This window comes from Melospiza melodia, chromosome 4 (genome assembly GCF_035770615.1).
Source record: "Melospiza melodia melodia isolate bMelMel2 chromosome 4, bMelMel2.pri, whole genome shotgun sequence".
Taxonomy (NCBI): domain Eukaryota; kingdom Metazoa; phylum Chordata; class Aves; order Passeriformes; family Passerellidae; genus Melospiza; species Melospiza melodia.
Window position 1 is genome coordinate 21,874,922 of NC_086197.1, and position 70,445 is coordinate 21,945,366.

Here is a 70,445-nt window from a genome sequence, read left to right on the forward strand (position 1 = left end):
ATTGAGACCAGAAAGCGTAAAATGCTCCCTGGGTTAAAAACAGGGAGAAAGGAAGGGCCTGGGGACTATCCCCTCTGTCTCTTCTGGCAAATACTGCCACATAGCAACAGTTTAGGTAGCTGGAGACTCAATTCAGAAATGCACTCTTGATCTGAAGTAAAATATTGATACAGATGCATTTGAACCATTAGTCAAACACTTGCTCCTGGGGGAAAAAAAAAAACTGGAATAAATAATCAAGAAATTTTGGTGAGCACATAAAATAAATTAATAGCCAATAAAAATTTACAGAGAATGAGTCAAACTAGTATAACTTCAACCTACAAACCCAGACCTGTGGCTAGGAGGAGATGGAGTAGATGTCCTCTGTCATAAGCTCAGTGACTTTCCATAGCTTTCACATAAATAAAGGACTTTCACATAAACTACAGGACTATGATTTTCACAAAATTATTTAAATGTGGGGACAGGGCTGGCTGCTGTAGGAATGACTGCAGGAAACTTCCTTGGGGCACACACAGCCAGAGGCAAAAGGCAGAAGGTTGGAAATCTCTGGCTGTGCCCCAGCTCTTGCAGAAACAAACCATAGGTCAAAGCAAGCCAGTGGCTGAATTGTGTCAATGTTGCACAAGAAAAGGTAAATTATAGAGGTGTATAAATGAGGAATGTGAAGCAGTAATCCTTCTGCTTCACTCCCTTACAATATCCTGTTTAATTCTGAGCACTACATTATAAGCAGCCCAGAGAATAACAGTGGTGATGGGAAGTCTGGAAGATCTGAACCAGAAGAGTGAAACCACAGGTCTGATCCTGAAAAGTCCAAGTTGAGATGGGGCCTGTTTTCAAGTAGGCACATGCCTGCAGAATCTAATCTCCAGATGTGTTTTGGATAAGACAGGAATGAATGGACTCATATTACAGAAAAGAAGATTTAGTAAAGATTAGGAAAATCTTTGCTATCATACAAATCTCTATATTGCCCGGACAAGTTACCCAGTTACCATCAGTGATAGTCTTTAGGACTGGGTTACAGACATGTCTATGAAAAAGGACAGAAGGATTTAAGATGCTTGTTTGAGGACTGTTTCAGCTGTGAGTGAAAGATTTGGTTTTGATATGAAGAGAAAAAAAAAATTTAATCAGTTTTAATTATTCACAAACCTGTAAAAATATTCTTACTAGCTGAACCCCATCTAGTATGGCATCTGTGGTATGTGCCAGATGCCCTAATGTCATTTCTCTGTAAATGAAAGTTGAACCCAGACTCAGCTCCCTCCTTGGGATATTGCAGTGGGAAGAGAAATGAATTGAATTGTGTAGCTGAAGTATTATTATTGAAAAATCATAAAATTTTCACAATGTGGTGAACCAAATTACAGGTGGTTTTAATTTCCTCACTGTGGTCAAGAATGGGCTGTCCATACAGGTGGTGGGGTCATGAAACCACTGGCTATGGTACTTAGTGCCATGGTCTCATTGACATGGTGGCATTCAGTCAAAGTTTGGACTCAATAATCTTGGTGTTTTTTTCCAGATTGGTCTGTTGTGGGCACAGAAAACTCTGACAGAAGCATAGAGCTAAATGTGTGGGAGTTTGAACATGGCAAAGGTTTAAAATCCTAGAGTTAAAAAGAAAAAAAAATAATTAAAAATAAGTATATGGAAAGTGACCTGCAGGAATCACACCCCTCAGAACCTTACAGCTACTAATTTCATCTTATTAAAAAACAAAGAGGCCTGAAAGGTGCTTCCTTGATCTGCAAAGTAGAAGAACAAGCTCTCTATCTCTGCTGGGTCTCTTGGAACACTTCAGAAAGAACAAAAACCCCCCAGTATGAATATTCTTCTTAAATGCCTGCCTACTGATTATTGTAATGGGAATGTTTAGTTTGGCAGTGATAGATAAGGTCCTTTTGCTCTACAAGACACCTTGAATAACCAGAGGACATCAGCCACTCACTCGTGGCACGTTTTCACCATGGACAGACACGGGACTGAGATCCTGAGTCTCCAGGAGTGACTTTGTGACTTCTTCAACTGCCTCTACTTTCCACTTGAACCCCAAATTCCCCTGCAGCCTTAGGTCAGCAGGGGATTACCTTATTTTGCCCATTCGGTTTCTATAAGACAGTTGGAATAGCATCACCGTGTGTTTTTATGCTTTAATACATTTTTAGGAAGTGGAAAAGAGAAGCCAGGAGCACTTCCCAGCTCCCCTTCCCACCACGAGCTCCGTGTGGCTGCTCTGCCCTCTGCCGGAGCTGCTCAACAGGGAAGGGAATGAGGCTGGAGAAACCCTTGGAATTTGGGATCGGAAAAAGCCCGGAATTGTTTGGCACGGTGCCCGGGCTCAGCTCCCGAGGCCGGGGCTCCGCGGCCCTCCCTTAGAGCCACGTCCTGTGTGCCCGCAGGACGGCAGCCACGGCCCGCGAACGCCCGCAAAGAGCTGCAGAACCACAGGATTATCCTGTAATTGTGATTATAGGGACCTCTGGAGATCACCCTGTCCAACGCCCTGCCCAGGCAGGGTCACCTGCAGCAGGAGCGTGTCCCGCTGGGTTGGAATGTCCCCGGAGAGGGAGACTCCAGGCCCTCCCTGGGCAGCTGTTCAGGGCTCTGCCACCCTCAGTGTGCAGAAGTTCTTCCTCAGGCTGAGCTTCTTGTGTTCAGTTTATGGCCAGTGCTCCTTGTCCTGTAACTGGAAAGTCTGGCACCATTCTCTTGGCACCCTTTGAGATATTTACATGCATTAATGAGATTCCCTCGCAGTCTTCTCTAGACTAAAGAGATACACACCGAAGAAGTCCGTCCATCATCCATCCATCCATCCATCCATCCATCCATCCATCCATCCATCCATCCATCCATCCATCCATCCATCCATCCATCCATCCTGCCGTGAAAGCAGGCTTTGCGGGGCACCTTGTGCCAAAAGAGCACCCTCTCCTCCCTGCAGGCTGGATCATTCTCCATCCCCCCTCGAGCCCCCCACACGGCGCGTCCCTCGCTGTCCCCCCCGGCGTCTCCCCGCCGCTCTTCCCACACGCATGCACGGCAGCGCAGGACTACGTTTCCCGGCATGCCCCAGGGGGCGGTCCGCGAACGTGGCAGGGCGCGGCGGGAGAGGAGGGGAGCGGGACAGGGACAGAGACACGGCCATGGATGGGGGCGAGGGGCGGCCGCAGCCCCACCTGGCCGCGTTGGTGCTGGCGCGGGGCGGCAGCAAAGGGATCCCGCTGAAGAACATCAAGCTGCTGGCGGGGGTGCCGCTCATCGGCTGGGTGCTGCGCGCCGCCATGGATGCCGGCGTCTTCCACAGGTGCGCATGCGCCGCCCCCCTGCGCCTCCCCTGCCCTCGGCGCGTTCGGGTTTGGGATGGACGGGCCGGGGTCTCTGGTTTGGGATGGACGGGGGACCGTGGCCCAGGGGGGGGCTGGGGAAAGCTGCTGCTTCGTCAAGAGGCTCTTAGGGATGACTGTCAGTGTCTGCAGGGAGGGCTCAGAGCAGGGACCTGGCTCTGCTCCGTGGGGCCCAGCAATGGGACAGGAGAAGCGTCAGGAGCTAATGCCCAGCAAGTTCCACCTGGACTGGAGGAAGAGCTTCTTTACTGGAACAGGCTGCCCTGGGAGAATGTGGAGTCTCCCTCGGTGGACATACTCAAAAGCTGCCGGGATGAAATCCTGTGGAACCTGCTGGAGCAGGGAGGTGGGAGCAGCTGACCCGCTGTGGTCCCTTGCAGCCCGACCCATGCTGTGACTCTGCCACTGAGGCAGGATTGATCCTCACTTGGGACAAGGGGGTGCAGTTACTGTGGCGCCGGGTTAAGGGTCAGGCAGGGCAAGCACCCTGTCAAGAACTCAGCTGTCCCTTCCTGCTGAGCGTGAGCAGCAGAGGAATGGAGAAATTAAAGTCTTACACAGTAAATTGAAATTAAAGTTTTTCTGATGCGTGGTTTGGTGGCCACGAGCTGGTGATGTTGTAAATATTGATGGGTTTACTTCATTAAGACATCTGCATTAAATGGGACTGCCGGGCTGGAGGTGATCTCCTGTGAACTGCTGAAGCACAGGATGACTTTAGTTCATTGTCATCTGGGTACTCAGGACAGCGTGCACTGAGCTTGGCATCTCCAAGGATGGAGATCCCACAGCCCTTCTGTTCCTTTCACTGTGCTCACCCAGAAAAATTTTCCTTATTTCCTCTCTCCATGCCCAGCAGTGAAATCACCTCCTTGCTGAGATGTCTCTTTCAGCATCTCCTGGCATATGTGTGCTCCCATTCCCAGTCATCGTGCTGGCTCCTGCTGAGCTTGCTCCCATTTTTCCTTTTTGGTATCAGGCAGCCCACAGCTGGACCCAGCACATCAGAAGCAGTCTCACTCAAATGTCAAGTTAAAGGAGATAATCTTTTGTGCCCATGTGACACAGAAGAGAAGCCCAGATTGTGGCCAAGTGCCTGAAACTTCGGAAGCAATAATTAGAGCTAGACAGAAACATGTGTGTTGTTGGTGTTGAGAATAGAGGCATTACAGATTTCTCTGCAGGAGCAAGTCTGAGGATTTTCTATACATTTGCTGGTAATTAAAGCAATGGTTAGGATGTGCTCGGTGTGTAGCACTCTTAGGGGCAAGTTCCCAGTGCAAACCTGCTGCATAATGCTCAGAACAAGTCGAGGAGAAATGTAGCCCAGCTAGATCCAGAGCACTGTATCTCATAGCTGCTCTGTCATTATATGGCCTGGAAAACCTTTCTTGCTGTATCTGAAAAGTAGAGGATGCAGCACTCTGTTTTATTTTTAATAAAGAAACAGACAAGAACATTTCTGGTTACTGAGGTTACTGATAATTTTTTAATGACTGTGAATCTGTACTGCTGAATGACCTGCTGTGGCTTCTCTTTGGCATCTGAATTTTCCCAACAGGAAGCCAGTCAGGGTTGTGCAGCCTGGCTTTGAGGCATGGCAGGTGCAGTAGGTGGACATGCACCAGGTTTGCCTTGTCACCTATGGAACAGCTGTGCAAGGTACCTGTTACACAGCAGAACTCTCGTGGTTGAATGGGAAATGTGTATTTAAGTTCACCATCCCAAAGCAGTTTCTGGAAAACACCTCTTGTGTGTTTGTTCTCAGGGTGTGACTTGACATTGCTGTTGCTGTCACACATATTTTTCTGCTGATGATCCCACAATGTCTTTGGGGGAAGAAATGTAACTGCAGCACCATTTGCTTTGGACAGTGCATTGAGAATGCCACATTGCTGGGAGAGGAAGGGTGACTTTTCATAGCTTTGGTTTTTATACCTCTCATGCTTTTTTGTCATCACGATGACAGCAGTGGCTTCACCCTTGCTCAGTGTTTGTCATCACATGATACTCAGAATTAGCCCTTCCTTTTGTAAATGTTTATTTTCCCTGAACGATTGCAATCTTGCTTTACCAGTACTGGAAGTTTTCTGTGCCAAAACATATGGAACTTGGACGGCTCCTTCTCTGGGAGTGTATAGAGGCCAATTAACACATTTTAACACACTTGTAGCGTAAGCTAATCTTTTAACTTTGTGGCAGTTTTACTTGTAAACTAAACTCTTACATGATTCTGAATGCCACATCCAAGGCATTCACAATTCACAGATTTGTTAACATGCCTAACAAATTCTTTGTGCTGACACTGGATTTTTGTGGTAACACTTCTAAATTTTATACTGCTTAAGCTTCCTGCATGAAATGCAACTCAAGATTCAGATTTTACACTCTGCTGTTTTTTATCCCCATTGTTAAAAGCTGCTGGTTGGACTGACTGGGATAGTTTTATTAATACAAACACAAGAATTAGTTCCTTCTATTGCAAGTTTTAGTACAGACAAAAACAAGTTGGGACTTTTTTCAGGTTAAATTGCAACGGGCAAGTCAATAATGATTTTTTCCTTATATTAATTTCTGTCACTGTCTGCCAACAGCATATGGGTTTCCACAGACCACGACGAGATCGAGAAGGTTGCGAAGCAGTTTGGTGCTCAGGTCCATCGCAGGAGCCCTGAAGTCTCTCAAGACTCCTCCACTTCCCTAGAAGCCATCACAGAGTTTCTCAATCATCATCGTGGTAAATCAGGAATTAAATATGCTGAGCTTTTATATCGTAGCCCCAGAGGGATGATGCACTTAGTATTTAGAAAAATAAATAAAGTAAAACACTGAGTAAATAAAAGCCAGAAAGATTCAGATTCTCCTTTTTTTTTTTTTTTTTTGGTGTGTGGTACTTACTCATACCATACTTTGCAGTTGTGTGTTAGTAAGGGTGTGAATTATTTCATAAATGTCTCTTTGTTTTTCTTTAGAGGTTGATATTGTAGGAAATATTCAAGCAACATCTCCCTGTTTACATCCCAGTGACCTTATAAAAGTGGCAGACATGATCCAGAAGGAGGGCTTTGATTCTGTCTTCTCTGTTGTGAGGAGGCATCAATTCAGATGGAGTGAGGTAAAGAAAGGAGGTAATATTTAGATGTTTCTGGTTACAGTTATACTTCACTTTTTTTTTCCAAATTCTTGCTTTTCATACCTGTCCTATTTCAGGAAGTGATGTCTGAAGCATAGACTGAATTCTCTCCAAGAGATTTGAGATGGCTTAAAAATTCCTTCCAAGCACTGGTGTCTTGATATTACTGAGCATTGCTCAGCCTTTCTGTAACTGTTTTGTAGAAATTAAAGTTATATTAAAATTATATTAGCTTGTCTAAGCTGAAGATACAGTTCCAGAAAAAACCTTACATGTTAACTTCTTCCTAGTGGATATTCATGGGTATTCAGACGCTACTTTGAGGTCCTAACTACAAAACTGTTTGTTCTTGCTATGCAGTAGCTGACAAATGACAAAAATGTGAGATAAAATCTTGGTGAGAATGGGATGACAATCTCTTGGCCTGCAGACTTAGGTTTTGTTTCATCCTGATAATTTGGCTGCTGACTTATGTCACGTTGCAAAATGCCTTTGAGTCATGAGTACTTACTGAACTCATGTTGGTTAGCTCATCCAGAAAAATGTGACTGGTTTTTCCCAGAGAAAATATGGCCCTTAGCTACAGTGGCCAAGATAACCAAAGACTGACATTTTACAATTTAAATAAAATTGCACCTTGCTTTAGCTATAAAGCACTTTTTGTCCTGGTACAAAGAGCTATTCCACACATTTTGTATGTTGGCTTTGTTTCTGTGGTTAAAGCAGAAATGTTTTCATTTTTTAAAAATGGCTATTTCAGGTACTCTCACACTGGAGTTTTGGTGTTTTTTCTAGTTTGTTTTTTTTTTTAATTAAAGTTACTCAGGCATTACAGTTATTTTGTTGAGATATAAATTGCTTCATATGAAATTTTTTGAGAGTTTAGAAAGCATCATGCTGTAAAAGAGCATGTGTAATAAATGAGGCTTGATCTTAGAGATAAGATGAAATAAAAGTTAAGCCTTTGTTTAGGGTAAACACTTGAACATTGTCATTGTTCCCCATAAGAGGAGAAATAAGTGATGCTTTTTGTTTGTGCAGTATAAGAGGAATATCAAAAGCATGGGTGGCAATTTCAGGATTCTGTGGATTGCAGTTTAGCAAGCCACATACACATCTTGAGATGCTGGAAGGGACAAATGTGAGAGTGAATCTCATGTGGATCTGCCATGTGGGTTCCTGAAGTGCTTGTGTCCCAGAAGCAGATTGTTAAAAAAGAAAGCCTCGAGGCCTACTAAAAAAAGAAGTAATTCTTCTGCAGAAAATGACATCCAAACGTTTTTAATGTGGTGAGAGATAAGGAATTATTCAGCGGCAAGGACTGAGGAGAGCTGGAAACAGATTGTGCCAACATGAGCAGCTTAAGGATAAATGCAAATGGCCTTTAGGGTGTGTGGTGTTTCAGGTGACAGTGATTCACAGCAGCATTATACAATGGTTTTACTTCTTTTTATTTTTCCATGCAGCTTTAGAGTACTGATTATGCAAAAAGAATTTCATGGGGGGTTTTTTTGTGTGTAGCTCTGTTGTTCCTTCTGCATTAAGGTTTAATATTGATAGACCCTCAAAGAGAAAGGTGTCTCTCTGTGACTGGAAATGTTTACTTCAGTGAGCACAAAGCTTTAGCTGGTTATGAAACACAAGGGGTGTGTGTATCTACTAAAGCCTCAGAATGTTTTGGGTGTTTGAGAATGCCCTCTAACTTTCTTGTGGTTACTGGATCATGAAACCTGGTGAATTTTAGCTTCTTTGTACATCTGGATTGAAGGGACTTAAGGACAAAAGTCACTGGTCCTTGATTTGGTTTCTGGTGCATATACAATTGTCATTGGTAATAATGTGGGATCTTTTGGGATGGTGTTTGTGCAGACAGCTGTTTGTTTATTTGTGGACATTTATGAAGAGTTAATGCATATCCTTAAATATGATGTATTTTGGGGAAGTCTCAAGATGTTTTCACAGGCAAAAATTATTCACATATGCTCTTTTTTCACCTTCCAGATTTCAGGCTGGTCCTTTCAGGTATCAGAGTGCATTCAGGCATTCCCATGTGCAGTAAGAGTTGGAGTACAGGAATAGTATTTCTTTCATATTGGCAAGGACAGTCTGGTAGAATGTCCCTCCTACTCCTTGTGGGAATGAGTTTTGAAGCAAATAACCTCTTGGGGTTTTGTTGTTGTTTCTGTTTGGTTGGTTTGGGTTTTTTTTCTAAAGTGGTAATGAAAAGTTTCCTTTTTCACTGCTAGACATACAGAGTAGTCCTCCAATTTATCCACAGTTCCAAAAAGAGAAGCAATTCAGTGATTCCTCTGAGAAGTTGTGGATTCTGTATCCCTAGAAGTGTTCCAGGCTGGGGTGGATGGGGCTCTGAGCAACCTGGGATAGTGAAAGGTGGCCCCTGCCCATGGCAAGGGGTAGGAACTGGATCATCTTTAACATCCCTTCCAACTCAAACCAGTCTGTGATTCTTTATAAAGTTAAGCAGAAGGAGGCAATAAATGAGAGAAGTTGGTGGCTGAATTATACCCTTAATTTTTCAACAGAAAGTTATTTAGGTTGTTAAGTGACTCTGAACAGGAATTATTTAAGGCTTTTGCTTAATTGTTTTCCTCTGTTAACAGAAAACAAGATGACAGAACCCCAAAACCTGAATCCAGCAAAGCGGTACCGGAGGCAAGACTGGCCTGGGGAGCTCTATGAAAATGGCTCATTTTATTTTGCCAAGAGGCATCTGATTGAGAAAGGCTACTTGCAGGTTAGTGCTTCTGGTTTTTCATGCTCTTCAGAATAATACATCTACTCTTGCTGTAGAGGGTTCTGAATTCAATAATCTGTTTTGATTTCTGATTTAGTCAGTATGAAATAGCACTCTGACCTCAAAACAGTTTGCTAATTATTTGTATCTTAGCAGAGCTAGTTATAGCTAGGGCAGTTCCAGTAAACAGCATCCTCCACAGCAAATAAATTTATGCAAATAAATGTCTTATATAGCTTTAACCTTAAACCAATACAATACTGAGTTGAGCTTTGCAGGAGTTCACCAGTGTATCTTAGAATTCATTTTAGTGCCACTAAAGGTGTGAAACTGAGCTTCATGTCAGAGCCTTGTCATAATCGGCAAATTTCTATATTCAGCCAGTTTCATCTTATGCCAATTTTTGTACTGTAACTTTAACAGTCTTTTTCCCTTTCCTGATGTTTACATCCCAATGTAGTGGTGCAGAACAACACTGTGGTGTGGTGGATATATTTCCCTTGGAAATTAAGTAACAGTAAGCAAATAATAAAATAGTCTTCCTAAGCAAATGCTGCAGGTATTACTATTTTGCTGATTAAAAGAGCTAGTAAAATTAGTGTGATGTAATTGCTATAATGCACAACATCTTGCACACTTTCTCTAGTTGTAAAATGGAAATAGTTATTAACTATTTCTTCAATAGTTACTAACTGTTCCTTCAAATGGTTCTGTGTCACTGGCAAAAACATAATTGATGGTTCACTTTTATATAAGCTATGGTGGCCACTCTATAACCAAAGGCACTTGGCTTTCATTGCATGGTGCTAAATTGTAGAGTTTTGTGTTTGTGTTGACCCAAGCATAAAATTTGAGTGGATTTTATTTCCTTCAGGGTGGTAAAATGGCCTACTATGAAATGCGTGCAGAGCACAGTGTGGATATTGACATAGACATTGACTGGCCTATTGCAGAGCAGAGAGTGTTGAGGTAAAAGCACTTTTTATTGCCTTATTTCTTTGGTGCTACTGTGGTCATGAGAATTCATAATGCATGGAATGTAAGCAATGGAGATCAAAGATAATTGGGCAGCTTTATTTCTGCCCAGGATTTTTTCCTTTCTCCGTTGAAATCAACTGAATTACCTTTGTTACATGGTGGGATTTTGGTAGTTTGATTTTTTCCTTAAAGTTCAGCTTGGGGAAGAGTGTAAGCCCTACTATACCTCAGCAATGTGTTACCATCATCTCTGGCTTGCCCAGGTGAGGTGCCCCAGATTTCCATGCTCCAGACCACTATAACTAATGCCTGGGAATGGGAATGTTTGTGTAGAGGGCATGAGCTGATTCCACCTCATTAGCTGCCTTGTCTTTGCAGCTGCTCTAAGGAAATAATGGGTGGGAATGGAGTATGTTTTCTGTGCATTTTTAATCCTAATTTTTAAATGGATGACATAAATAAGCTTTCTTTTGGATAGTTCTGTTTGTTTCTTTGAAGAGGGACAATATAGTTGGAGATCGTGAGAAAAAACATTAGAAAAGAACAATTTCAAAGCTGATTCTTCTGTCTGAAGGTTACAGTTGTATGGGAAATACTTGGGGTTTTGAAGTGTGCAAAAACTTCTATCCTAAAATGATAATTTCTTTGTTTAGCTTTGGATATTTTGGCAAAGAGCCACTAAAAGAGGTGAAGCTCTTGGTTTGCAGCATTGATGGATGTCTGACCAATGGTCGCATTTATGTGACAGAAGATCACAAGGAAATGGTCTCCTACGATTACAGAGATATTGTTGGCATTGATCTGTTGAAGAAAAGAGGAATCCAGGTGAGTGCTGTTCTGAAGAGTGAGCCTTCACGTCTCATGTAATCTGCACATTAAAAGATTCTAAAAAAATATATTCTTGCAGCATAGAAGTTGAAGTTTCTTCACAATGCTTGTGGTCAAGCAGCATAATATATTGGTTGGGACAAATGTTATCCTCAGAAGCCTCAGAGGAAAACAAGAGTTTTGAAAAAGTTCTCAAGCACAGTAATTAGAGCATCTCTCTCCATTTCACAGAATCAGAGAATGGCCTGGGCTGAACCATCTTGTTCCAGCCCCCTGCCACAGGCAGGGACACCTTCCACTATCCCAGGTTGCTCAGAGCCCCATCCAGCCTGGCCTTGGACACTGCCAGGGATCCAGGGGCAGCCACAGCTGCTCTGGGCACCCTGTGCCAGGGCCTCAAAACCCTCACAGGGCACAATTTCTTCCTCATATCCAGTCTAATCCTCCCCTCTTACACTTTGGAGCCATTCCCCCTTGTCCTGTCACTCCAGGCTCTTGTCAAGAGTTTCTCTCCATCTTTCCTGTGGGCACCCTGCAGGCACTGGGAGGCCACAGTGAGGTCACCCCAGAGCCCACTCCTGTGAAATGGAGTAGATGTTTTTTCAACAGTCCCTCAGCTTCATTTTCTAGAAAGCCAGAGGGGTAGGAAGCTTGTAATCACTGTTTTGTTGCCTGTTGGAGCCTATTTCCATACCTTCTTTGACTTGGAATGTTTCATGAAAAATCTCTAGGCCTTTGTGCTGCACTTTATTTATTTGTAGTATATGTTACTGATACAGTCCTGCCTTTTGTTCCTCTTCTCTTCATCCTGTACTTAAAATGAGTGTCAAGCATTCATTTGTATTTAAAAGCAATTAGGGAAGATAAGCTTGTCTACATCTTTGACAGAAAACCTGAAGGATTTGCGTCTGAGATTTCTAAAAATCCTGCTGCAATTATCTTCTGGTTTTAGCTTACCTTGTGCACCATTCCTGAAATTTCGAATTTGGAATGAACTTCCAGAGATAATGTGCTGTGCTGCTTCAGTCTGTGTGGTGTTGGTTTGATGCTCTGAAATGGTGCTATAAATAAAGTTAAGTTATTAAGTAGAGGGGCCAAGGAAAAAACTTCATGTTCTACTTTGGCAAACATTTCAGAAATCTTTCTTGGAAATTCTGTCATTCCACATTGTGACTTAATTAGATCATACTACACTAGATAGTCACCATGCAACCATACTGTGATATTTAGAATTTTATTTAGTACATGTTGCATTTAAAAAGACAAATGTAAATTATTTTTGAACATCAGGGAGGGCTGCAGAAAGGTCTTTCACCTTCCTAAAGGAACCTCAAGACTCTGGTTTTGGATGCTAATCACTTCTGCTCTGAGTTTTGAAAATCAATCATTCACTGCTTTTCCAGAGAGAGCTTCTACAAGCAAAACTTGCTTTTTTTTGTAATAGTAAATCAACTTATATGTCTTATTTCTTTGGTGTAGAACTTACTCTGATTTTATTTCTATAGGTCCGACTCATCTCTGACAGGGATTGTTCAAAAACACTGTCAGCCATGCAGCTGGGATGTGTAGCAAAAGTCAGTGTAACAAATAAACTACAGGTTCTGAAGGACTGGCAGGAGGACATGGGTTTGAGCTGGAAAGAGGTGGCTTACTTAGGTCAGTTCCTTTTCTTTGGTTTATTTAATTTAAATAGCATAGACAAATGGAATCATTGTACTGCTGCTGAGCTTCAAACCACTTTTCTCTTTGTAAATATACTGAATTTAATGGGATTGCTGTGCACATTGCAGCACACGATCACCAAAAGTAGGTATTTCAAGGCCTGTTAGGGTACAATCTAAATGTTATAGACAGTAATGAATCTGTGTAATTTGGTAAGGGAAGTCTTCACTGTTTTTCCAGTGGGCTATAGGAAAGCTTTTGTTTTTAGGAAACATTTTGATATCAAAATGTTGATAAGTATACACTTTGAGCTGACAGTTTTGAACTCATTGTAGTTGATTTCAGGGGGATTTGGTATAGATTATGTTCTGAAATGGTAGTCAGAAATGGACAGAATTAGAACTGAAAGCCATGTGCTTCTGTGCTAAACTGTATTTCAGAGACAGGCTAAGTGAGGAGTCCTGCCAATGCTTATTCAGCTGCTCACATAATTTTACTGCTCTTAAAAGTAGCATTCTCTTGCCTGAATATTGTGAAGTGTGATTATCATTTATATGGATCACCGTGATTTTCCAGCACCTGACTTGCATATGCAAAGTGCTGTTGAGCTGCTGAGATGAACATTGTGACCAAAAGAAAAAAAATTCAAAAATCAGATCACCGCATACCCAGAGAAACACTGAGAAAAATACTGATTCTTTCCCTTGTGTGATATTTGGCCTTGCCTTCATCCTCCTCCCCAGGAAATGAGGAGTCTGACGTGGAGTGCCTGAAGCAGGCAGGCATGAGTGCTGTGCCTGCTGATGCCTGTGCTGCTGCCCAGAAGGCTGCTGGTTACATCTGTAAGAGCAGAGGTGGCTGCGGAGCTGTGCGCGAGTTTGCAGAACACATTTTCCTGCTCTTAGAGAAAGTGAACTCTGCAAGGAAGCAGCTGGAAGAAATCAGCTCAGCAGGGAAGGAAATGGGGAGAAATGAGAACAGCAGGAAAGGAAATAAGGAACTGATGGAAAAAGAGTAACGCCGTTGGTCAGTCCTGCCTTTCTTCCTCAGTACATCCATATCCCAAAGGAATGCTTACCTTTCAAATTTTACAGCACAGTAGAGTTAAAAAGGTGTCTCCCCCTAATTGCAGGTCCCACATTCATGATTATATGCTGAAAATATGATCACATCCATGATGATTTTAAAAGCCATTTAAGTGCAATGGGAGGAATGCTACAAAAGAGAGTGCCCTGTAAATCTGCTCTTAATCATCACACCTGTCCTACAGGAATGCCACCTCTTTATTTCATAATCTGAATGTTTTCAGGGATCAATGATTTTGCATGACTTGAAGATTTGTAATTCAGGCTTAAAAACCCCAAAACTTCTGTCAGTTTTGCTCATGTGGTTTGCATTTCTTTTATCAAATGCATGGTGTTGTGGTTGTGTGATTGCATTTTACAAGCTTTGTCCTTAGCAAGGAAGAGTTTTAACTTGTGCTGGAGAGGTCAGATGTAAAATACTTATCAATAAAACTTCCTCCTCTATTTTTAGAATACAGCTCAGTTACTGTAAAACAAGTTAATATTAGTTTAAAAAAGCACTTTAACGTGTTCAGTTTGAAGCTCATAAATAATTAAATCACATTTGGAATTGTGCGTCTTGGAATTAATTTTGGGTTTTATTGAAGTGCCTAAATGAATATTTTGCCAAATTTGGAGTTAAATTTCCCATTGTCTTTGAGATCTTTGCAGAAACTCAGTTTCTTTCTATGAAGACTATATTGGAACCTCAAAAGAATTAAAGCCAAATAAAAGTCTTTAGGTTTATTGTATGGAAAGTAGCTGCTGTTAAAGAAAAAACAAAACCAAACTATAGTTGACGTGGGTTTACATAAAATATATATACAGACTACTTTTAGCATGTTAAAACTGGTTTACATGCTTGTATTTATTGAAAATAGGAATTGTATTGTACATTACAAATACAATAGTATATATCAGAGTTAAGTTCTGGTTTGGGTTATGCTAAAAAATTAAAATACCCATGGTACACTGGCAATTACAAGGGAGGTGAATGATAATGGCTTGTCATTTTATTTTGTTTCTCTGCTAAATTTTGCATTGTATAAATAGTTATACTCCCAGTATATCACCTGATATGCTGGCCTCTGATAAACTTTGTGTTTACTTCCTTTCAGAAAGCAAAATGTTGAACTAAAATGGTTTACTGCCTATCTACAGTTAACAGATAAAATTTTTATTGTACTAATCAGCTCTAAGTTACCTAAATTTAAGTGTCTCAGTCACGTTTTAAGGTTCTGCGCTGGATAAATCCCATGGACTTTGACAAGAGGGGAGCCACATTTTGGACATCAATGTTTTCATTTTGATGAATTCATGGTATAATCTTACATTGGAAAGAATATGAAGGATAAAAGAGCTCTAGAGACTGTTTACCAAAAAAAGATATGGGATATGCAGGATGTGCTTCCTAAAAGGTTCAGATTTGTATTGCCCACACTGTAGTGGAAAATCTAATTATAGGGTAGGAGCAGGGATGCCTTAATTACTCCTCTTGATTTTATAGAAGAAGCCTCAATCATATGAAGGATTTAGGGGTCAGAGAGGCAGAGACAGTGAGGGTAACTCTGTCACCTTAGAGGTGAAATACCAAGTTCCAGGAAAGGTCCAAATGTGTAGAATATTTTCCCAAGTCCTGTTCCAGTACATGTGACACCACAACTGCCTTTGATTAGAGGGATATTACTCATTCAGAGTAGATTTCAATGGTCAGTTTTGTTATTCTGGGATAATTCTGAGATCATCTTTTGGCCCTGTGAGCTCTTGGTTTTTTGCTTCAATTCACCTAGGTTATTTCAAAGAAGATCTTAGGTAATGTAGGCTGTTCTGTCATGATTATGTGAAATGGAAAAACAGGAAACTATGTAAATATTTGTAGTAAGCTATTATGAAAAAGTGGCTGATTACATCAGATTTTAAATAAACAGCTTTCTTTAGTCTTCTAAGTAGAGAATGGTTATGGGCTGGCTTGTGGTGAGTTTCTGTACTGCAAATCATACACTCCCAAGTTCATGTGCCACACAAATGATTTATGATGGCAAAGGTGGACAGATTTAGTGCCCAAATTAACCCTTCACACCTTCACCCACTTCTGACTGTCATTATTTATTTTTATCTGGTTTTTTTCCTATTCAGTTTATCTTCCTCTCCAGTTCCTGTTCGGTGATGCAACAAGTTCTGACCTTAAGTCAATTCAAATCAATATGAATCACATATATCTTTTGAAGTCAGAGATATGTTTTAATACTTGCTGATTTCAAGTTTTTAAGACTTTTACACCTTGATCACACATTTTAGTTTTTCCAGTTTTTCCAGACCCTGTGTGGGGGAGGGTTTTTGCTTTTAATTTTTGGTCTTATAACACTATTTACCTTTTGCAGAAATAAGTTTAAATTAGTCTAATTCCACCCAGCGAGACCAATCATTCTAATTACAAGAGCAGTAATGCTGTACAGAAGAAAAATACCATTATGTGTGAACCTGATGCATAAATGGGTTAGAAAAACTTACCAGTAATACACTTGTCTGAAAAATCTTTGGATGGTGGGTTTGTTTTTCTCTCTCCCGTTCTGGGACAGGTTGGTCTGTCCCCTTTTGTGATTCTAGGTACGTTTATGGATGTGGCTCTGGTTTAATAGAGCATTCCCCATTCTGTGGGAGAGGCATGAAAGAGAATGAGCAGTGAGCAATGTGAAGGTAATGATACCAAATTATTCAGGTTAGCAAAGAGAGGACCTGGTGAAACTGAGGTGTATATAAAATAAGCTGAGCTTAACTGAAAAACAATCCTAACATAAGTGTTAAAATATCCATTTTCACAGAGCAGTTATAATTCAGAAAAGTATCTAGTGGTTTGAAGTGTGTGCTAGCAGTTGAAAAAACAGAAATTATTAGAAAAAGATTATATAACAAATAGGATAAAAATAATCCACTGTATAATTCAGTGGTTTGTGTGTATCTTGAATACTGCATGTTGTGTTTATTTTGTATTGAAAAGGCTGTAGCACTCCAAAGGGAGTAAATGTGGGAGGATAAAATGGATGATGTAAGACAGGAATCAGGTTCAGTCACAGCAGTAGCCAAACCAGATTTCTTCACTTTGGACTGAAGGAAGTTGTGTTAAAATATCTGTAAAATTAAAGATGGGGAGCCATGGAAAGGCCTGAGGAATATAAATTTACCATGTTGTATTTAGTGGTGCTTTCCAGTTTTTCTGTGGCCTCAGCACATTTGCAGCTCATGGATTTCCAGAGCTGGACATGGATTACATACATTTAATGAACCTCAGAATACTTAAAACAGGTTTAGGCCATGTATTTCATGAATCTGACAATAGATAGAGTTCTGGTTCTGAACTTTGGAGTCTTCTTTCTATTTCTTGTGCAGGAAATACCCAACTGCATTTTATTTCTTTTTCACAATGTATGTTAGTGGTTCATTCTATGTCAGCATGTAGCTCTGATACAGTGAGCAGAAGAACATGGCATTACTATCATCAATAGGACTAATCTAATCTTTAAAAACTAAGGAAAATAGGGCAAAAGTACATGCAGAATTATGTAAGAGTACAGGTACCTTGGATGAATCAGTGATCATTATTATCTGTAGTTAGAGATACAGTAAATTGCTGTGGAAGTTCCCTGCCAAAACGTACTCAGGGGTTTGGAGAACATTCTGGAAAATACCATGTTTTCCTGATTGTTCACATGCTTTGCAGACAAGTTTCTGGCCTAAATTGAAATATATCTGGACTAGTTATGACTACTGTTGTATTAAACATGGAAATAGTCTCTCCAGGGCTGTAACTTTTATCTGAAGGTGTAGCTGCACACCTCTTTATGGCTAGTACAGTGGGTACAGTAGCCTGTTTATGGCTACTACAGTAGTAGTAATCCATGTAGGATTTTGTTTTTACTGTTCCACCTTTTTTTTTCCTGGTTACACACTGTGCACAGCAGTTCAGACTCAGGTTGGGAGGGATCAGTCACCACTCACTGATCCTCCTGAGCAGTGAGGCCCAGCAGAAGTGTTTCTATTCATCAGATAACGCTTGCTCTAAAAAGCTTCAAAATGGGGTGAAGTACTTCAGAATCACAGAACAAGCTGAGTTAGAAGGGACTCCTCAGGATTAGGAGTGCAGCTCCTGGCCCTGCACAGACCCCCCAGCAATCCCACCCAGTGCATCCCTGAGAGCGCTGTGCAAACCCTCCTGGAGCTCTGGCAGTCTGGGGCTGTGACCATCCCTGGGGAGCCTGTTCAGTGCCCCAGCACCCTCTGAGTGAAAAACCTTTTCCTGATATCCACCCTGACCCTCCCTGACCCAGCTCCAGCCATTCCCTGTGTCCTGTCCCTGGTCACACAGAGCAGAGAGCAGGGCCTGCACCTCCCCTTCCCTCACGAGGCTGCAGCGAGGCCTCCCCTCAGTCTGAACAGAACCAAGTGGCCTCAGCTTCTCCTCCTTCCCCTCACGGCCCTTTACCCGATTTAGATAAATATAAAACACTCCCATTCATGTCACTTAATGAACTTTTAAGTTTTCCTGAATATATTTATTATGATCTACCTTTGGATCAATTCCATTCTCTGAATGCTGCCTCTTAAAGGACCTTAAGGAGCTACACTTATCTCCACCTGGAGTCTGAACTGATTTATGGGCAGTAGTTCTGATAACTCACAAACAGGCCCTGGTCTTGGCTTGCCACATCAGTGTATCAACACTTGAAGCACTTTGCTCAAACAAAGCAGACATTTGATTTATTATGGAAGTCAAGAGGTTTTAAGGGGATTTGGGGGTAAACTTGCAGGCAGTGCATGGCAATGTAGAGAGCAAACTGGACCAGTGCCCTGCGGTGCCTCTGAACTGCTGCCCCTGCTAGCAGCAAGGGAGCTCAGGCTACTCCAGCCAGGCTGCTGGGTAGCACAGAGACACATGGCCTAGCTCTGATTAAGCCCTGCTGAAACTTTTTTTTTTTTTTTTTTTTTTTTTTTTTTGTTAATTTTAACCTACGTAAATCCTTTATTTGGCCAGTAGGTCATGCTGTAAACTGATTCATTCCTCATCCCCCCAAAGCAGCTAGAGAGCTAACTGCACTTTGAGCAGCACACCGTTACCTCCCTGGCTGATGGGTAGGTTTAAGTAGTTGAGCAAGCTTACCTTGGTCCACAAGGCAAGTCCTCATCCTGTCCCTTCACACACAGTTCCACATTGTGAGTATGATGTTGATATAAACAATCCTTTTTCTGTCTGCATACAATGTGTGGTACAAACACTGCTTACAGCAGTCTTAGTGCAGCTAAACTCACTTGCAAACCTCATTTCCCCAAGGACCCTCTGGCTTTTTTTCCCATACTCAAATGGCCAGAAAAAAATAAGTCTCTAAGTAAAATGTCCAATTATTTTCATCAGCTGATCTCTTGCCACTTATTAATAGGGGAAGAAAAACACCTGAAAGGAGGGCAACAGTGGCATTCTAGGGGAAGAGTGAGTGATTTTAATGTCAGAAGAGTAAAGTAACACATCAAATGGTTATTTGTATAGAGCAGGGCATCATCTCCCTCAGGTTGTGTTGAGTTGGTAAATGGCAAAGGACTGCACACAGGCTTTTCTCCCGCTCTCCTCAGCACCATAACTTCTGTGTCTTTATGCAGGTGCAAAATCAGTAGGTGTTGATGCCAGCTTGCACAAAGCAGGTATGAAATGAAGTGGCTGCCTGGCAAGTGTGAAGTGTGTGGCTGGAGGGAGATGAGTGTTGATGAATCAAGGTTGTTTCTGTACCTCAGAAACAACACACCCAGGAGAGGAGCTTCTCTCACACACAGGAACTGTGTTCTGCCTTGAAGCCGTGTGGCTTGGTAGAACACTCCCTGAGATGTGGACACAGACAGCTGATTCTTGGAAAATCTGTTTATCAGGGCAGAGTAAATAAATAAGTGCTGTTTGGATTAAGCTGTCTCTGAGCTGTGGTTTGGTTTTGTTGCTCAAGGAGTGGGAAGTAAAATACTTCTCATCAAAACACTGGAAACAGGAATTTTGCAGGAAGAAAATCACATGGAAAATAAACACATTTACGGTTGCTCAACATGTGGCGCTGAAATTTATTTGGATTTGTATCAGTTGCATTTTAAACACAATGACTCTCTGGTACCTAATCCAGAAATAAGTTACATCAAAGAACTATATAGTGTTAGAAAAGAAAAGGAAAAAAAGAAACACTTTTGTAAACAAACTTCAGATCTTCAAATGCTGCAGTTTTCAACTTAATTATCAATAGCAATGTCCAATAAGATAGGCACTTCCAAATCATGGTCTATTACAGAAGGAGCAAGTCTGGGGTCAAATTTTTGGTAATTTTCTTATGATGTGTTTTTAGATTTCTTATACATTCAGTTTCTTGCAAGTTTGTCATTTGTTTTTCTCTTCATATTATCTTGGGTAAAATTCTTTATTCAGGTTTACGAAGTCTGTTTATATCCCCTTGGAGCAAAGAAAATAAATAAATGACAAAGTAGATTTGGTTGTCAAACCAAGGTCTGACACCTGACTCTGAAACCACGTACACCTGCCCTCTGAGAACTGAGTTCAGCTCTGGCACTGTGTCAGGACTTATCTGTTCTCAAGAACCCATGTTTACCCATCCTTCCTACTGGAAGAATTATAAACTCATGGGAACACCCATTCAGAACTTCCCACCAACTGTTTTGTGCATGTTTGTTGATAACTGGATATTGTTCTTCACAGGGACTCAGTACTCATAGATGAAACTGGTTGCCATCTTGCTGAGTTTCATTTTCTCATTAAATATCTCCTGAAACCTAATATTCTGCTTTGGAGTGAAGTAGTTCTTCCAATCACCAACAGCACCTAGGAAAGCAGGAACAGAAAGAACAGTGAAGTGAGCAATATTTGGAGCAGAAAATGATTTTAAAATAGCCTGGTTTTGTTGATGTTGCAGTTGGCACAGATATTAATATATTCTTAACCACAGTCACTGTGGTAGGTCAGGATCCTAATTGTTCCAGTGATACTCTGGTGGAAAGATCTGGATCATCATCCATGAAGGTTGATGAACCCTCATCCTCAGAGCTGATTAGTGCCAGCAACACAAGTGGTGGAGGAAGAAGAGCAGCTTTCCAAGGGGGAATTAGAGCTCCTGGTGATCTGGGCAGATGCCATGCCTTAGTTGAGTGTAGTTAAAGGTCTCTGCCTGAGTTTTTTTTCACAGTCAGTAGAAGAAATTGTAGAATCACAAATGGTTTGGGTTGGAAAGGACCTTAGAGATCATCCAGTTCCATCCCCCTGCCATGGGCAGGGACACCTTCCACTAACCCAGGTTGCTCTGAGCCTCATCCAACCTTGGACACTGCCAGGGATGGGGCAGCCACAGCTGCTCTGGGCACCCTGTGCCAGGGCCTCACCACCCTCACAGGGAGGAATTTCTCCCTCATATCCAATCTAAACCTGCTCTCTGTCAGTGTGAAGCCATTCCCCCTTGCCCTGTCACACCAGGCCCTTGTAAAGAGTCTCTCTACTAGATGGTCTTGTAAATAGTCAAAAAATTCATAAATTCATAAAACAGTTTAGCTAGGAAGGGACCTTTACAGGAAATTGTAGTCACCATCTAAACTTATTAAATGAGTGGTAGCCCAAAAGCCACTGACAAAAAAGATTCCTAGAAAAGGAGCCCAGAATGGCCTGACAAATTAATCCCACCCTTATACCTGCTCCTAATCTCTAGGAATTTTTATGGATGAGATGTCCAGCTACTTAAATGGGCAGTTGAATACTTCTGGGTGGCCATGGACACTGGTGATAAGAAAAGTGTTTCAACTGTTATCCAGTTCAAGCAAAAAGGAAATCGTTTTATAAACTGATACATTTTTATGAGACAATGCTTACAGTTTCCCTCCATGTGCATTTTCTAAAGACTCTGCATCCCAAACCTGACTAAAATAATCATCTCATTTTCTGACTAAAATAGCATTCAGTATGCTGTCCTAAAGGACAGGAAAAGAGAGCCCAAAGCAAAATATATACATATAACTCCTCTGTAAACTGGCTGAAACTAGCTAAATGTCTGGGATTAGCAAAGGAACTACTTGGATGTGGAAATGTTGGGATTTTTCAACATTTTCATCATAGCTATCAAGTTCACTGACTGAGAAAAATGCATCTCTTTTTTTTTGTTTTGTTTCTTTTTTATTGAGTATGTTGTCATTTGTTTTTGCTGACTGGTAAAACCATTGTGAATTAATGGAAGGTAATATTTCTCTGTTTATTAACTGAAACAACTCCTAGTTTTAAACTGTCAGTTGTTGTTCAAAAATTAACTAAATCAAAATAATTTTAAAAAACAGTGGGTTTGATTGTCTTGTTATCCAAACCTGTGGAAAGTTCTGAAATGCCAGGAGCAAGAAAACAGCTCCTGAGGGTATTTTAAAAAGACATCTGAACTAAGAACTGTGGAAAATTTTCCAAGGTCTGGAAGTTACCTATGACCATTCTGTTGTTGTTGTTGTTGTCAGCATATTCCTTCTTCAGGAATATTTCAGTAAGATAAGGGGCGATAGGAGCAGACTCATTCAGAAGGAATGTGTCTGGCTCTCTCTTACTCTAGTTAACTAAGTGACCTTGGCAGGTGATATCAGAGACGTTGTAAAACACCGAGGTGGTCAACTTTTAGATTAAAAAAAAAAGACAGATAAAGAGTATTTCTGGGTGAGGCTTTCCTTTGGCTCCACAGCTCCCACAGAGCAATATTAGTCAGGCTATAGTTCAGACTCCTCTGTGCTTCTCGAGTACAGATGTGAATTTGCAGCCAGAGAAGTTAGGAAGTCATTTTTAATAGGGATTCAGGTCAAAGAATCCTGTCATCACTTCCCAGGGCTGACCCAAAGACTCCAGGAAAGAGCTGCACTGCAGTCTTTGTCTGGATTCCCGCTGCTTCTCCCGTGCTAGGCACAAAGGAATTCACCTTTTCGGAAAATCAGCTTCCTGTTGGATGTCAGAGCACACACGGTGTGACTGGGGTCACTGTTCTCCTTCTCTGTGTCATTCTTCATCTCTGAGAATGAGGACTTCTTGCAGATGTCTTGGATATCATCATCACTGACATTTAAATTCAGGAACAGAGTAATTTCCTTTACTACCTTAGGGAGATCCTGAGGTATGAGAAAAATACAGCTTTTATGTTTCTGGGCTGATTATCAGACTTTTAGCTGATTTGAAAATTATCCCTTTTATTACAAAATGAGTTTGTCACACATTTATTTGCTTTCAAGCAAGGCTAAATATGTCATTGGATTGTGCACATGACAGGTGCAATAAACCTGATTCCCCTCTTAGCCATACTCACAGAAATTAATAAATAAGTATGTCATATCACACACAGTCACTTTGTCCATTTTATCTCCCACTTCAGATAAAATGCTCTCCTGTCTCAGAATTATTTCCCTGGAAATAGAATACTCAAAGCCCAGCTCCAAGTAGCTTGTTTCATTGGACATGCTGTATCTAGAGATCTAACAAGTGACTCAGCATCCAAAATGGTTTGTTTATATTCCTAGGAGTTGAAATTTTTTTCTCCCAAAAAATGAACAAAGCTATTTTCACGGAGACACTAGAAAATTCTATTCACCTAAAAATTAATTCTCTGAAAGCTAAGGTATGCTGACATTTTACTTATTCTTTTTTTAAAACAGTGAAATTTTTCCCTACCCCTCCAGCCTCTAATTTTCTTTTTTATTGGGAACACAAGTTCCAAATGTGAGTAGTTCTATTGCCTTACATCACTTTCTGAAAATTTCACCTGAAATGTCAAACATAGCAAATTAATGTGTGATCCTTAATAGACGTCCTTGGTTGGTCTTTCCATAGGACAAAAAAAGGGCAACTTAAAGTTCTGCCTGAGCCTGAGGAAAATTGTCTAATATGAGTCCTATTCCTGCATCTAAGAAATGCAACTCTCACAAGATTTCATGTTTATATAACTTGTGTAGTCAGAATTATTTAGTTAATACTAAATTCCATGCAAATAAAAAATATACCCAAAGATAGATATTCACATTTTCCTTCTTTCTCCTTTTTCCTTATAACATCTTCTTTGACATTTTAATGATGCTAATTTACAAGTAATGCCTTTTGCACCAAGAGCAGAGAGCATATTTACCTTCTTCATGTCTTCATAGAACAAAAAGAGGATATTTTTCTCATCTTCATGTTCTTCCCAGCTTAGGAAATGATCAAACCAGGATCCACAGACAACTGAAAGGAAAACCCATGTAAAGAGATCCAGAAAAACTTTATTCATAAATAACTGTGATGCTAGCTCACACATTTAGGGGAATAATTTGTATCTATAATCCTCTAAAACACTTGTAGTTCTTTGTGACTGCAGTTCAAGCGATGCAAATTTACAAAAGTAACTTCCAAAGAGGTTTCCACTCTTGTTGGAATTTGTTTTCATGCCAGATACTATTCTGAGATATGATTCTGTAGTGGAAGCAGGCTCCAGATCTAAGGAAAGGCCAATAATGAAGTAAAATGTACTGGCCTAACAAGATGTGAGCATCTCACAGATGACTGCTGCATGTCTGTGGTCACAGAGATCTGATCACCTCAGCAGGAGATGAAATGAGCTGGCTGGCAAATGGAGCACACGGTTGTTACCTCTCTTTCATCCCAGCAGAAGGGAATCTGCATAATTTTTAAATGCTGAGGAAGAATTACTTAAAGAACTCATGCAAATGCCTCATTCAGCCAGTGACACAGATAGAAGGGTTTGTAGCTGATTTGTTTTGTCTGAATGCTCCATTTGCTGAGCCATGGGAAAACAGCTAAATTTCAGCTCCTTTAAAAACCAAAATTCTGACCTCTCCATTTCAAAGGCAAGATGAAAACCTCTTGCAGGGCTGAGAAGAGGCTTGAACAGAGAAAGCTCAGCAAGCATTCTCCAGAACTGTGACTTTGCTTTATAACCACCACCAGCAGAAAATTCTAATCTTGTAATGGTCATCATTTTGGTTACAAACTATGAGTTGTAATTAATAATTAATAGCTATAATTAAGCTGAATGCTCCAGTCTGGAGCCATCTCCAGCACATAAGGCAGTTTCCAAGTGCAAGGCATGTGTGCTCCACAGTGTGCAATTAGACCCTGCTCCCCTGGCCAGCTGCTCTGGGGATGTGGCCAATGATAGCACAATCCTGGTGGCTTCAGGAGAGACTTGGAGACTCCAGGGAGTTCATTACAGTTGCCCCTGTGTGTCCTAACCCTTGTTTTGAACTGATATTAACTCTGCAAGACTACTGCAGGATTTGGATCAAGCAGCACAACCTTGAAATGTTTCTACTAGGAGCAAAAATGACTGCCTTTCCCTCCACATCACCTCTTACCTAAATTTCTCTTTAACCAACATAGTTATCTATTTAAGCCACACATAAGCACTCGGAAAATAGAAGGTGGCCAATAATTTATGGGGAAATAGGACATGCTTTAAAATCATAGAAGCACAGAATGCTTCAGATTGGAAGGGACCTTAAAGATCATTTAGTTCCAACTCCCCTGCAGGTTGCTCAGAGCCCCATCCAGCCTGGCCTTGAATAGAATCCTCTTTCTTTTTTTTATCACTATTGTATATTCAGAGTTGATACCAAACAAGCCAAGATCCTGCAAATCACTGAAGCATGTGCCTTAGGGCTGCTCTGGACTCAGAACACCAGATCTGAGCCAAAGCCTGGAGGAGGCAGTAAACAGATTGACTCCTGGAGCTCTGATGTGAGTCTGTGATGACTGCAGGAGCACTTTTCTTTTGGGGTTTTCAAGGTAATCAATCATTATTGCTGTTATCATCACTGTGGTGACACATGTCCTCAAAGGAGTAATAAAACACTAAATATGGGAGTGGAAAATGTGAACAAGGTCCTGTTGCCAGCTGCCATCCCACCACTCCTGAAAAATCTCCCTCTTGTCCTTGGTCTTTGGACTCCATTTCTGAGACAGCACATCAGGGAGAGGTGTGCAGAAGGGCTATAGGAACATATCCAGGCTTCTTTGTTGGGCTGCCCAGAGCTGTCTCCCAGTCTGGAGAAGACACCAGACCTGCAGTCACAGCTGTCCCTGCAGCCTGGTGACAGTCCCCTCACATGCTCTGTCACCAGCCACAGCCCTGCTCGCCCAGGGCAGCAAAGAGCAGCAAAAACCTGCAAAGAACTGTGCTGGAATGATGCAGCTGCTTCTCAGAATTACTCCTTGCAGGGCTGAAGAGAGCATCCTATTATTTGCTCTTGTTTAGCTTGACATTAGGATTTATCCCCACCAACACCATATGAATAAGGAGTTCAATAAGGAGTTTTCACACTGTTCAAATTTCTTCAGTCATTCTGTCCATAACAAACTAACGTGAACTGCAAAGAGAAAGCATTTAACCTTACCATTGCCTTTTAAGAACAGGTCAAAGAAAGCAGTCCAGCTGTCTACAGTGGGAAGGTTTGGGTTATCTTTGTAGTAATGAAACATGGAAACTGCAGTGTCTTTTGGATTTCTGCTGATGTAGATCATCTGCAAATGAAGAAAATGTAGTTATTAATGATAATATCCTCTCTTTATTTAAGACAAGCTCTGTGTGTAAATAGAGCATTGTCATAGGCAGTTTGCAGTGTCAAAACCCTTTCTTTTAGAATTCCTCCTTCGGTGACCATGCCATTAAATTAGAAATCTCTGCTTAGTAAGGAGTCCATAGTGATTAGCAAACAATTCCATGTGGACAGAGGTGTGTTTGCCCTGGCTGGATAATGTCTTATGTTTTATGGAAGAGCCTGTGTTAACTTTAACCTTGAGTCAGCATATTATCTCATATATCTCACATATGAAAGTATTTACTAATTAACATCCAAAGGACAGCTGCAAAATGTAAATTTTGGCCTTTTACTCAAATCAGCTTTGTCCCAAAAATCTGGATCTGAGTGATCCTGAAATTTTTGACTTTGAATATGAAATCTGAGACCCAGAGCTCATTTTTTAAATCTCCCACATTAGCATAGGAGGAACTGGTTTAGTAGGTGTCCCTGCCCATTGCATGGGGATTGGAACAAGATGATCTTTAAGGTCTTTTCCAATCCAGGTGATTCTGTCATTCTATGAACTCAAAACTGTGCTCTGAATCTGCCTCCCTCATCTCATTTCTGCTCTGTTTGCCCAACGCCTTTATGGGCTCTTCAGAAAGCTCCAGCAGAGGGTCAGAGTTCTTTTACTCCCAGAGGAGCCTGTAAGTAGCCAAGATTTTCTAAAAGAGTAGGAAATGAGGTCATGAGAACACCCCAATTACTAATGAGAAATTTTTGATCAAAAGATGTTGATGTCCTATTTTGTGTGGTGCCTGGTGTAAAAATCACCCCATGGGAGCAGTGGGGCAGGAGCAGAACTCAGTCACCAGTCCAAGTCTCTGCTCCTGCTGCTTTCAACTGGTGGTCAGCTGTGTCTCCAAAATTCACAGCAAAACACTTCTAAAACTGTGAATCATTCAAAAATTACTAAGGATCAACAGGACAAAATAGATTGCTAGTAGACTTTCTACATATTTTACTGCTTTGATATCATTTTTGCCTTACCTTGCATTTCTTATTCTTAAAATTTGGAGGCAACATGTTGTAGTCTAAGTGTGTTGGGATGATTCTCTTTGATGAGAGTTTATTCAGCTCCTCCAGTCGGGAAATGTCTCCAAGTTCAATGGGAGATGTTACTGTGACTTGAGTGTCGTAAAGCTTTGTTATAACTCCTGCAAGCCAGTGAGTGCCTACAGAAGAGGAATTTAAAGTAAACAAAACAAACAATAAAAAAAGAATGAGTATTTATTACTGTGAAACGTGCATTTTTCATACAGAAACACCTTGCCAGTGAACAAGTTCTATTTCTAATCCACAGATTCAAGAAACTTTACATGACTAAATAATCCCATTGTCTCCAAATATATAAACACTGAAAAAATTAGGGCTATATCTGAATTACAAAGTAACTCTGAGAGAAGTGTTAATATTGGTACCAAAACCATTCCATTATACAAACTGCTGTCAGCTGAGAGGTGGCTAAATTGTTTTTATAATTTATTTTAGAATAACCTGTTTTTTTGGGTTTTTTTTTCCTTACAATAACTTGAGTCTGTATTTTTCTGAGAGTATTGATTGAGCTCCCCCTGCATGTGTGCTTCTCTGTCCAAGAGAGGTGGGTGGAGAGAGGATAAGAAATTAATAAATCTACAGCCAAGAGGCACACAAATAACTTCATGCAATTCTTGACTTGCTCATAATTCAATGTAGAAAGTCCTCAAGAAAATCTTTCAATTACAGATTTTGCTTAGAGGTCAGGAATATATATTTGTTTTCCAACATGAAAACACCTGAGATTGTTTTCAATTACAGAATCCAAATTTTGGGAAATGACCCATATTTCTTGTAATATGAACATTTACTGACAGAATAATACATTCACATACTTAAACATCCTTTCCTGTTTCTTTCACACAGACATTTCCCAAGTAGTTTAAGCAGAGAACATGAAACACAAAATCAAGACTTCTTGCAATTAACATTGAAAATGAGAACTTACCAGATTTGGGATAGGAAACCAAAAGGACATCATCTTCTCTAGCATCAAAAGTATCTAAGGATTTTAAAAGCTCTGGAGAAGACCTGGTGGTAAAGGGAATGCCCTTAAATGTGTGCAGGAGCTCTGCCTCGCCTGAGCTGGACATGGTTGCTTAAGTCTTGGGTTCCTGCAAATCAGATAACAGGGATAGGAGGAAGATTTAAATGTCACTTCTTAGTCAGGTGGCTGGAAGTGACAAACCGAGACTGAGCAGCACAAACCTCATGCTTATATACCTTGCTGCAATGCCCTATCAGATATTGATTTGTTTTTTCAGGTAGATGATAAAGGCAACTGAAATATTAGAGCTAACTTAATAAATAACCAAAATGCTGAGTCATGAAAAATGCATCCCAATTGTCATTTATTGGCTCTCCAGATAAAGAAATGAAGTAATGGTAAAAATTTAATTGTGAAAAATAATGGCAATTAACATTACATTAAAATATGCTTAATATTATTATTCTGTAAGTTATATTTTGTTGGAAAATAATCTTACCTTCCAAGGAAAACGCTGGATCTTAAAATAATGTTGCTTTTTAGAGAAACAATGTCTTTTTAATGTGAATGAAATTTTTTTGTTTGTTTCATTTTATCAACTATACAACAGCTTGAAATTTCAAAAGTGCAAATTGATTCAAAGTACTTGAATCTTGTGAGGCACAATCATTTTTTAAGATGTTATATGTCTCCATAAGGAGAGTATAAGCAACAAAAATCCCAAAATGAAAGTAGATATTTAAATAGATATATTATATAGATATTTAATGCTGCTTTTAATCCCGTGTGTTTTGTGACTGGAAGTGGGTGAAGATGTTTAAATCTTTCCACAGAATATGCAGATTTATCAATACAAAAGTCAGGAAAGAGCTTATTCTCCATTAATTATCTGTTTTCAAATGTTTGGGTTTGGTTTTTTCCATTTGAATCTGTGGAAATTATCATTAATATTTTTCAAACAGAAAACTTCACCTTTTTTTAATGTGACCTTAAGCAATATGAATGTATCACAGTAAAATAAATAGCTCCGTTATGAACTAAAACATTTTAGAATGTTTAGTATTTTCAGTTTTCATTTCAATGGTCACAAATTAATTTACTCTTTTTTTACATTCTTTTCTTCAAAAATCCAGTGGCTTCACTATTCCTATTGAAAGATTCCTCCGATACATTCAGCCAAGGCCCTTCAATATCTTCAACTCAAAAAACTCCTTGGAAACCTTGGTTTAAAATTAAGCAATGCTCCAGGAATTTTCCAGCTTTACCAATGTTCTTTTTTTATCATCAATAACAACTTGGGTTTGGTCAGAGGAGTTCTGATTCCCAGATGTACTCCCCTGAGCCCTGGTGAGAAGTTAATAAATAGACATATCCTTCCAATAAACACCTGAGCAGCCAGGATTGCTCACAAGAAGTAAGAACACTTACCAGCTTCTGTGCTTGCTTATTTCTAATCCAATTTCCACAAAAGCCAGCAATGTAAAGTTGATTTCCCCCACCACCCTTTCCTTTCTCAACCTCAAAGAGAAGTGATCTTCTCACCTGTAAAGTTGCCCTTAAACATTTATCACCTACAAAACATGACCCGTGCAATCAGTAAACTCTGAATTTCTCTCCTCCAGGGCCAGGTTGGGTTGAAAATCATGGAAAATACACTCTGGAAAGATGTTCCCTATTGCTAGGGATGAGAGGTGGTGGGGAATCTTTCCAGAGAATCAGTGGGGATACAAGAAACATTGGATATAGGTGCTCAGGTAGGAATTACGGAATGTCCCAGAGGAGCTCAACATTTTCCTCCTGCCCCCAGGCTAAACACCTAAGCCACTGCTTCATACCTTAAGATGTGAATACTCAAAAATCTATTTCTGTCAGCAGATTTCACTTTGGTTACTACAGGTATACAAACTATGTCCAAAGGCATAAAACCCCTGTTCCTGTGTCATTCTGAATGTGCATATTAATCTGAATTTAGAGAGAGATATTTCCAAGGTTGATTTTGCAAGTCATCATTCCAGTTACAGGCACATAGCACAAGCTAGTAAAACTTTACTGCCTTGACCTGGCAGAAGTAATCTCATTGTAAAATGTTTTGCATATTTACCATGTTTATTCTCTTTCATTTCCTCCTGCATTCCTGCTAGTTTTGAATCAGCACATTTGCCTCATCTAATGACTTGGACCTGAATTAATCATTCACAACAGAAACTGCTAAGGTGTAAAACAGAAGCAATACAGTAGCCAGGAAAATTCTAGTTCTTTTAGCTCATTTCAGTTGCTTTTTTTAGTAGCTAATCTTTTAAGTGTTTGTAATGGCAATCCAGGGGAAATGAAACTGAAATTTTTCCTCCCCAAATGCTGCCTATACTTGTAAAATTAGGCCTATCCCTGCAAATAAACAGTATCCTGAATTGCAACAAGTTAAGGGACAAGAGAATATTTGGCACCTTGCAGAAAAAAGCTATTATTAAAACCATGCTAACTACATTGCCATAAAATACATTATTATAGCTGCATTGTGCAAAGAGAGCACAGGTTTAAAGAAGACTATGCCAAACTCTCCATCCAAGTTTGATTTTCTTCTTTATCAATGTATGTGCGTTTATATATACATGTTATATATATACATATGGTACATATGGTACATATATATATACACATATGGTGAGTCTATATATACATGTTTACATATCTATATATATGTAAACATGTATATATAGACACACCAGGACTACAGTACCTATTGCCTGATCTCTGCACCAGGCTCTGAGGAGCTTTTCCCTGTGCCAAGTTCTCCTTGTTCTGGTCTCTGCTGTCCATACTGATGGAGTGCGCATGTCACCAGCAGGTTTCACAGGTATTTTCTTTCTGGAGAGCAGTGCCAAAATTGGATTTTGGGGATTCTTCATGATTTGAGACAAATGTAGCTGGGCAGCTGGACACTGCTTCAGTCCAGCTCTTCCTGTCTCCATGTCTGACTTACCTTCTCCCATCTAGATCCTTGTCGGGTGAGAAATTTCTTTTTAAATTACTTTAAAATTTTGACTGTTCTGTTCCTGCCTCTGCCCTGCAAGTTCCAATTCAGACTCCCCATCCTCTTCTCTGCTTGATGAAAGGCAGTACCATGTACATCTCCTTCAGCTGAAGATTTCTCAGCTGAGGCCAGCCTGTTCCCCTCCAAACCTCTCTCGGGCACCGTGTACTAAAAGATATCGTGATATTGTGGAAGTATGCAGGCAAAGCCACATGTTGTTTGCACAGATGAAAATTTGGGTTTACATCCACAGGGTTTAGCTAGCACTCTCAAGCATCAGGCTCCTCCTTTTTTTGAAATGTCCTAAAGTTGTGAAATATTTCAGTGTTGTGGTAATAATTGAGTGGTAAAACCGATGTAGCCAAGAACTGAAATGCCTCCAGTTCATCATTGCTCCAGGTCTGATGAGTCCACATGTCCCTAAATGACAAAAAATTTCACTTAACCTGATACACCTGGGAGTAGAGTTTCCCTTGAAGGGTTTCTGTGAAATCCCTATTTATTTTAATGTTACAAATGAAGTGTCTTGCCTAAGTTTATGGCTATTTAATAAAGACAGCCTGCACAATGTTGGATGCAGCATGAGTGCTCAGAGTGTTTGGGAAGTTAGGGCCCCTCGGTGTCTGGATGCTGAGAATTTCGGAACCTCATCCTGGGCTTCTGTGTAGTTCTAATGAAACTCAGTTGCAGGATGGGTACAGGGCTGCCCACAACACATCAAGACTCTGCCTCAGTGTACTCTGAGCTGGTCCCAGCTATCAGGGTGTGTGACTTAGCCAAGGCTGCTTTACTGGAATGGGTTGTACTGGGTCCCTGTACAACTTCCAATTTCCAACAGCAGTTGTCTTCCTGGTAGAGCTTCCCTGCAGCCCCTGAGTGCTCTCAGCAAAGCCTCCCCTCATTAAGCTGTATCTCAGCCCTAATGAACAGCTATGAGTTGACAGCTCTGATTTCAGAAATCTCTGCTGTCTGAGGCTCTGGAGGAAGTCAGCCCTGTGTGCCAGGCAGTGTTTATGGCATGGCAGATGATAAAGTTCCCTGACCTCCCTCCATCCCTCTTAGCACAAAGGGTTGTCCGTGGACATTCCGTGCCTCGTGCACAGCTGATACAGCTAATTAGAGCTAATGACAACAGTGCCACTGCTGCCAGCAGAGCCCTGCCCTGGCAGAGCCACCTCTGAGCTCACTGCTATCTCCCCAGCTCCTGTCCTGCAGATGCACATGAGCTCACCTCTGGGGCGTGAACACACACAGAATGAGGACATGAAGGGGAGGAAGGGGACAAGAGGGCAGAAAAGGAAATCACATGAGGATTTTAACCTACACTGGTCCGAAAAATAATGATGCTGTGTGCATGCAGGGGGCCTAAACCAGAAGGCTTACCCTCTCCCTTGCCTGTCAGTGTGGGGTTGCCTAGTGGCATTCCTGAGAAGCCAGAGAGAGAGGACAGGCCATGGAGGCCTGAATAATTTTCTGCTTGTCTTTATCGGCTAATTGGCACAGGAATGAATTACAAAAACTAATGAGTCACCCTGTAATTGCTGGTGCACAAGCACTTAAAATGGCTCTAGGAACTTCACTGGTGACTTGAAATGGTTTCAACTTCTTCTGATTTGTTAGTGTAACTGGATAGAAATATTTTGAAGCACATATGCAGTAATAGGCTAAAGTATTCTGTGGGGAGCCAGAAAAATTCCAGAAAGAAAAGCCTTTTGATGTGTTTGTTTTTCAGAGATCAACATCATGTGGACCATCACTGTACACAACAAAAAGGTCTGATAGCAAATCATGGTCCACACACTGCCTTTAAATTCAGCATCTAGCTGGACACAGCTACATCTTTATATTATCCCTGATTTCAAGGTTCTTTGAGGTCTCTCAGTCCCAAGTTATTAGGCATGAGCTGTAAAATGCTACAGGAAAGTCAGGAGGTGATGATAGAGAGGAGCTGGGAAGCACCGGGAAGAAAGTTGATTTTTTTTCCCAGCCAGTACCAGTACAGCTCAATCTTGCCCAAAACTGTTAGTCACTCCTGGGCTGACAAATTAATTCCAAAGTCCAAAGAGAAGTTATTTGGCCAGTATTTATAGCAGTTTTCTGTGATCTGTGATGGGAACAGCAATCAAAACTCAGGCCAGATCCAGACTGGATAAGTGAAACATAAATTTCCTGTCAGTTCTCTGCTTTTGTGTCATTCAGTGTCTGGGTAATATTCTGCAAAGTTTGTATTTCTTCTCTCTTGTTATGAGTTGGGGTTTCTTTTATACATGCCTGTGTTGCATGAACTCTTTAGGCATAGATGTCTTAAACAGGAACACTGCACACTTGTCCTTTCTGGCAGAGCTGGGATGTAGCTCAGAACAAGGCAAGAACAAATCAGGATTCTCTCCCACACAGTTTTTTAGTCTTAATATTGGACAGAGTGAAAAAAAAAACTCAGCTTTTTATGGTTCTAAAGGAAACTTTCAAACAGATGTTGTACAGCTGTCCAGCCCTTTTCCCGAGATGGAGCACAGCTCATAACTCCTCCCATCATTGGAGATAGCATTTTGGTTTAGATTAAAAGGTACAAATGGCTCCATAGCCCCTGGAGTGGATCCACAAGTCTAACACACAGTGTAATTTCACGCAGTTGCACCTGATCAGATATTGACAGCCTGTTGCACAGAGCTGTATTTTCCATCTAGTCATGTTTGAAGTCTTCATTCAAAAGGACAAGGAAGTCACTTGGGCCATTCCTTTCCTGGCAGCTAATTATTGTCAGTTACACTCTGTGTCTCACTGCTGATTTAGAAAAGAGATTTTTCCAAATGGGAACAGTCATGAATCAACCTACCTTGTTTTTTCTGTGCCTTTCTGGGAGGTGCTGAAATGTAAATGGCTTAAAAGCCATCATTTGTCTTACCTGGATTTTCTGTGCACGCTCTTCCTAAGAGAAAGTATGACAAGATTTACAACGTACAGTGCAGAAGACTCAGTGGGTCCCAGTCTCTTTGGAATTTGTTTCCACCATAACTCTTGCAACAAGCAGGGACAAAGGGGGAGGATGACTGTGGGTTTGGGCAGCAGAATGCCATGAGGAGTGGGCTGCTGGCTGTCCAGCTCCAGGGGCTAAATACCTGCTGCTCTCAGAGACCCCAGGTGCGATCGGGATCCTGCTGGGCTAACACAGCACACAAAGCAGGACTAGCACAGTCTGCCTGTGCACTGTCCATGACAGAATTGCCCTGGGAATTGCTGCCTGGAGTGTGTCCAAAGAGGCTGGAACATGTCCAAAGAAGGACAATGAAGCTGGTGAAGAGCACAAGTCCCATGAGAAGGAGGGAGTAGCCTTTTCTCTTTCAGTCTGGAGAAAAGGAAGCTCAGGGTGACCTTGGTGCTCTCCAAACACCCCTGAAAGGAGGTTGTAGCCAGGTGGGGATCAGTCTCTTCTCCCAGGTAAGAAGTGGCAAGACAAGAGGAAGTGGCCTCAATTTGCAGCAGGGGTGATTTAGATTAGATAATAGGCAATTTTTTTTAATGGAACAGCTTATCAAGTAGTAGAAGAGGAACAGATTGCCAAAGGAGGTGATGGAGTCATCATCCTGGAATGCTCAAAAAACGTGGATGTGGCACTTGAGGACATGGTCATTGACAAACGTGGTGGTGGTGCTGGGTTGATGGTTGGACTTGATGATGCTAGAGGTCCTTTCCATGAGTCCAGGAACCAGGCTGATTTTAGGCCAGCTCAGCTCCTCTCTGGGTTGACATGTTCATGGTTGTAATCTGCAGGTTTAACAGCCCTTTTTCTCTAACAGGTGTCTGAAATTGGGAAGGAACATTAAGTTGAATCTAACTAATTAACCCCTTCTGTCTGGTTATTAGATACTGTTTCCATTTATGAATCTATATTTATAGAATATATAAATTCACCAAGTCCAGTAGCTATTCTGTGGGTTTGAGTTTTTCCCTCAGAAGAGACACCCCAACAATCCCACCCACCCTGTGCATCTCCTGCAGCTCTGGCAGCCCTGGGGCTGTGACCATTCCTGGGGAGCCTGTCCAGCGCCCCAGCACCCTCTGGGGGAAGAACCTTTCCCTGATATGCACCCTGATCCTCCCCTGACACAGCTCCAGCCGTTCCCTCAGGTCCTGTCCCTCATCACACAGAGAGGAGAAATCAGTGACAACTTCAGTAACATAAATGGAGTCAAAATATTGCAAGATCAAGCCATTGCAAGATCTTTCTGAGTGGATGTTAAGTGCAAAATTTCCACCTAAATAAGAAATAAGAGAACAATCACTCCAAAACCAACTACTGCTCCACCTAGGTAATTTTTTTTTTCATTAACAATTCCATTTTTCTTCTGCAGAGTATACAAGAAAATGCCAAAAGTTCACTGATGCACAGTGGAGTGTCTTCCCTGTTACCACTAATGAATGATTATTTTCAGCCCCGAAAGTCTTGGATAAGGCCTCCAACACCTTTGTAACTTTTAGAATATAATTAAGGAGCAATGTCTTCTATGGAACCACATCACAAATGTCATGATGTAACTTAGCTGAAACAAGGATCCTCATTTTACATTATTGAGAAAGAGGGTTCCAGTCCAGATTAACAAGGCTAAAAACCTTTAAAGACTGCTGGGCCAACATCCACATCAACCTTTAAATTCATGGATCTACATTAGGACCTTCTAGATGTCATCCAGGTCCCCAAGATTAATATTTCACCTTGGCTGTCTCTCTTTTTCCAGAGTTATCTTTCTGTAATAAATGATGTGATTAAGGTGTAATATGGGATTATCTGTGTTTTCTTTTTTTTTTTTTTTTCAACTTGTTGACTCACTGGCTTTCATGCAGCCAGTTCCAGAAACTTCCATTCACAACAGAAACACCTCATTTACCTGCCTGAATGCATAATTTCTTCAGATGCACTTCAACCAGCAGACTTCTGCAAAATTCTCTCTTGCTGTTAGCTCGGTAACAACTTCATGAGTTTGTTGTTTAGGGTTTTTTTCCTGAAGAAATGAAAATGCTTCTGAAGACCAACAGGTTAAATGCAAAATTGAGCTAGTTAGTGCCAGCATTAGAAATCTGGAATTCTGGCTGCTTTTCAGAAAATTGTCCTCAATTTTCTGCATTTTCAGATCCTTACTTCTTATACTCGTACCATTCTGTTATCATTATTATACAAAGAGAAAGAAAATGGAGCTGGCTGAGAGATAAAAAGAAAAGTTAATGGAAGAGAAAGAACATTTAGTTAATTTCTACATATTGGATTGCAGTCAGATTCCTAAAATTATCCTTACAATGAAATAAAATACAGACAGCAAATATAAATATCAAAATACAGCCTCATACTTCTTCACAGTTTCAAGTGTGTCCAGCATTTTCCCTCAAATCCTTACACCTAATTAAAAAAGGATTTCTTCCATTCTTGCATGAATGTAACTCTAGGCTCAGTCCTGTGTTTTGTCCTTAGAAACTTGGAAATAACACTGAATTTATTGGGAGCAGTGTGTTTAGCGTGGATGGCAGGGTCTGGATTTTTCTTTACTATGTCTGACTGATGGAAAAATAGGTGGGGTTTAGGATAAGAATAAAAATATTAAATGTTATCAATTGCAGTAATGTCACTTTGCAACAATTGTTGATGGCTGAATATAACATGAAATAATTATGTGCAAGACTTCTTTAAATGTGTATGCTGAAGTCACACACATCTATGAAAGACATGACTTTAGAATGGGGAAATGAACATATGAATATATTAAATGAATTGATGTAAATGCAATCTGGATTTTCTTTTATTCTGAAAATCAGAGAGATGGTCAAATAAATATTTATGATTTGTGCAAACATCTTACAGAGTTAGTAGGTCTATTTCCTTTATTTAAGCTTGTAAAGTAATTTATCCTGATGGCAGTGAGATCTGGCAGAACAGGTCTGGCTGTTATCTGGCAGCACAAGTAGTGGCTATATCATTCAACTGATGAAGATGGATTCAAATCTCCAAGATATTTTTCAGTTCTTTTTGATTAAATGTGAAAGAGAAGTGCAGGGGAAAAATGGTGCAGCCAGCCAATATCATGCACCTTAATGCAAAATAAATGCTTATTAATTTTTGAGACATAAATCTAGAGGTGGGCCTTTTGTGCTGGACATTTTGCCACTGTTTGGCTTTAAGTAAATAGATTACACTTTGATTGACTTGAATTAATTTCTAAATAGCCCCTAAGGTATATGTATGGTATTTATTTGATTAGTGAACAGAGGCCAGTTCTATAATAAAGGCATATTTCTGCTGACCAGCAACAAATAGTATAACAGACATTCCTTCTTTAATAAATGTATAAAATGTGGTGTGGCAAACATTAGGGTTGAATGCAATTCCTAATCTCTCCATTTCGAGCTCTGGAATGTGATGATCCTGGGTTTAGATAACAATAGAAATACCAAGTAATATGAATAAGAAAGTACATTTAAATTCCTGAACATGTTTGTCTTCTGAAGCTGAGGAAGTGAAATTCTGCCTCTGACACTTCTTGCTGCTGTAGAGGCAGATGAGAGCCAGAGGGTTGTTAGAGGATGTAAAATCAGGCACTTCAGCTGCTACATCTCTCCTCTGACTCAGCACCTCTGAAAGTCCTTGTGCTCTTTCATGTGAGGAAAGGAATGAGAGCTGCAAGCCCCAGGGATGTACAAGACTATTATAACTTGTCTGGAGGTCTTGGAGAAGTGTCCAAGGCCCCAAGGCTAAGGCCCTTTGTCTATTTATAGACGAGCAGGTGCAGAGTCAGTGAGGTCTCCGTGGACATCCACAGCACAAGCAGGCTGTGAGTTTCTCCAGAGAGCAGCTCGTGTGCAGTGGGCAGTGACAGTGGATCAGCCCATTCCCTTGTTAGCCAGGAGAACTCCAGATTTCAAATCAGCAGAGAGAGAGAGAAGGATGGTTCAGCCATAATCCTGCTTTGGAGAGATGCTTCCATTCCCTTCCTTACACCTGAGACTTTCCCCACCAGCGCATGCAGGATTCCAGTTTCAGACCCATCAGTAGCTTTCCCCTGCCACTCTCCTGTCCACACCAACCTCAGCCACACCTCTGCTCTTCTCCCCTCTCTTTCTGGTTAGCTGCAGTCCTCATAATCCCCAGCTCTTCTTTTTCCTGAACCCTTTGCCAATAAATGTACACTGGTATGAATTTCATTATTTAAAAGCTACTTCAAGTTTTGCATAATTGAAGGAATCTGGACCTGACAGCATTTATGACCCACTCAAACAATACTGACAGAGGCAGCCTGTGGCTTCCTTTATCTGGTTCCTACCTATCACCTCAGTGTTACCCATGTGTAATTTATATTTGATAACACAACATAGCCCTTTGGACTATTCAAATCATAGGAAAAAAAGCCTTACCAAAAGCACCTTAAAATGCTTTCCTGCACACATTCAGTGTGGGCATTTTGAACAGAATGTGTCTGTCTTGGTTTTGAAAGACCGGTATCTGCTAAGAAAGGCAGAAGCCTCCCTCAAAATGGAAAATGTAAACCTCCTCCCTCCAAATTGCTGTAAATTTTAAATTAAGGGGCTCTGAGGCAAAAAACATGGGAGCAGAAAATAACAGTTCTTTAATAGGGAAGAAAATAAAAAGATAAAAATAAACAATGCAGTAATCCAAAACAATACTGACAGAGTCAGAACACAACCTGGCACCTTGTTGGTCAGGGTGTTGGTAGCAGTCCAATTGGAATTGTGGCTGCAGTCCTCCTGGAATGTCAGGTGTGGTTCCGTTGGAGCAGGGATCCTGTAGAAGGGTGTAGTCTTCCACTGAAGATTCAGCTGTTCCTCTGGGAAAATCCAGTGGAGAAAGCCGTGCTGTTGTTCCAGAATCTCAAGATTATATCCAGCTAGGAATGCTTGGCTCCTCCCTCTGGGCTCACATCTCACAATGGGATGCTGTAGTTCTTATCAGCCATGCAGGGACATTCAAAAGCCTGTTATCAGCAGATGTCCTCTCCTGAGGGAGGAGTGGTTGTGGAAGAGATAAGGAAAACTGCCCACTTAACAGAAGGCAACTGCCATACAGACGGCAAATGGAATACAATTTGCTTGGATATCCAGGACAGTGTCCAGACCGGCTTCAGTCTTTTTCAGTGTCACTGTGTTGGTACTGCCCTGAATGTGAAGGGTTAACTATGCAGCAAATGAGAAAATTGTGACTGTCTTAGATTTGGGGATCATTATTAAAACTCTAGAAAATGAGAAACATTGACAAATGCTTTGTTTCATTTTTCAACCCAGAAAAACCCTAATTTAAATGACACTATTTTTAGCTTTATTCTATAATCCACTATTATGCAAACAAACTTCAAGAGAATGAAGGATTTAAAACACTTGGAATCAATATTTAAATTGTATTTTTGTCATACACTGAAAATATAAATGATGGTGCCCTGTAGTACAAGATCACGGGCAGGATGATTTTGTGCTTGGAAAGAGCAAGAAGCTTTTGGGACCTAAGTCCTGTATGATCTTCTGGAGGATACTGCAACTGCTAGCTAGAAGATCAATCACTTGACTTGTATTTGATTTGACAGCTATGAATGCTTTTAGAAGCAGTCTGGTGGGCTTAGAATGGTATCCTTGAAAGTGAAACATCACACATCAGTGTAAGCTTAGGATAATTGCATGAATCGGAATTTACAGGGAACTAAAAGAAAAATATTTCATACTGGGTAAGCGGGTTTATTTGAAAAAATGAGAAAAAAACCTAAAGTTAAATGTCGCAGACATCTTTTATGGGAAATTCTTTCCATAGGATTTTTCCTCCTGAGAAGCTGAGAGGCCTCAGGAACAAAATGTAAATATTGATCATCTGCTGCTGTGGAATGCAACAGGTGGATCTTTGATTGGCCAATGTTGGATGTTTGTAATTAATGGCCGATCACAGCCCAGCTGGCTTGGACAGAGAGCCCGAGCCACAAACCTTTATTATCATTCTTTCTTATTCTATTCTTAGCTAGCCTTCTGATGAAATCCCCTCTTCTATTCTTTTAGTATAGTTTTAATGTAATATATATGATAAAATAATAAATCAGCCTTCTGAAACATGGAGTCAGATCTTTGTCTCTTCCCTCATCCTAAGACCCCTGTGAACACGGTCAGAGTTAAATACTGAAGAGTAGAAATACCAATATCTGAGTTACTACTTCTTTCATATTAAAAGCAAAAGGAACCACGGTGAGATCAGATTCAGCAATCTCTATTCCTTGCTCTGGAGGGTTGTTTTGCTATTAATTTTTGTTTGTTTTCAGGGGGCTCCATTTGTTTTCTTGTCCAAAATGCAATAAAAGCTTTTTGAAAAGCTGACTGGTGACCTGCACAAGGCAGATCTCCAAAGCAGAGGCATCTTCCAAAGCCTGAAATGAAAAAAAAGCCCTCATATTCATTTGATTCAATGGAAATATAGATCTGTTCCTCTTTTATTTGGAGACCATTCCCTATAATTCACTGACTCAGGCTGACCGGTCCTTTAAGTGCTCAGTCCAAATAACCTTAATTCTCTTCCCACATATCCTGAATAGTGGTCTCCCTTCATCCATCCATGGCAGGCCTGTCTCTGCCTCCAGAAAGAAAGTAAATCTCTTTTTCACTGACATCAGTTCAGGCACCAAGAGATGTCCAGCCAGCCACCAGGGTAACTGAGCCAGCTATCTGACATATTATTGACATAACATATATTTTAGTCATCAGTTATCTTGAATTATTTCTACCTGAATTTCTACCTTCAGGCGTGTCTTGTGCAAAGCTTCTTTCTGATCTAACTTGCATTGAGCTGATGGCATTGACTGATGGCATTAGCACATGAGCCAAAGGAGCACCAGGCCAGTTGAATTATTCAGCCTGGCATCCAAAGGCATACACATGGATAAAACAAGCTGCCGGCTGTCCAGTGCTCTGCCTGGCATCATCATTTCCCGAGGTACCTGTCTCTGAGAAGTGCTTCTCAGAAAGCAGGAGCTCAGCTGAGGGGATAGGTGAGAAAGACAATCAATTTTCTTCCACTTGAGCCCATTGGGAGAGATCATGGAGGCTGGGCCTTTGCAAACACTTTGTTTGACATCGTTACTCCCTACACTAAAGCTTATAGATTATCTGCTCTACCCCTTCAAAATATTCCCTGGCTGCCCACACAGCAGATTGTGCTTTGAGGCATCCAGAAAGTGCCAGAGAAGCTGGGAAAATTTTATTTCCCATCTACCCATCTCCTGCAGAAAGAAAGGTTTTAGCAGGAAAACCACTCAGCATTTAAAATATTAATTCAGATTCTCTCCTGTGTGAGCCTGAAGCATTTTTCAGGCTGTGGGTTTTACTGGACTTGTGGTCAGGACTCTCAGGTTCAGTCCTTGACTCAGGAGAAGCTGGATCTCTGTGGCCTTTCCCCTGTTTGCACAGCAGAGGTGACACAGGGATATCAGCACAGAACATGTCAGTCAAAAGATCTCAAGTCAGAAGGATCAGGTGTTATTCACTTCAAAGCAGTGGTTCATGGCACCTTGTTATGGCCTTTCACAGACAAAGCTGAATTTGGAGAGTTAATTTGGCAGGTGGGTGTTTATTTCCATAACACTAGTTGGAGAGCTTTGAAGTCCTAGCTCTCTTCCCCTTTCCCTACTCCTACTTTTAGAAGGCTGTGTGTATTTTAACTAGATGTGGTATTGATCTGGTAAGACACAGAATAAAACCCTAGCAAAACAATCAAGTGGAGAGATGAAAAAGGGAAAAAAAGAAGTGGCCTGAAATTGCTTATAAGTGCTTGTTATATTTCTAATGCTTTTTAGTAACCCAAAGGACAATCTTGTCTTTTTTTTTTCTCCTGCTTTTTTTTTTCAATGTGCAGGAAAGGATGCATGTATTTGGCATAAATCAATTATCTAAATATCATTTTTAGCTAAAGCCAGGCCAAGGTGAGAAGAAGCCAAAGCATTTCTGAAAAGCAAACAAGGCAGTTTGCAAACACTCCTTAAAAGACAGGAACAAACAGCCAGACACACTGAGTTCATTTTGCCCAACTTTAGTGTCCAAGGGGACACTAAAGCTCCCTCTGTAATAACTGGGAACAGCCTGCAAGGTGTGTACAGAGGAGATCCAGCATGGTCACTCTCAGCAGACTTTGACCAGTAATGACAAAGGACACAGCTCACTTAATTTAGAAATCGACAAAAGACTGAAATATATTGTGCTCTAGAAATGCTAATTTCTTTTTGCTGACCACAACTTGGGGAATAGTTCAGATAAGGACTGGGTTTAGATTAGATACTTGCAAGAAATTATTCAGTTTAAAGAGTGCGGAGGCCTTGGCACAGGTTGCCCAGAGCAGGTGTGGCTGCCTTATCCCTGGAAGTGTCCAAGGCCAGGCTGGATGGGGCTCTGAGCATTCCCCACTCCATCTGCTCTACATCTTTAGTAAAACAGGGCATATCTATCCTAAAGGCAGGTGAGACCTGTACTCCATAGTACCTGATTGCCCATCTGGCAACATATTTGTGTGACCGTGGTCACAGGGGTTTTCATGTTGACTCCATGATCAGAAGGCTTGATTTATTATTTTATGATATATATACTACATTATTACTATACTAAAAGGAATAGAAAAGAAAAGGCTTCTTCAGAAGCTGGCTAACCTAAGAATAGAATAGAAAAGAATGATAACAAAGGAGCTCTCTCCAACTCTGTCCCAGAGAGAGCTCAGTCCTTGATTGGCCATTAATTGTAAACATCCAGGATGGGCAAATCACAGGTGGACCCGTTGCATTCCACAGCAGCAGCAAACCATTGTTTACATCTTGTTGCTGAAACTTCTCCGCTTCAGCAGGAAAAATCCTAATGAAAGGATTTTAATGAAAAGATGTCTGCGGCATATTTGTATTCACAGATTTTCGGGACATCAGACTTGTTGCACATCCTTGTTCCCAGAAGGTTTGGGACTACCTGTGTAGCTGAGGAGATAGATTATTTTAATCTATGGGTGTAAATAGATAGATTATTTTAATCTATGGGTGTAAATACAGAGGGAAAGTCTGCAGTTTGTGCTGTCCAAGAGTCTCAGATATTATTTGTCCAGAAACTCCAAGCTTTCTCCCTATGAAATCACATAGGATGCCAGTTCTTTGCCTCCTGCTCTTCCCCTGCAGAGGAGGGAGGTGTAAATTCAAATCTGCATCCATATGAGGGCATGGAAAACCAGACTGGAGTCTAGTTTTAGATGTTACAAAAGTCCCAGACAGGGTAGTCACCTCAGTCTAGAAAGTTGCTGATTTTCCTCTGTGCTTAGAAATCTCTGGGAGCAGTTTCCCTGAAGAAGCAAGATCAGCTTCCTGCTATCAGCAGAGGGGACCTTGACCATTCTGCATGAAACAACCACATCACAACCCAGATAGGCAAGACAGTGCATTTTCAGTCAATTCCTTTCCTTCAGGAGGCCCTTTACATTTTGTGTTGTACACCTTGTACAAACAGAATGAAGTAAAACCCTGTGTCCTAAATAGGGCTGGACTTCAGAGGCATCACATTTACTGAAACTCAAAAGGAGGATCACAAATCAAGGGGGGCTGTGCTGACCTGTGGGTGCTCTTATACTTATGAAAGCATTGTCCTTGCAGCACCAGAGAAATGAACTGTGCTTTTACCTGTTGCCATCTGACACATATAGCTCAACCATAAATAACTAACTGATGCACCCATTGAACTGCTGGTTTCAGGTCGGAGTTTCCTTCTGTGCCCCCAAGAAAAGCAACATCAGCATCATTTCCCAGACTCATGGGAAAAGTTAATCGGCTGCACCCCATAGTTGTTCCCCTGCATCTTTATTTCTTCATTTTACTCGGTGTGTGAACCCTCCTTGTGGTCTGAATTGCAGCAGAAAGCACAGGAGTGACACCACTGAAGCTGTAACATGAGCCTGGATATGTACAGTATATTTTTCCCCTTGTGATGGCCCTCATGGATGAGCTCACAGTGAATTTGTTTGATCCTGAGCTCTGACTTTTCAGGATTCATGGACACTGGCACATGCAGTCATTTCAAATTGGTTGGTGGGCTTAAAGCTCACTTCATTTGTCTCTAGCTATATAAAACTGCACTTTTTTCATTATTTTGCACTAGTTGCTGTCTTCCTTTTTGGGGACTATGCCAGGCAACTCTAGTTCTTGCTTTCCTTTGTGCTATGTGGCTGAGTCAAGGGAATTAGCACAACGTGGAATTAGCCCAACATGTGAAATTAGCACAACATGTGGAATTAGCACAACATGTGGCACTGCTTCACTATCAGTCACTGAAGGGAAAATCTTGGTTTCTTCAACAGCCTGTGTTCCTGGCAGCTTTTAGGAGCAGCATCTAAAAAGAGGGTTTGCCAAAGCCTTTCTGGTCTCACTTCACAGGATAATTTTGTACACCATTTGTCTGCAAGGTTGGCTGGGGGCAATTTTATTAAAAAGTTCAAGCTAAAGCAGTGGAGAAAAGGAAAGAAGGCAGAAAGCAAGGGACTGTCCTTATCTTGACATGTGGAAAAATCTAAAAGTAATTTGGTGAGGTTGGAGTGGAAGGAACTGTCCAGGGAGGTGATGGAGTCACTGTCTCAGGAGGTGTTTAAAGAAAGACTGGACATGGCACTTACTGCCGTGGTCTGGTTGATAGGGTGGTGATCAGTCACAGGTTGGACTGGCTGGTCTCAGAGACTCTTTCCAACCAAATGATCCTGTGATCCTGTAACTGCTAAACCAGGGCTGACCCAAACAGCTGGAATTACACCAGGACCCATAAGTAGGACTCAAATCCTGACTGAAATGATATACAAGTGATGATTTATTAGTTAACATTGGTTAGTACAGAAAAAAAGATGGTGTAGAAAGCAGGTGGAGGAGGCACATGCTCATGGAGACTTAGATGCAACTGTAGATCAAAATTTTCCTTCAGCAGACCCAAGGTGGGGCCCTGATTTACCTGGGCTGGAGAGCACTTGGCAAGGTACCACTGATGGGCATTATTTGGTGTGAAGCATGCAGGACTGAAAGCCATGAACTGGTCAAAACTGTTTGAGGTAAAGCAGGACAGGACTGTGACTTTCATCAAATGATGGAAGGTGACTGCCAGAAAATACTCTAATCTGGATCCTGAGAATCTAGAGGAGGCTGTGCAGTTAGAAACTATCTTTATAGTTTCTGTAAAGATTGAAATAGTTTCTAAACATAGAAATATAACTTCTTTATAGCACATTCGACTCTAGATATTAGAAACAAACTCCAGAAAATGGAAGGACCGGAGTGGTGTGACTCAAGAAAGTTGTTAGATGAAGCTTGGAAAGCATATTAAAACAGAGATAGGTCGAGAAAAGGAAATGTGACGGGCTGGAAAGGAAAGGTAGAGCCACAAAAACCTACTTGGAACTCTAGAGGGTGCTAAGGGACCGCCCAACAGGGCAGGAGAAAGAGGAAGTAGAGGCTGAAGAATCCATCACCTCCCGGCCAAGGATTAGAGGAAAACCAGAGCACACTGGTAAGGAAAAGGGAAAAGGGGCCTTGGAAGCGGGAATGGCCGCAGGCTGGGGAGCTGGACCCTGCCTTACAGGCTGTTAACAGAGAAGATGGAGATTGAAGGGAAACGGGGGTTTCTACCCCAGCTGAACCCCTGAGGCTGGGAAAGAAGAAGTGGAATTTTTGATAAGTACAGGGGCAACTTATTCAGTATTGAATACAGGTAAAGGAAAACTCAGTAAAGATGTGGTAAATATAAACTGGTAAATTGTAAGTTGCAAATTGCTGGTAGTTAAATGTAAATTGGTACACGTGGTAAATGTAAATATAACTGGTGCTACAGAGAAAAGTGAAACTTGGTCATTTTTACAGCCCATGAAATTTAAATTAGGAAAGAACTGCACTACTCATCAATTTCTATACATGCATTAATGCCCAGTCCCCTTGTTGGGGAGAGAGTTCTGGGGAAAATGGGATGTTCAGATAACCTGAGGGGACCTGGGGGTCCTGATGCAGAAGCTGGGAACCTGGAGGAGACCTGTTGGCTATTTCTCCAAACAGCTGGACAACGTGAGCAGAGGATGGCTGGGATGCTTGCAAGAGATTGCTGCAACTGTTCTCCTGATCCAAGGGGCCCGGAAGCTCAGGGCTGGACAGCACATCCCTGCTTTTGTCCCTCACATGGTGACATCCATATTGGAGCAAAAAGAGGGGCATTGGCTGTCCCAGCAGGATGCTCAGATACCAAGTTGTGCTCGTGGAACAGGATGACGTGGAGTTAAAGATGACAGCAGCCATGAATCCAGCAGTTTTCCTTGATCCAAAGGCAGTAGGTGAGGGAGCCCTGACACAGGATTGTCTCCAAACCATGGAACAGGTATATTCCAGCAGAACCCGCTTGCAGAATGAGCCAATAGGGAGTCCTGATTTAGAATTATTTACAGATGGCAGGAGTTTCATAAAAGATGGGAAATGGATGGCAGGATAGGCAGTGGTGACTGCCAGTGAGCTATTAGAAGCTCAGTCTTTACCAGTTAATACATCAGACCAAAAAGCAGGGATAATAGCACTAAAACAAGCATTGAACTTGGCAGTGGGCAAAAGAGTGAATATCTGGATTGATTCTAGATATGCATTTGTTGTGATTCATGCCCATGGAGCCATAAGCAAAGGAAGAGGACTGCTATTGGCTCAAGGATCATCTATTCAACACAGAGAAGAAATTTTACAACTTCTGAAAGAAGTTAAAAAACCAAAGGAGGTGGCAGTGATGCATTGTAAAGCACTTCAATCTGGACAAACTAATGTTAGAGTGGGAAACAGACTGGCAGACACAGCAGCTTGAGGAGCAGCTGAAAAAGGCATCCCAACCTTCTTTCTGTGTTAGTGCCACAAAAATAAATTGACTTAATTGAAGGCTAATTCTGACAATGAAGATCAATATTTAGAAAATATACAAAAGCCACTAAGATCCAAGAGGGATGGTGGGTAACAAACAGCCAGCAGGTTATAGTTCCACTTCCTGTAAGGAGGAAAGTAATGGAAAAAGAACGCAACAAATCCCTCAGGGGAACTGAGTCCCTGACATCTAGTCTCCAAAACTCTGTACTTAATTTGGGAATGACTGAAATAGAAAAATCTGTTACAGTGCAATGTCCAATTTGTTTAAAAAACAATCCCATAAGCAAGAAAAGGCCACCTCCTGGAACATCTTCACAAGGCTTAAGGGCAGAATGTTGCCAGATGAAAAATTGTTTGCACCTGGTGGGCCAAGACAATGATCATTCCTGAAAAACCACTGGCCTATGGAACTGCACCATGCCCATTCTGTAGGAAGAAGAACTGGAGAGGAGCCAGACCAGTTGTGCCAACTTTTATCAGTTCACCAGGCAGTCAGGTTTGACTTTGGGATCACCAGCCACCAGGGACCACCAAAAAGACCCCCAGGACAGAAAAACACATCTGCAGAGAGTAGGGAAAATATGTTAATCATTTTGGAGAAATGATTATCAAATGTATGTTTATTCCAGGAAAATCAATGAATATGTGTGCAAAATAAAGCCTCTAAATAGGAGCTTTTTCTGTATTCAGCATGCACAATATTCCAGAGGATATCCCCACATGCATCCAGCCAAATAAATAATGCCTGCTTCTTAATGCTACAGTGGTGTTAAAGAGTTTGTATTTTTACCTATTTTTTGTAACACTGGAAGCAGAGTGTTAATAGCAATGCCATATAAATTGAAGAAGAGTAATCAATAAGTTTCAGCAAGAATTAATTACGATATCCTTTTGGAGGGGTCACTGTTTCATGTCACATGCAGCTTTTTCTTTAGGGAATTTTTTGTCACTTTTCCAGCTGTTTCTGCATTTGGATCATCCCAGAATTTGAGATTATCATATTTCAGCAAAAATCATTTCAGCTAAAATCATGATCTGTTGAATTATCACACTGATAATAAAAAGCCCTGGGAACATTAGTGGTTTGTACTTCTTTTCCACATTGAATTCCACCAGTTTCAAAAGCCATGCATACAAGAAAGGCTATTTTACAGTTCTGCTGGGACTTTCCTTCTAAGACTTCGATAGTACACAAAGAATTTAGGAGAAGGCCACCTAAAGACTTGGTCAATTCCTATAGAAATACAATGTCAGCAGGTCATGTTTCTTTCTTTCTTTGTTAGTTGTACATTAGAAACCTCCTTCCAGTAGAGATGGATGGATGGATGGATGGATGGATGGATGGATGGATGGATGGATGGATGGATGGATGGATGGATGGATGGATGGATGGATGGATGGATGGATGGATGGATAAACTACTGCTAAGGCATGTTTATACTGCACTACTGCTTTTATAATTAGAGAATGGCAAATGGGTTTTAGCCTGCCTTGGGAGAAAACATTGAGTTCATGAATCCATTGGTTCTGCTCTGCTACTCTAAAATGCACCACCAGGGCTAATGATTCACCAGTTTAATGTGAAAGGGCTGTGATTGCAACAAGGGGCAACATGTCTCACTAGCTGCTGTCCTGCCTTCAACAAACATTTATGCACCAGTCCTAGGTGGTTCCCAAACACAAATAGTTACACATTACTGCAGAGTATTTTTTCTGTCCCAGCTATTCAAAAGAGAAAGATTAGGAGAACCCAATTACATGACTGTGATAACACTGTGCATAGCCATGAGCACTAACAGAAATTTTAAGCAATTCTACAAGACAGAAAAAATTAATGGGCCATTGAATGAAGCCTGTGAATATAACCAGCTGTAGGATTAATAGTATCCAGGACAGGAGAATCAACGTGTAATCCCTCTGCTGCAAGGGATTGAGGGGGATTTATCTGGCCTTGCAGGAAGTTTGGGAGTGGGACCTGGAGTGAACAGGGACCTGTGAGTGAACAGACTCTCAGCTGCAGGAATGCAGGAATGCAGGACATGAACAAGACATGAACAGGTAAGAGGGATGATGGCAGTCTTAAAATGGGAAGTACCAGAGTTGCTGCATATTAATATATATATATTAATGTGCATACATATATGTTGCATATATATACACATATATATGTTTATATACATGTAACTGCATGCATATATTTATATCTATCTGGATATAGTTATTATATGGTGAATTATTTCACTTCCAAGTCAGTAGATTGGATGGTCAGAGGTAGGACAATGTGAGTGCAGGAGTAGGAAAGGTACTGGAGGATGGAGAGGAATCTGAACTCCAATTAAACAGGTCAGTAACATGACCTTCAACCCACTCCCCTCAGGGTAGGGGCGGGGAGAGAAATAATTGGGAATGAACAAACTCAGAGACCCTTTCTGCTCATAGAAGGGAAGGGTCAGGCCCACAGAGATCTCATGATGCCCTTCACTGAACTAGTTAAACATCTAAAGTAAGAACCTGTAGCCACTGCTCTTCTCCTGATCTGACTGGAAGGGTTTAGAAATCCCTTCAAAAGAGGAAGAGAACCAGGCCAATAGAATAACAAAAACAGACAGGCAAAAAAATCAGGAATTGCCAGTGATAAAAAGGAAAAGAGGGAAAGCAAAAACTGAAGGGCAGAAAGAAGCAGAGTAGGATTCAATACACAGCACAGAAGCTGCTCCTTCTCCTGGCCACTGGACTGGTGAGGATGAACTGAAAGTAGAAAGGACAAGAAGACTCCAAGCAGCTTGAAACCCCAAGAGGCCACAGAAGTACCTTCCAGAGATGCATAACTCAGACGTGATCTGCTTTGCTGTAGGGAGTATCTTATGGGTAAGTCATCTTTGACTTTCCTCTTCATGGGGTCTCTGCTTAGCTATGGAGTTACCTTGGAAAGATGGAGGGCCATTAGGAATAATAATTTCCCAGGTATTAGAAAGAGCTGGACATTTAAAAGGCACACACAGAGAAGATAATATTTGCTCCTATTGCAGGGATGGTAACTCAGATATCAGGGTACCCAAGGAAAAGGAATGAAAAGGGCAGGAGTACTGGAGGGACAGAGCAGTTTTCACCAGGGTGGGTATAATAGGAAGCAGGGTATTTAAATGTTCTTAATATTTGAGCATGGAGAAGGATCTACAGATGGAGAATGACATGGCTTGTAGTGGAGGAAAGAAAGGTTGTGGTGATAATGAAGTTCAGAACAATACTAAGTAAGATTTGAAGGATCACAGGAAGTTAATATATGAAACAAGAGTATTCATAAGAGTAACTTCAAATCTACAGCAAAATGTACAATAGAAACAATGGAAGATAGATAACAGTGCTTCCTTACCATAGGAGATCCAGACTCATAATATGAAAGATATACAAGATGCATTTGACAAAGATTTCATTCACTCTAGCTGTGTCTTTGCTACTTTTCTCCTTCTAGTTCCCCCACGTGAGAGGTGAGGAAGGCTGCCTTAACACTGAACTGTTAAGTATTTGTCAATCTTGCTCGTCTTTAGAGAAAAGGCAATAGTGGACATGGGCGGTATGACCTGATGGTTGACATTTTCCAGAAAATCTTATTTAGTTGTATTAAAAATTCATGTAAAATCACCATTACTGTCACTATGAACTGTACAAATTACTATTTTTATCGATCAACATGCTGATTGTGTGGTACTGCTCCTGCTGCCTATTTGCATTACTGCAATAGTTAGGAGCCTTCTGGTGTAATTTCAATTGACTGGGATTATGAATTGAGAATCAAACTTTCCTTGAAAAAATGGTTTAAAATATACCACTTTGGTGAATATTATTATCAGTGATATCATTTTTAAGAATAATGGAAATGATATATTGACAAAAAAGAAAAAAACAAACATGAATGCAGATCTCTAAGGTTTGCAAAGGGAATTAGGTAAGGACAAATATTAATAAAACAATCAAGCTATAAAGCCAAGAGAAGGGAAATTCACCCAACAGGGATATTGATGAGGTTGGACAGCTGTGTCCTCACAAAGCACAATGAGTATTTCATCATTGTGGCATCTGGAATCTGGGCAGTGGGTGAGGATCATGAGGGGAGAGGGAGCAGGGTACCATAGGGATCTTTGCCTTTATTTGGTGTTCTGTAGATAACTATTTTTGTACCCTCTTCTCTTCAGCTGTTCCGGTACAGAATGGAACCATCTGTGGTATATCTGGTAAGACAACATGTTTACTCTAAATATCTGCATCTCTAGACAATTCCAGTAGCAAAGGATGGGATTAAATGTGACCTGCTCAAGAGTGATGCCACCCCCTCCTTTTCCCTGGGATTCTCTAAAGCTCCACAAGAGCAAGGCAACCCCTCAGATATCTCGCTGCCTTTAACAAAAGCTGACCCACCCGCCTCCTTTTTTATTCCACATATTTAGTCATATGAACACTATTAATAAATTACTCATGGCACCATATGCCTTTCAAAAAACTGATTTTTAAAGTAAGTTCTGTCTGATTTCTTAGTTATTCCCACCAGGATGAGATTAAGAAGGATGGTAGTTGTTGAACATCTGGAGGGCTGAAGAAGATTGCAAGGTCCAATTTTTCCTCTCTGCTTGTCACTCATGACAAGATGTCTGGCATTTCTAGTTTTGGTCCCCTAGTACAAAACAGATGTTGGCAAACTGAAGCCAGTCCCCTGGAAAGCCAATAAAAAGAACCAGGCTTCTTCAGCCTGGAGGAAGCTAAGGGGATAAAGTAATTGCAGTTTTCCACTACCCAGGGGGGAGCTTTAGAGAAAATAAAGACAGAGACTTCTCAGAGGTGCTCAGTAGAAGCACATAAGGCAGCTGACCAAACTGAAGACAGGAAAATTCTAGACAGGAGTAAAAAATGCTTCCCCTGACAATGGTGCAGCACTTGAACAGGTGCCTGGAGGGAATGATGGATCTGCATCCCTGGATACTGTTCAAACTCAGCTGGACAAAGCCCCAGGTGACTGTTCAGCTTTGAGGTTAGCCATGCTGTAAGCAATCAGAGACATTAGGAGGTGTCCTGTAAACAAAACCTTTCTGTCCTCATTGTGTGTGCCCTCCCGTTGCAGGCTGGTGCTGGTGCTCGGGGGGCTCCTGCTGCTGTGTGGCCTGGTCTCTGTGTGCGTCAGGTGCTGCTTCCAGTGCCAGCAGGCAGGGGACGAGGCGGGCCCCCGGCCCTATGAGGTCACCGTCATTGCCTTCGACCATGACAGCACCCTGCAGAGCACCATCACCTGTGAGTTGGCCTTGCCCCATGCTGGGCCCCTCAGCACCCTGCGAAGGGAGGGCTGCCCTGTAAGGCCCAGCTGGTGACGCCCCAGGGCTGGCACAGGGAGGGAAGTTCATGGCAGGATGGAGGGAAAGCGACATCTGTGCGTGCTGCAAGCTGAGGTGTCAGCTGTGAGACGTGTTTGGGTGGAACAAGGGTTCAGTGGCAGTTCAGGAGAGAGGAACTGAGGGATGCTGCTGGCGGGATTTCACACACATACTCTTTTAGGGAAAGCTGAAGGAGCGGGAAAAGGAAAACATTCTGGCTGTGGGAAGAGAAGATCCTATGCCCTGTGGGTATCCCTGCCCTCCTCTAACCACACAGTGCCTTCAGGGTGAGGCACACAGCTTTGGTCTCCTCTCTTGCAGCTCTCCACTCGGTGTTCGGGCCTGCTGCCAGGAGGATTTTAGCCGTGGCCCACTCGCACAGCGCTGCCCAGGGCACCCCGCCCCTCTGTGCCCCTGACACCCCTCCTGTGTATGAAGAAGCGCTGCGCATGAGCAGGTTCACCGTGGCCAAGGCGGGCCACAAGGTGCCGGACCTGGAGCCGGTGCCGGAGGAAAAGCCACAGGCGCCCGCCGAGGGCAAGGACATCCAGCCAGCCCTCCCAGGACACTGATGGATGTCTGCTTTCACCTGATAGCAAAAAACACAGGATAGCTGCACGCAGAGACTAATTCAGGTGGGCAGGGCTTTCAGAATTTCAGATTAATTTCCTTAGTCAATTGAGAAGGGGGGGTGAAGCAACTAAAATTCAAAATATTTTCAGATCTAGCATAGTCTAATGGCTCTCTTTGACACCTCCTTCAGATAATTTGCAATCTCCAAGCCCATTCATTACATGCACACAACACTAGAATCACACTTTGCACGAATAAGCAGGCAGCAGGATCAGGGTGCTGAGCCATTTTGTAGGCTAGTGATCTGCAGGGTGCCTGCAGATGCAGTCTCATTCCTCTTGCCTTTAGCCTAAGTTTCCTCAGGATGGCAAGAGATCTTCAAAACAGAAAAAAAAACAAAAAAAAACAAAAAAACCAAACAAACAAAAAAAAAAAAAACCAGAAAAAAAGGAAAAAGGAAAAAAAAAGACATTTGCAAAGGTCTATTGCAACCCAATATTAACATCGAACTTCTGGAAATTGCCAATCCTTTATAGTGAATATAAAAAATTATTAAAAAAGGAAACAATCTGCTTGTAAATGAAAGACAGCATAGATACAGACAGTATGATGTACACAGTGTGCCCTTAATGCCCTGCAGGATACACAGAATGAACAGAGTCTGGTTCTAAATGGGATGTATAGCAATTCTGAAATGGTAGTCACAAGCTCTTATATTTGAATTAAAAAATATTATATATGTACCAACAGATCAAACAAGGGGAGGAGCAAGAACACTACCTCTGAAATAAAGCTCAATCATATTTTCAATGCATTTCATATAGTATCATTTATTAATTCCTAATGTTGCTGTCAAAACCAGATCAATTGAAGTAAGACCATTTAAAACACGCAAAACATTTCTCAGACTGAATAATTTGTGAGTCTCTCCTGGTCAATACAAATATGCTGAACCATGCAGAAATATTAATGAAACTGGATGAACATAGGTATGGCCCATCTGTAAAACCTTGGACTAGGCTGTCAGGAGAAGGTGAGAGTGTTGAACCACATCAGTGTTGTGTCTACCCTGGATTCAGCACCTGAAAACATTACAGCAGCACAACACTAAATATCACATGGTGATTCATTCAGCTATGAATAAATTGCATGTATATGTTTATGTTGATATGAAGTTATAGGTCACATCTTTTTGAAATGCCTGCATGGCCCTTCCCGCTGAAGTACCCAAATTCCCACTTTAGTTAATATGCTGGTCTCTTTTCCTGTGAAATACAGAAAATACAGTTATTTTGTAGATAAGAAGAACAAGGACAATGTTGGACAAGGTCCAACTACTAGAACTAGGTCCCAAATATGTTTAGGAACCGAACTGCTGTTGAGATTACAACCACAAAAAAATTTAGAGAAGGTTGATAAATTAGCTTCAGGGATAGAATGAAGCTAAATTAAACAACCAAAACATCTTTGATGATGCCCCAGACATTGACCAGTCACCAGAATTTTGTATTTAAAGGAATTTAATGAGGGTCTTGATTTTGAGGTCACAAACTTCTTCCTAAGTTGTCTAGTTATTATTAACTGTATCATTAGCAAGTGATAAACTGGAATGGAATAAGTAAAGTGACATACAAGTTTATGTCCCTTCTGCTATTACACCTTTCTTCAGTCTTAGAATTGTAGAATGGTTTGGATTGGAGGGGACCTTAAAAATCATTGAGTTCCAACCCCCCTGCCATGGGCAGGGACACCTTTGGCTAGACCAGGTTGCTCAGAGCCCTGTCCAGCCTGGCCTTGAAATAATAATAATTATAACTGCTTGTGGAACACCTGTTGCAGTGACCTCGTTTATCAGCTGCTCTCTGAAGTGCTGTGCAGGCCTGGCTGCACCAAGCTGCAGAACATTTCCTGGAAGGCTCTTGTTTACTCCACACTAAAAGCCTGAAGCAAGCCGAGACATTTGAGTCTGCTGAACATATGTCAAGTACTGTCAAGCCCAGAAACTCCCTGGAAATCTTCACAGTGCTTTCCAGGGGGAACATCCAGCTCGTCCTGCCTGCAAACCCAGAGCTGTCCTGGCATTTAACACGTGATGGTGACTCTGCTCTACAGGGCAGCAATTCTGCCTAGAAAGCCCAGTAGTCCCAGAAGTCCCAGTGCAGGAGCAGACATTAAAGCATCTTGCAGTTCCTGAAAGCCCTTCCTGCAGTCAGGCTCAGCTCTCTCTTAAAAAGGGGCTCAGGACTGGACAGACAGCCTCTTTTCCTTCCTGGACTGAACTCCTTTGTCCTTATGAAACAGTAAATATCCTAAAGCACAAGTCCAGGTCTGAGGTGAAGCCTTTACACATGATGCTCCCTGAGCAGCCCCAGTGCTGAGCTGCACCAGTGCCTCAGCTGCAGGACAAACTCACCGAGCTCATTGTGCCACAGGAGCCTGCAGCCACACGCTTGACACTGGGGATGCAGCCTGGACTGCAGCCAGAACAGCACCTTTGAGTGGCTTCCCATCCCTTCTCTTCTAATGCTCACACCATCAGATCTCTAGGCACATGCATACATTCCTTCCACTAATCAGGATTATTCCACAACTCAATTAAAAAAAAACAAAAAAAAAAACAAACAAACAAAAAAAAAAAAAACAACTAAAAAGAAAAACAAAAAAATAAACCACACAAAAAAAAAAAAAAAACAAAAAAAAAAAAACAAAAAAAAAAAAAAAAAACAAACCCCCAAACCAGCATAGGGCAGGTGGTCCATTGCCTTCCTTTTACAAAACAGCATTCTTTACAAAATGGTGTTTGTAATTTGCAGTCACTTTTAACAACCATTAACTGGTCACTTTTCACAACCATTACGTTTATGTATTGGCCACCAATGATTACAATATTCAACAAGTTGTTTTCATGTCAGAGGTTCATCCCTCCCAAACCCTCAACCTTTTCCAGTTCCTTAGGACACAGCCCAAAGGGGAACCCTTCGGGATTCCTTCTTGTGGGAGCTGTGAAGATAGCCCCACTCCCGTACTTACCATCTTAGGAAAAACCTTTTAGCACCTTTAAAACCTTTTACAAGTTTTCTATAACTTCTTACAATCTTTCACAACTTTTTAGAACCTTTCCCAAAAACCTCTGAGCCTCACACTGCGAACTTTCTATTAGTGCAACTTATGGGCAGGAAAAATACTTTCAAATAAAGTACCTTAAGTAATGTATTCTTTTTCCCTGAAAGGGCAGTGATCTACTCACCAGACCAGGAAACAGGAAGATCTCCCTGAAAATATTTTTTTGTGCACTGGAGTGCTGATGATTCCTCTGGTTCACTGAGTTGGCACCTCTTTGTCCTATCTGGGGAACCAGAAACTGCCACCAAAAGCTGGGAAATAAACTCTTTAACCTGTTTGTTAGGGTAGAAAGTCAACATAACTTTATTCAGTGTTAGGGTACATGGGGATAGCTCCATAGAACATGCCAGCTATCAAACCTATAACGATTTATACATTTGAGCAAACAAAGAAATCAGTGTTCATTGGTTTACAAGCTACAGAGTTATCTTCATTAAATAGTATTCTATCACCTATTGTTATTTATTTATTGCTTCTAATGCAAATTAATCCACATTTTTAGTCTTTTTATTATTTATTTCTTTTTCCCAGATAAAGAGAATCTCAGTAATTGTCTTTGTTACTTTCTCCTTCATCTCCAGTTTCTGTATGTGTCTTTGATTATAAATTCTGCATTCCTTGTGTCCAGGTCTCAACAACAAATTTCTCTCTCTGGTCGAAGAGCACTGAAGCACATCAGTCCCTAAATTTGTAATTTGTTTTTCTAACACATGAGCATCACCCATAGCTCTCTCTGTCTGTTACCCAATTCATGGATTAAATCTCCTTAAAGCAATTCCCTCCCCACACTGCTGCACAGGCTCCTTTTAAAAGAAATATGAACTTGTTTGGTAACAGTGCCACCCTTAGGTTCCCCTAAAACACGGAGTACTTGAGAAAACCGGTTTTCAGAAACATCCCACTGGCCCCACTGTTGCTGTCACTCCTTTGTTTTCACAGGAACAATGATGCCCCTCCCCAGGAGGCCACTCCCAGTCACTGGCTGGAACAAATGGATCTCAAACTCTGCATTGCGAGTCTGGGCTGTTGTCCTTTGCTGCTGCATTTGATCATGCACCAACTGTGATTGTGTCCCTTAATCTCCTCAGAACATCATTTGTATGCCTTTAAGCAACTTTAGCTGAAGCTGGGCCATACAAGAAGCGTGGTAAGAAAGAGCAGCTTTTTTTTATTCAAAAAAAATTAAGAAATTGTAGAAAATAGAGCAGCAAGGCAGCAGCCCAGCATGCACAATACAGAATGCTTTCCTAGAGGAAAGGAAAACATTTGCACAATTAGACATTGTTTACTGGGAGTGACTAACCCTGTGCCCTCATCCAAGACCAATGTGCCCACACTGGCTCTGACGGTGCTACAGATCCAGTGCCAAGAGAAACTGGTGACCAGTCACGAGGGATACAGCAGAAGACACCAGGCAGGGACTGTGCCATGGGTGGCAGCAAGCAGATCAGAAGCATGAGTGCCCTCAGGTATGCCATCTGTGGTTTAATCACCATTCAGACCACAAAGCACAAATTTTCTGACCAAAGAGACTTTGATATGCAGAGTCCACACTTAAAGTTAAAAAAAAAAAAATTTAAAAAAATCAGTCTGTAGAGGTATAAATTCCCCAGGGGGAGGTAATAATGAAATAAATATGCAAGGGAGACCAGAGTTATGAGCAGGAGGACTGTACGGCAGAGGCTGGAAACCCTGCCCCCAGGCTCTGTGCGAATATTTTTGTCTCCTGCTCCTATGGCAGCAGCATTGGCAACGCTTGGGAAATCCCTTGTAGAGTGTACCCACATGACCTGCAGACAGCAGCACAGTACGTGCTCAGAGCTGTGCTGATACTCTAGGTTAAGAAAAAATATATTGTTTTGACAATATATTGAAGGAGCACTTTGTGCTGGCAGTCCAGGGGAGGAAAATTAGCCAACACCATTTCCAGTTCCTCCCTCTGGCAAACGAATGCAGAACGTGGTGTTTGTCACATGCCCATGGGCTGACATTTTAACAACCCTAAGTCAGATGTTTAGGTGTTTGTCACTGCTTCTGCATGTATCATCTTCCTGCCTGCTTTGCCAGTGACGTTATTGTTATTATTGAGGCTGAAGGAGAGAGCTGGGAATTCAGTGCCGCACAAAGTGGGGAAGCAGGAGGAGCGAGTCTTGGGGCTGCACAGCAGGGCAGGGAGAGACTTCAGTGAGGAGAAGTCACCCAGCAATCTGCTCACAGGGCCAGGTCTTTGCATCAGAACAGGAAAAAAACCTGGAAAAAAACCCTCTCTGATTTGTCATGAGAAACTAAAACCAGATGTTACCTTAGCTGCCTTGGGAGCAGTCCTGGGGATAAAAATAATAATTTTTAATTCAATTCACAGGAAAAGAGGAGCTTGAGATCAGTCTGTTTTAATTGCCAGAATATGTTGGTGCCTTAGGTGAAACAGGATAGAAACCTTCCTCTCTTTTGTGCTTGAGGAAGCTGCATCACTTCAGACCTTCAGCACACCTCAGCAGCTGCTGTGCTGCAGGCAGTTAGGAAGCAAGGAGCCAACCACAGGCCTTATATAAAAGTTTAATGCCATGAAACCAGAATTTTCCTTGGGTCAAAACCCTGGGGTTCCTTCAATCCAAGCTATTTGCTATGGGAGTGCAAAAAATAATTCCTTCCTTCTGACTCACCCCTTGATCTCCTCTGACCTGGCAACCACGGGAGAATGTTTACATGTCCTAGGACAGACAGAAACGTGTTGATGGTGCTTCCTGTACAAACCTGAGGCACACAAATAGTGAGGGCTGGGACACACTGGCTGGTGGCATTCCCACTGAGAGCTGCTTGATCCTTAGGAGATTTGGGTATGCACCTGCAGGAACTGACCATTAGCAGGAGGTCACACTACCCCATACTAAATAAAAGTATTTGGTATAAAAAAGGTACCAGTAATAAAAGCTCAGAAAGTAAAGGACCTGCCAGAGTTTATTGCAGACACACTTCAGCCACCCAAAAGTAGGTGTCATGATTCAGGTGAGAAAAATCACACCCCAACACACCTTTTCCTGCCCCTATTCATCCTCAGGCAAGACACGGGGTTGAATTAGGAAATGTGTGTCTTTTACCTCTGCCTTTGGTGGGGCCATGGAGAATCACCTTATGCATCTGGCTGTTCCACTCATATTCTGCTACAGCTAAAACACCTGCACAGATAGAAAATCAGCCTTGGCAAAATTCGGCTTCCTGTAGGTAAAGTATGCAAAGAAGAAATAATTAAACACAATCCAACTCATTGTCCCTAGAGTAGCAGCAATTGATTTTTATCCTGATTTGAGCATGCTGAGCCATTCATTAATACCTGCTCTTCTGCTGATCAGTGAATAATTGTGAGTGATCTACTCCTAGGGGAAAAAAACCCAGATATTTTACACATAAAAACAGTATGTGCCAGCTGAGTAACCGGGCCGAAACTGGCTCGTTGTTTTGGCTTGTCTGCAGACCTAAAGGTCTGCTGACACTAAAGGTGTCTGCTGTTTGCAGCACGCATCTGGTGTGACACATCACATGGCACGCTTTCTGCCACCGACATGCCATGAACAAGGCAACAGCCCCGACCCAGCAGCCACGGGCACGGTCCGAGAACAAGCAATCATGTTTGTGTGTGCGTGTCACACCTGGCAGCCGCGGAGAGCGCAGGTGACATTCACTCGGACTAGCGGGGGCATTCGGGCCTCGCCGGGGAGCCCCGAGCCGCGTCCCCCCGGGGCGGGTGCGGTGCCCCGCTACGGCTGGGGCCGTGTTCATAACCCTGAGTCACGCTGCGGAGGGCGGGCGGCGCTCTGCTGCCTTTAAGCTAAAAAAAAAAAAAAATAGTTTTTAAATATTTATTAGTTTGTTTTTTAAATATTTATTTGTTTGTTTGTTTGTTTACGCATTGCCGGGCAATAAATCTGTGCACGAACGGGACGCGCCCTTCCCTGTGCCCTCACCTCTCCCCATCCTGAGCACCGCGGCGCCTCCCCGTGACGTCAGAGCGCGACTCGGCTCGGGGGGCATCTCCCCGTGACGTCAGAGCGCGACTCGGCTCGGGGGGGCACCTTCTCGTGACGTCACGGCTCGGCTCGGCGGCGGGGGCCCCTCCGCGTGACGTCACCCCTCGGGGGGCCGGGGCGGTGCCTGTCCGTGACGTCAGAGCGGCGCTGTGTCGGGCGGCTCCGCGCGGGGCGGGAGCGGCCGGAGCGCGGCGGGGCCGGGCGGAGCTCTGTGCGCAGCGCGGCCGGGGCGGAGGCAGCGCAGCAGCAGCAGCCGCAACCGCGAGCGGAGGGACAGCCCGGCGCCATGAAGTTCCAGTACAAGGAAGACCACCCGTTCGAGTACAGGAAAAAAGAAGGGGAGAAGATCCGGAAGAAATACCCCGACAGAGTCCCCGTGAGTGCGCGCTGCCAGGGCGGCCATGGCTGCGAGCCCGGGCTCGGCCGCCTTTGTTTTCCGTGCCGGCCGTCGGCTGCTGCTCGCCTTCTTTTGAAGGCTAAAGAAATGAGTTTAGTGCAGATGATGGTGATCTCGCTGCTCTGATTCAAATCCCCGGCTGCTTTTCTCCTTAGTGCGAAGCTGGGGCTATTTATGATGCGCGGAGGGCTGCGGTGTGGGTGGGGGGTGGAATACACCTTTTCCCCTGGGAGCCGCAGTAACTCCAGTGGGAACGCTGCTGATCTTTTTCTGGCATGCGTGGGAGTGAGTGGGGAAGGAGCTCACCCTTGTTTCTGTGAAAATGGAGATCAGTGAGTGGGCTAACCGGGTGCTCTTCATACTAAACATGGTCTGCATCCGGGTCATCTCATACGTCCCTGTTATTTTTATTTTTACTTCAGTTTGGCATGTCTTTTCGATATAGCCTCGCTCTTTTCCTTTGCACGAGCAAAAACATGATACTTCTCAGCCCTTTTGCCCTCCTGTTTAATCATTCTGTGGAGAAAATGTCACTTGGAATGCAAGGTCATCTAGCTAAATTTTGCTTCCTCATTCTTAGGCCCCTTTGGAGTGCCTGTGGGAAACTTCTGGCTTCGTAATTCCGAATAATTATTGGGATGAAAAAAAAAAGAAATGACAAATCTAATTAAGTGTGGAGTGTTTTTTCCTTTTTAATAAACATTTTGCAAGTATTCTTTTTTTTCCTTCCCCACTGGAGAAGTCTGCCCTAGATTTACTGCACAGGTGTACTGCATTCAAAAAAACTGGGATCACCGTGTAAAACTAATGTCAGAGGGGGAACAGTTACACTCCATGTTTTCCCTGCAGGCTAACAGCATGTTTTATCTTGGGAGGGACCCTCAAATAGACTTGAAAAAGTGTTTGGAAGTCAGTATTTGGGTGGCTTTGTTCTCTCTGGTTTTGGGAGGCCTGGCATAGCATAGGATGAGCATGCAGTTTGAAGTGTGTGGGGTTGGGCATTTATGATGAGGGCTCTGTAGGTCGGCCGGTGTAAATTGAGGATTAACGTGGCAGATTGCACAGCAGGCCATGACAAATGTGTCAGGAAGAACCCTGTGGGGAGCCCAGGACGAGGCCCAGTCTGGCAGGAGATAAAGGAGGTCAAGACAGGGGGGGCATCAGCAGAACTTGGTGAAGAAAACTAGGACCAGAATAACAGGGTGTGCTGGAGTTAAGGATCATTGGAATGATGCATGGCAAGGCCCAGACATGAATTATTAGGGATAGCCTCTTAGAGGATAGAGCTGCATACAAAGAAATGAAGGCAGCACTCTGTTCTTCACATCACTTCTGTGTCTGCCCTTCCTGACAGCAGGATCCTTGAAGATGTTATCCTTTTGGCTGCCTACGCTGCAGTGCCGTGGTACATCTCAGCATTTTGATAAGATTTCACTGCCCTGCCTTGTCACAGTCACCACTCAGCAACAGCTCAAACATAGATACTCTGTATTCTGCCCTTAGGATTTTCCTTGTAGGTTTTTTAGGTATGTGAAGGGTTTAGTGCTTCAGAAGAGACAACCTGCATTATCCAGGAAACTGACTGCAGTTGCCAGTCAGATTAGCAGAGCACCTCCATTCCTTCTGTGCATCTTTGCAGGAGGGAGGTGTTTCCTAACATCTCTTAAATCAGTGGTCATCTGATTTAAATCTTTCCTAGGGGATTATAAGCCCCAACACTCACCTTGTTCTCATAGGCATGACTTCTTTTCCTTTATTATCTAATGATCAATCTACAAGCCCCCTCCTTCCCCGCCCCCTCCCCACCTTCAGTTAGGGTAGTCACAGCAAGCAGTTTGGCTTGTCAGTAGGTCTTTTTAATTGGAGGCAAGAACTAAAGATTTCTCCCTACTGCAGTTTACTGTGTTAAATACTGCTTTGTTTGGCTGTGCTGGTAAAAGGTGTGAGAAGTGCTGTTGCTGTTCAGTGAGACTGTGGTACTGTCCTTCCCTCACAGCATTTACCAGCTGCATCTTGTACAGAAATGCATGTCCTACCTCAGACTGCCTGAAGGAGCCTGAGTGCCTTATGCTAACTTAGGTACTTGAAAATCTTGAAGTAGCTGAGGCAACCATGTTTCTATTTTAAAATCAAACCTGGAAATTTCAGGGGGTTTGGCTGTGCTGGCCACATGGAAATGGAGCACAGGGAAAATGTGTCCTAATTGGTACCTCTCTGGTGTGAGGTATTTTGCAGACACTCACTTGGTTCTAGAAGGATTCGGGTTAGCGCAGCACCGTGTCCAGGCTAAAATACACCAAGCTCAGAATAACATTTTGTTCTGGTGTGGTGTCTCACTGGTGGGGCAACATCGTTTTGCTTCCAAAGAAGGCTTAGTCCACAGCAATTCAACCTTTTCTCTTACACAACAGTTGCATTTGCTAACTTGGGTTGCCAAAGAACAATGGGAGCATGGAACCCTTAGAAATTAGTCCCACAGTGTTTCAGGTGGAGTATTTACTAGTATAGAGCCTAAGGGAATTAAAAAGATAAAAAGTTCAGAAAATCCAGCTTTAGATTTAATTTGGGTGGTCAGAATGGCTTCTGCAGAACTGCAAGCCACATAAATTGAAATGTGATGGGTCTTTTACCCGTTCAAAAATACATCTCACAAAAAAAACGTGCATTTTTTTTTCTGCACAAACACAGTAGTTCCAAAGGTTTCAATGGAAAAGGAGATCAGGTCACTTTGGAATAATTCCTGTTTCTGAGGTAAATATTTTGCCTAGCTCTGCTAACAAAAATTATCTTTTAGCGAAAGACCTCTTGGTCTGTTTGATCTCAAAGCTGCTGTGCTTTGTATTTTTCTGTGTTAGAATATAAGGAAACTGGTATTTTTGTCAAGAGATCTCAATGGGTCGAGTTGCCCAGATGGTAGGCTGGTTTTAATTATTGTATCTTTACTTGACTAAGGAAATTTCCATAGCTATGTGAAATATGGATAATAAAGGATATGAATTTCAGAGTACATGATAACTCCTGAAGAACTGGAGATTTTTTAAAAAATTCCGCAACGAGCTGTAGTTTCTCTTTAATTCTTTGCTTCATTCTAGAGCACTTGGTGTTGGTGAAAGTAGAAATTAGGATGTGGGACTACTGGGAGTAGGGCTGATTTTGTGCAAGGCAGTTTGGAACTGTAACCTGGAAACAGTTTAACTTACTTGTGTTTGTGTATTAGCCTCCTGACAGCTTCTTCACACAAAATTAACCTGAATTGGGAACATCAAGGTGTCCTAATTATTTTTTTTCCTCAGCCATTATGGTTTATTTTTATGTCTGTTCTGGACTCTTTTTTTCACTCACCATGCTTACTGCTGCAGGCCTGGGCTCCCAGCACAGCTATTGGGAGTGATTTTAGGTTGTCTCCTGTTCTTCTTCTTTAAGTCATCTCACCTGTGTGTTCTTTAATGTTGTGTATTCATTACAGATTATATAGCTAAAGGCCTGGTATGAGATGGTAATATCCTTATCCACTGACTCTTTTTGGACCATTTTGGTTTATGATACTCATCATCTGTTTCTTGCTTTCTCTCTTTACAGGTCATCGTGGAAAAAGCACCCAAAGCCAGAGTACCTGACTTAGACAAAAGAAAGTATCTCGTGCCTTCTGACCTCACAGGTAACAATGCCTACCTGCTTTCTTCCTGATTTTCAGTGAGAGGGTACACAGTACCCTTGTTCTGAGGGTATTGTGTTTCCCATCATTTCCATCAGTATTAGAAGGGCTTACTCTGAGGGCTGGGAACTCCTCAGCTGTGAGACATGAAGGGGAAAGGAAGGAAAAGAAGTGTTTTTTACTCTCTGATCAGTGCAAAGAAAATATCCAGACAGGCTCAACATCTCATTTATCTGCTGTCCTTGTTATATTTACACCTTATAGCCTGGGTTACAACATGCAGAATTCTCTGAGATCTTTTGAGGTATCTCACTGGCTTAGCCAGCGTGTCACAGCTGAGTTCTAGCCATGACAACAATGACTGACTAAATTGTGTATCATGGGCAGTGTCATGGCCAGTCAATGATGACCTAGCTGCAGAGTTGCCAGAGGCTGTACTCTTGTTGCAGGAAGAGACAAGTTCTTGCAATAGTCCCATCCTTTTTCCACCCCTATAGTTGTAGTCATAGCTACAGAATTCTTTTTTCTGAATGGTCATGATGATCTTGAGTGTGATTACATCTCTTTTTATTTAAGAACATGAAGAAGAACAGGAACATGAGTTAAAGGAGCAGCATTTCTTCTTCTTGCAGTATTTAATGGACTGTGAAAAACTTTCTTGTGCAACATAGTTCAAGTAAATTGTAAGGAATTTTTTTTCAGGAATGATAAAACCATTTACAACAAGGCTAAATTCTCTAAGGTGTCTTTGATCTGTAGGATTTAAAGGTTAAGCTAGTTAAAGGTCTTCTCACCAATTCCCCTCAGTAGAGCATTTCATACCATAGTAGGTGGAGTGTGGATTTAGAGGGGACATGGCATGGGGTGTGCACCTGAGAAACTGCCAGCTCTGAGTGGATTGGCTGCTCATGTGGTTACAGTCATGAAGTTACTGCTTTCTTCTCTTGCTTTTTTCCTGCATTGTTCATGTTCCCCTAATTTTTATATACAGTATGTGACTTCCACCACCAAAAGAAAACAGTCATGGTTAGGGTTACAATACAGAAATAAACAGCAACAACAACAAAAAAACCCCTGCAACATTCCTTCTGCATCTAAAGGCATTCTTTGTTCCTCTTCAGTTGGTCAATTCTACTTCTTAATCCGAAAGCGGATCCACCTGAGGCCGGAAGATGCTTTGTTCTTCTTCGTCAATAACACCATCCCTCCCACCAGTGCTACTATGGGCCAGCTGTATGAGGTAAGCCTGGCCCTCTCCTCTTGCCTTTCCTTGGCGGGAGCAGTGTCCAGAAGTGTCAGTGGTTTCAGCTTGGTCACAGATGCCTGAACATCCCTCTTGCCCTGAGCTGTATCCCATCACCTGGTCAGGGGAGTTCCATCCCCCACTTAGGAGTCTGGGGAGCCTTATCAATTCAGCTGGTTGTTTGCTGTTGAAAGGGTTGTGACAAATACTTGCCCCAGCAATGATCTATTGCTCCTACTACTTTACCAGAGTATTGAAATAAACCACTACCTTTTCGCAGATTGGGGCTGGGGAGGGTGGCGAACATAGGTTTTGCTGTGTATATGAAAGAGATTTCCTTTTGGCCAATAAAAGTAAGTAAAAAGCCAGTAAAAGGGGCAGTATCACTGGACATCCATCTGTCTACGAATACTTTCTTGGGGAACACTTCTTCTTTGCCTAGAATTACTTTTTCCTCGCTCATACTGTGTAAGTGAGGATTACATATGAGGATTACATAGGATGCTGCAAGCATTGCTGCCTGCTATTTCTACTCAGCAGTGTTATTTGATCAATCTTAGAGACATACAGGATATCCAGCCCATATTTCTCAGCTCTATAGCCATTATATCATGGGTGGCTTGCAGCCTGGATTGATTTCTCCTTGATTTCTCCTTCTGCTGGGTGTTTTAATAAACGAGCTCTGGCGTGGTGCTGTGAGCCTTGTTTGGTCTGTCATTTTTTGACAGTAACTGGATACTTCATCAGTCTCTGTACTGATGGAGATAATAAAAGATAACACAAGGCAGGGTGCTTTCCAAATCTGACCACATCAAAGGAAAGTGTCTGACTGTCCAGAGCTGAGGTCAGATCTCTGTTGCTGGCACTCCACAGAATTTTTGTGTCAGTGTAATCACTTAACATATCAGCTCTATTGCTTGTATGTAAAACAGGACTTAGAAATACAGCCACTTGTCAGAGTGTTCTGAAAAACTAAAAATACCATCTAGAGGTGATTTTTGACTTGTTAAATCCTTCCAAGTCTCTCTCTCAATCTTAAGACCACACCACTGCTGAGATACTGGTGAACAGTCAGAGCTGTTTCTGTTGCACGCTTGCAATACAGCCTGGCTGTGGCTCTTCAAGTAAATTCCCTGTGTACAGAAATGTGTCCTGCCTGTGTGTAGAAGCAGAGCTGTGGTCAGTTCTCTTTGGTCTTGGGAAGCGAAGCCTTCGATACAAATGGAGAGGAGCAGTGAAAGAGAAGTTACCTGCTCGTGTTATGATGATCTCTGGGTTGAGCTTTCTCACATGCAGTGAGTTCCCAGCTTTGGCTCCTCACTTTGTCCCTTTGTCCCCTGGCAGGATAACCACGAGGAGGACTATTTTCTCTATGTGGCCTACAGCGACGAGAGCGTCTATGGCAAGTGAGCAGCAGCCCCCCAGGCATGCAGGCTGGATGGACTGATGGAATGGATTGGCGGGGAGGGGGTTGCTGGAGAGGCAGGAGGAGGATGCATGAGAAGAGAAAAAGAGAACTGGAAGTGAACCACATGCACAATGTCATCAGCTTCCACGCATTAATTATCACCATTATTTTTTAAATTGAGGGGAGTCAGGGTAGGGGGGCAGGGTGAACTTGAAGACTAAGGAGAGGTTCCACACTGGGGGGTGGGGAAACTCCACTGTTCACAATTCTTCTCTTGCCACAGCTGGAAGTAGTTAGTGCTGGAGGCTGCTAGACAAGCCAGTGTAGTGAAGCTCCAGGAGAGTGACTGGGCAGGATGGCCATTTTCATGTAACCCTTTCATTGGATGAAGAAGGCATGCCATGTATTGTCACTGACCTTGTCCTGTCTTGTCCATGGCCCCCATTCAGTGAGCTGTGAAATATTTCACTCTGCCCACACAAGGCTGTCCTGTGCTGACAGTCCTCCCTCCAGCTACTGCCTGTGAATTGTTCCGTGTTTCCCATCATTTCCATCAGTATTAGAAGGGCTTACTCTGAGGGCTGGGAACTCCTCAGCTGTGTGACATGAAGGTTGGGGAAAGGAAGGAAGGAAAAATTCTGCATTTTTTTTTTCCTTTGTTGCTTTAATTGCAACTGCTGGACAGAAAAATGACCCTTTTGTTCTTTTCAGTGTAGTCAACTGATAAACTCGTAAGCACAGGGCTAGAAAGGACCTCAAGAGCCCATACCAGCTCTGAGACAGGACTGAGTATCCCAAACATGCCCACCATGGCTGCTCATCAAACTTGTTCTTACTGAACTTCACTGAGGAAGATCCTGGAGGCTGCTGAGATTGTCTGTTCAGTTCCTAGCTAGCCTACAAGTGAGATTGCTTTTCCTGATACCTAACTTTAGTCACCCTTGCTGTGCATTAAGGCAACTAACTACTAGTGGTCTCGTTTTTGGTGAACACAGAAAATTATCTATCAGTGTTGTCCTTGTACCAGTCTTCTGCAGATTTGAAGATGGCAGAGTTCCTGTGGGTTTCACCTTCCCTTCCATGTCTCCTCCCTGTACAGCCCTTGCACCACGTGCACAAGCGTAGGAAATCAGTCACTGCCACGTGTGTTCTGCTGGCTTTTTGTGATTGGGTAACAGTGCCTCTCTGTGCCACAAGAGAGGTTCTTTTAGACTTGAAGGGAAAAGGGAGTAGATTATCTGTAGATTTTTTTTCTTATTTTGTTTTAAGCCAGTGTTGTTCTTAGGAGGGTGTCAGATGCTGTGCAAGCCTTATGCTGTCATGCCAAAGCAGTTTCTTCTCAGTGGCAGGAACAGCAGATTTTCCCATTACTGCCGTAACTATGATGAAGGAATAGGTCTTGGAGAGTGAGCTGACTTTCAGGAAAATTCTGGGGTCTTAACTAAAAATCAGAGAGGTAGGCCTGAATTACTGTAAACATTCCTACATTTAAAAGAGGGACCAAGAGGGAGAAAGAGAGAAGCAGGATGGAGAATACAGGTGAATTCCAAATTAAGTTGAAGGTGTTTGCTCAATTTACTTACTTGTAAAGTTAGATCACCATTCCCTGTGTTCCTCAGGAATGAGAAATCAAGATGGATGCTCCTCTGAGTGTGGGGAACAGGAAATCAGGTTTCAGCCTTCTCTGACTGTTGTTTCATGGAGGTGCATGAGGCAGGAGAGCTGATGGGAGTGTCAGGTGGGGGTTACTGGCAGAACCATGTGAAGGTCAGGGAGGGCAGCGTGGTGGGGTGGGAGGGTTACTGCCTGTGTGGTGGGAAGTACCAGAAGAATGGGAGAGAAGGGAGGAACCACAGAGGATGCAGACAGAAAATGAGGGTGCAGATGATGAAGTGGTTGGCATAATATCCCCAGTATTACATCCTGAACTTCAGGTTTGCTGTTCCATCCTGTGTTCATCTGGAATAAATGTGTTTGGATGAGTTGTACCTACTGCCAACTTGGATAACTGCACTGCCTGCACTGCTCAGTCCTCTCTTTTAGACTCACTCTCCTTCAACTACCAGGCTTTCTTCACATCCTTTGGGTGCAAATCTGCATCAATCTCTTGTTTTAGGAAGCTCTGAATATTCTGAAGCAGAGGACAGACCCAGGAGGCTTTCTGGGATAAAAGAGAAGACACAGGCAGATGGTGTGCATCTCTCTGCTGCTGTCCCACTTGTTCATGCCAAGCACGTGGTTAAGCACACTCAGGGGAGAAAGAGTTGGCATTTGGGGTGCTTGGTTTTGTGTTCAGTCCTCCCCTCACGCTGCTGGGTTTAAATGACATGTGGGACTAATCACAACTGTTTGTTTAGTGTAGAGTTTACGATTTAATTTAGTTATTTTACAGTTCTTTCAACTGAATTGTGGCATTTCTGTTTTTGTGCTAGTATTGTACAAGGTAATGATGGTAATTTTTTTGTGTTGGTTAGCTGCAGGTTCTTGTAAAATAAAGTTCAGACTAGAGCTTAATCAACTTATCAATAAAGATGCATTTGAAAATCACAGATTGGTCCAAAATGGGTGACTAGCATTTCTTCCTGATGTGGGCTTGTAAATGAAGGGATGACTTTGCCAGAACTTTTGCTGCTACTTTTTCCCACAACCCCAGGTTTACTCTCTCCTGTCTACCAGGACAAGTCCCATCTCTCCTATTTTTGGTGCTATTGTCACATACACACCTATCTGTGTCTTGCTATGCCACTAGTGGGACTTTTAATTAGACCTGCATGATGTAAGAAAGTCTGAAGATGCATAATGAATACACTGATGCATTTTTCTGCCATTTTAAGGCCTTGATGGGCCAGTGATGGGGCCTCAGGGGCATCACCAGCCCTGCCTGTCCCTGCCAGGCACCTTGGGCCACCTGTCCCAATGCCCATGGCCTAGGACTGTTTTTATCTGTCCTGGTGCTGTCCCTGTCAGCCCCTCAGGATTGTGGCCACCTCTCCTGGCACTGTCCCTGTCAGCCCCTCAGGATTGTGGCCGCCAGTCTCCTGGCACTGTCCCTGTCAGCCCCTCTCGACTGTGGCCACCTCTCCTGGCACTGTCCCTGTCAGCCTCTCTGGATTGTGGCCACCTGTGCTGGCACTGCTGTAGCAGGGCTGGCCTGCGGCTGCCCTAGGCCCTGCCCTCAGCCCTGCACAGCCATGAGCCCCTGAGGCCCTGCCCTCAGCCCCACACAGCCATGAGCTGTCTGAGGTCCTGCCCTCAGCCCTGCACAGCCATGAGCCCCCCGAGGCCCTGCCCTCAGCCCT

General features: G+C 42.3%; 4 protein-coding genes across 5 annotated transcripts; 3 read left to right on the top strand and 1 right to left on the bottom strand.

The window, feature by feature from the left end:
* Positions 1-3,129: 3,129 nt before the first annotated feature.
* Positions 3,130-15,733, top strand: CMAS (cytidine monophosphate N-acetylneuraminic acid synthetase). The gene is made up of 8 exons (XM_063154234.1): positions 3,130-3,319; positions 5,954-6,096; positions 6,332-6,487; positions 9,114-9,247; positions 10,122-10,216; positions 10,879-11,050; positions 12,559-12,709; positions 13,459-15,733. The coding sequence occupies exons 1-8, from the start codon at positions 3,159-3,161 to the stop codon at positions 13,731-13,733; spliced, it is 1,287 nt and encodes a 428-aa protein (XP_063010304.1). The 5' UTR covers positions 3,130-3,158; the 3' UTR covers positions 13,734-15,733.
* Positions 15,734-19,479: 3,746 nt separating this feature from the next.
* On the bottom strand, positions 19,480-28,597 carry LOC134417235 (sulfotransferase 6B1-like). The gene is made up of 6 exons (XM_063154235.1): positions 28,379-28,597; positions 27,385-27,569; positions 26,209-26,335; positions 23,946-24,040; positions 22,752-22,938; positions 19,480-20,641 (listed from the first exon to the last, which is right to left on the bottom strand). The coding sequence occupies exons 1-6, from the start codon at positions 28,521-28,523 to the stop codon at positions 20,523-20,525; spliced, it is 858 nt and encodes a 285-aa protein (XP_063010305.1). The 5' UTR covers positions 28,524-28,597; the 3' UTR covers positions 19,480-20,522.
* Positions 28,598-49,653: 21,056 nt separating this feature from the next.
* On the top strand, positions 49,654-53,443 carry TMEM52B (transmembrane protein 52B). 2 transcript variants are annotated; one of them, XM_063154237.1, is made up of 5 exons: positions 49,654-50,230; positions 50,835-50,850; positions 51,556-51,594; positions 52,476-52,642; positions 53,044-53,443. In XM_063154237.1, exons 1-5 carry the CDS (start codon positions 50,227-50,229, stop codon positions 53,292-53,294), a joined length of 477 nt encoding a protein of 158 aa, XP_063010307.1. In that variant the 5' UTR covers positions 49,654-50,226; the 3' UTR covers positions 53,295-53,443. The 2 variants fall into 2 exon arrangements, with proteins under 2 accessions (XP_063010307.1, XP_063010306.1); XM_063154236.1 differs by having other exon boundaries at positions 49,660-50,230; positions 50,835-50,878.
* Positions 53,444-60,655: 7,212 nt separating this feature from the next.
* On the top strand, positions 60,656-69,693 carry GABARAPL1 (GABA type A receptor associated protein like 1). Its single transcript, XM_063154239.1, has 5 exons — positions 60,656-60,819; positions 64,420-64,498; positions 65,617-65,735; positions 67,083-67,144; positions 69,263-69,693. The coding sequence occupies exons 1-5, from the start codon at positions 60,730-60,732 to the stop codon at positions 69,270-69,272; spliced, it is 360 nt and encodes a 119-aa protein (XP_063010309.1). The 5' UTR covers positions 60,656-60,729; the 3' UTR covers positions 69,273-69,693.
* The last annotated feature ends 752 nt before the right edge of the window (positions 69,694-70,445 follow it).

Coding starts and splice junctions, on each gene's coding strand:
- CMAS (XM_063154234.1), top strand. CDS start 3,159: ATGGATGGGGGCGAGGGGCGGCCGCAGCCCCACCTGGCCGCGTTGGTG. Junction 6,097..6,331: donor GTTTCTCAATCATCATCGTG/GTAAATCAGGAA, acceptor GTTTTTCTTTAG/AGGTTGATATTGTAGGAAAT. Junction 9,248..10,121: donor TTGAGAAAGGCTACTTGCAG/GTTAGTGCTTCT, acceptor TATTTCCTTCAG/GGTGGTAAAATGGCCTACTA.
- LOC134417235 (XM_063154235.1), bottom strand. CDS start 28,523: ATGTCCAGCTCAGGCGAGGCAGAGCTCCTGCACACATTTAAGGGCATT. Junction 24,041..26,208: donor CCTGTTCTTAAAAGGCAATG/GTAAGGTTAAAT, acceptor TTTTCCTTTCAG/TTGTCTGTGGATCCTGGTTT. Junction 22,939..23,945: donor TCTATGAAGACATGAAGAAG/GTAAATATGCTC, acceptor CTCATACCTCAG/GATCTCCCTAAGGTAGTAAA.
- TMEM52B (XM_063154236.1), top strand. CDS start 50,183: ATGCATAACTCAGACGTGATCTGCTTTGCTGTAGGGAGTATCTTATGG. Junction 50,231..50,834: donor CTGTAGGGAGTATCTTATGG/GTAAGTCATCTT, acceptor TTCTCCTTCTAG/TTCCCCCACGTGAGAGGTGA. Junction 52,643..53,043: donor CCTGCAGAGCACCATCACCT/GTGAGTTGGCCT, acceptor CCTCTCTTGCAG/CTCTCCACTCGGTGTTCGGG.
- GABARAPL1 (XM_063154239.1), top strand. CDS start 60,730: ATGAAGTTCCAGTACAAGGAAGACCACCCGTTCGAGTACAGGAAAAAA. Junction 64,499..65,616: donor CGTGCCTTCTGACCTCACAG/GTAACAATGCCT, acceptor GTTCCTCTTCAG/TTGGTCAATTCTACTTCTTA. Junction 65,736..67,082: donor CTATGGGCCAGCTGTATGAG/GTAAGCCTGGCC, acceptor GTCCCCTGGCAG/GATAACCACGAGGAGGACTA.